The sequence below is a fragment of the Cibotium barometz genome, chromosome 14 (assembly GCF_041138505.1).
Source record: "Cibotium barometz isolate CiBa-2024 chromosome 14, ASM4113850v1, whole genome shotgun sequence".
In the NCBI taxonomy this organism is placed as follows: domain Eukaryota; kingdom Viridiplantae; phylum Streptophyta; class Polypodiopsida; order Cyatheales; family Cibotiaceae; genus Cibotium; species Cibotium barometz.
In genome coordinates this window covers 59,137,684-59,198,631 of record NC_141059.1, presented here as the reverse complement: position 1 = coordinate 59,198,631, position 60,948 = coordinate 59,137,684, and the positions used below count along the sequence as shown (strand labels likewise).

Sequence of the window (60,948 nt, the reverse complement as noted above, 5' to 3'; positions counted from 1 at the left end):
TCTACTTCTTTGCTACCACCACAATCACCTCTTCCGCAGAGTGCCCTAGCACATCAAGTCAAACTCACACATCCATGAGCACAATGAGCAATGTAACTTCTCATATTGAACTCGAGACATCTAGCCCATTAACCCATAGCATGAAAGATGCCAAAAAAAAAAGAGAGAGAAGTAAACTGAGCCCTCACAATCCTGATTTCCATAAAACCATGCCTGTAAAGATAGACTTTATTGTTAGGGAAACAAAATGAAAAAAAAAAGTTCCAGGAACTTATAATGTGGATATGATATTTAACAATGTGGTAATGGTCATTTTAAACATGAGTATGTAGGATAACTCTTGAGTTCCAGCCCTCAGGGAGTTTCCACCTCTTGTGCCAATGTATTGATACCCTTAACCAAAGGGGGAATTCAAAAACATCTTCTAGAGGCTCATCAACTGGTCCATCCATGGTAAGGGGCAGCCACACATATCTTGAGTCTCTCAAATCATGTGAGTTCCACCTATCCGCCATAAATAAGAGCACATCTTGCAGGCCAGGAAGGGGAAGAACAAAGGTGCTTTGTGAGAAAAAGGTTGTCAGCCTAAAATCTTCATTACCTCCCACACAAGGATTTCCAAGTGTCACCCACGGCCCCAGCATGGACTCTGCTGAGTGAACCAAAGCAGCATTAGGTGCCCAGCTTGTGCAGCCAGATGTTATCATATAATACACACCCCTGTGCTTGAACACAGCTGGGGCTTCTCTATGCATACCCACCAGTATCCTCCTCATTATTCTTTTCAAGTTTAAATAATCATCTGTTAAAACCCCTACGTGCAGCTCACTGTTGTCTTCAGAAGAGTACACAAGGTAGGCCTCCCCATCATCATCTTTGAAGAGAGTCATGTCTCTACTATCAAAGCCATGTGGTCGGCCGCTGTAAAGGTAAGTAAATGGTCCAACTGGAGTCGAGCTGATAGCCAAACCGACAGAAGCCTTTGAATAGTTGACATTGTCAATGTGCATCCACATTAGATACTGGTTGATTTTATCATTGTAAATCACCTTGGGTCTCTCTAGCACATTGCTTATGTAAAGATCGTGTGACTTGTTGGTTTTCTCTGCAGCTAAGACAATGCCTTCATTTTTCCATGTCCACAGATCTTTTGAAGAGTAACAGCTCACTCCAATCACATCCACCTATGACAGTAAGACATATTTATCAGCTCAAGAGGCAAAACTAGCTCTCGCTGGTAAAACGTGTTGAAATTAATCTAAAGACCCATCTACCACCTTGCATTACAAAATAGGCTTCAAGACACACAGGTGGCATGAATCTGCATGACAAAACATATTATAAAAGCATACAAACACATATTGAAAAGTTTAAATTTACATAAAAGACAATACAAGACTGGCAACACATTGAAATGTTTAAATTTATATAAAAGACATTACTAGACCGAAAATATTGATGAGCTTAGGCTGATCTTGATTAGTGGCTCAATTATGGCACACTAAGTAATACCGAGTATAAGTAAATTTCTAATTAATAAGCTACTGTAAAGTGACCTTAAAAGTTAAGGACACTCTCACCAATTGTCTCTTTGAGAGGTTCAAGCTCATTAATGGGCACTCCCACGGGGGTGGAGACCTTGGAGACCTTCCAACTAAGATATGGGAAATCACCATGAAAGCTTGCATATAATTAAGATGATAATCACATACAAACCCATAGTGCCTAAGTGATTTAGCCTCTCACCAAGAGGATGGAAATAGCCTTGCATAAGCCTAAATCTATGTAAGCCAAAAGGCTCCAAGATTGTCCAAAGAACCAAAAGGGTCAAAAGGTATCAAAAAGTCAAAAGATTGTTTAAAGAACCATAAGGGTCCAAAGGACCAAAAGGGTCACTTTTGGTCAAAAGATATCAAAAGGTACAAAGTACATAGACCATGTGCCTTTTTGTAGTCCCAAGGCAACATGTGCCCTAATCCCATATGCATAGAGATGTCTTAAGCCCATGTGCCTAGACCCATCCCCATGTGCATGTGCATCCTAAGTTGTTGCTTCATTATAAACCATTCCCTCCTATGATGATTTCATCCTCTAAAAATGTTGAAGAAAACTAAGGTTTATGGATAGATTTGGCAAAAAGAAACATTAATCAAAGTAAATCTTACACTAATGATAGAGATTAGGATTCTGAAATCTGTTGTAAATCTATAATCAAGATTAAGATTTTCTAATCAAATTATTAAGCAAATGTTAATCAAGAAAATTAACATTAACTCAAAAATCTGATTGTTGTAAATTGTTGTTAATCCTAATCTGAGAATGATTAACCTAATCAACTCTAATCAAAGATCAAAGATCAAGAATACTCAAAGAAATGACTGTTCAAAATTTGCAGAAACTCTAACCAAAGAATGATTAAGTGCTCTAATCACTCCCTAATCAAAATACCAAGATCAAAGCCAAGAGCTCTGATACCAATTGAAATGAAACTGAGATATGCGAAATCACCACGAAAGCCTACATATAATTAAGATAATAATCACATACAAATCCATAGTGCCTAAGTGATTTGGCCTCTTACCAATTTTACCAAGAGGATGGAAATAGCCTTCCATAAGCCCAAATCTATGTAAGCCAAAAGGCTCCAAGGTTATCCAAAGGATTCAAAAGATTGAATGATGAATGAATGAGGAATGCAAATGCTGTCTTATGCTTATATATATGCTAGAGGTTGCTGGTCGGTCCAAATCCCTGCTGTCGGCCTGCTGTTGGACAAATAACATGCAATAAATGCTCTTTTAATGCTGCGCTTACTTCAATGCTCTGTCCATGTGCTCGCCTGGCCACCTGCTTGCTTGAATACCTCTTGTGACTACCGACTACTGTTGAGAGCCTTCTTATGGTTGCCGACTAGGTTCCCATGCCCTGCATGATGCTTCACATGCTCATGATGATACTGATGATGATGATGCTGATGCTGATACTTAATGCTAAGCCTTAACTGCTATCCTAAACAGAGATTATGTTGTTCATGCTGAGGTTTAGGCCATGGCACGGGTGTGCACATGTTACGAATACGGAAGCGTGTACACAGAAAACCTTATCCCATACATAACATCATGGCATCATACATAGCATCTGACATCATCATCATCATACTTTGATACCACTGAAACAACAATATGAAAATCTGCACAAAGACAACACTAGGGACTGAAGGTGCCCCCCCCCCCCCCCCCCCCCCTTTCCCTGAGGTATCTTTATTACCTACAGAGTGTTCCAGTACAAGAGAACGGGTGCCAGAGAGTAACACTAGGGACTGAAGGTGTCCCCCCCCCCCCCCCTTTCCCTGAAGTATCTTTATTACCTACAGAGTGTTCTAGTACAAGAGAACGGGTGCCAGAGAGTAACACTCTTCAAACTGGCACCAGATACATCCAAAATAAGATGAAAACAAATCAAACAGTAGCCTGAGTACTCAATCTCAAGCTTCCAAGAGTCTCTGCACAGCCACACTCTACTACGTGATCACACCCTCTAGCAGTGATGCTGTCCCGAATAACCAGCCATGAAAACCTTAGCTCTGGCCACCCGAAGGTTCCACCCTTAGAGCCACATGCTTCATGTAGGTTTAGAGACTGTTTTCCTTCAAATCTGTTGTGAAGAACCTTGTTGAATTGGACTGCACAGCCCTGTTTTCAGCCCACAAACATGCTGTAACAGTCACCCCAAGAGATGAGGAGAGTGCTCTATTGTTTGCCTTGAATCCCCGGGCCTTCAAAGCATCAATATCCAGCCAAAGAACCTGCTCTACAGCAGTCGACCACCAGCCCTGTAGAGAGGCCAGGAGTGGTCGCCAGCTTGAAGGGAGAGAGAGAAAAGAATCACTTTTTTTTTTCCTGTAGTAGCCCCGCTCATGGTCGACCAGCTCTCCCAAGTTTCCTTGCATGCCTTCTTGACAACTATCACAAGCCCTGCATGTTCCACCGCCAAAAACAGCTGGGAAGGGAGGCACCTAGCTGATTTTGGCCCTCTACTCTACTCTCTTCATGGAATTGATTTTGGATGTCATAAATTAAAATTGAAATTCAACGGAAAAATGAGGCACCATTTCTAAACTCCCCCTTCTTTTTGGGGTCTCCTTTGCCACGCCCTGCTAGATTTTTTTGTTTTCTCAAAGGAACTCGCTTAGAAGACAATAGAACTCCCTCTCAACATGCTAGATTCTAGTGCTTGTTTAGAATAAACTTATACAATTTGATTGAGAATCCAGCAATGTGAAGAGAGTAGAGTGTTTGATTTCTTACAATTCAAAGCATGTACTCACATTACAACTTTAGCATGTCATCAAGCTTGCAATATGCTCCTTGTACACTTGCTCCAAGGCTTGCAATAGTCATCCAACCAAAGAGAAACGAACAATGCCCTCACCAAGGCGGCATAACCAATGCAAGAAGCATTAGTATTAATTGTTGGATTTTTTGCATGTATAGAGTAAAACTGATTAGGAAAATGTGTGGGAATATAACAGCCCCGCTCATGGTCGACCAGCTCTCCCAAGTTCCCTTGCATGCCTTCTGAACAACTATCACAAGCCCTGCATATTCCACCGCCAAAAACAGCTGGGAAGGAGGGCACCTAACTAATTTCGGCCCTCCTTCCCCAGAATAGCAACTCGTGGAGCTTTCTTGGCTTGAGGGGCTGCCCACTTTGAATAATGGCCAAGTTTAATTAAAAATTGGTCCTTTTAATGTGAACACCTTAAAAATTGTCCACCTGAACTTAAGTGTATGTGAACACTTTATAATTTGTCTGCCCAAATTTAAGTGTATGTGAACACTTGCACTCATAAACCTTAGTATAATAAAATATAAGCTATAAATTGAGTTTGGCGTCACTTACTACCTGCAAAACACATAAGACCACCACCTTAGTTCCAAACAAGTGTGCACACACGCGTCCACAGGGTTTCCAAGCATCCTTGAAGCCCATGGACAGTCACAGTCAGAAATACCAAGCATTGTCCAAGCAGTCAAGACAAGTCATTCATGCATGTCAACACACACACACAAATGCTTTATGCATAATATTCTGGATTCCGTCTCCCAACTTATTTATCTTGTACCGAACCCTTCTCGGGCACCGCCCATACAGGTATAAAGAATGCTCACTAGGGTGTCCACCCTTCCATGAGACTTCATCAACATGCCAGGAACTCTCACCAGGGTATCCACCCTTCCATGAAGCCCTTCCACATGTACTAAGTCATGCCAAGAACTCACACCAGGATCTTAATCCTTCCATGGAGCCCTTCCACATGTAATCAATCATGCTAGGAGCTCACACCAAGATCTCAATCCTTCCTTGGAGTCCTTCCACATGTACTAAACCATGCCTAGAACACACACCAGGGTCTATATCTACACTTCCATGGAATTCCTTCACATGTGCATAGTCAGAAATATGACAGCACATGACATGCCCTCCTGCTAAAATTGATGACGGTGTGAACACTATCATCCTTCCTCCCTAGACTTTTGACGTTGACCTTCTACTTTCACACTTTGTCTGATCACCTTCCACCTCTGATCTCCACTTCCAAGTCTTGCTAAAGAACTGAGCATCTGTTCCACTCCTATCCCCATGCTTGCTATCCCTTTCCCTTAACACAACTGCTGGAACTGATCATGTATGTTGCCTAGGCCTTTGGAACTGATCCGAGAGCTAATGATGTACAGGTTCTGAGTACATAACCCCAGAAAATGCTTTCCTCTAGCGTCGCTTGTTACAGACCACTCCATGTGCTACCCTGGCTGCATTCTTCTAATGAACTGTGCACCTCCTTGGGACTATGCTTAGTGGCTGAGCCTGAATGCTCTGCTATAAATGTTGCATGCATGGAAGCTTTACTACTTTAATCCACACTCCTAAGCTTCATTAAGAACAAGATGTTGAATAAACATGATTAAGGCAGAGGAGAGAGAAAAAGAGAGAGTTAGTGTCAGGGTTTTATTGTATTATGGTACAAAAAGGTGACTAAATGTTTGTACATCTTCAAGGCCCTTGGTCTACCCTGTAGGCGTGACCTCTAGCCTTGTAGATGTACAAACATTCAATCACTTTTTTGTACCATAATACAAGAAAACCCTGACACCAACTCTCTCTCTTCTCATCTCTCCTGTCTTAATCATGTTTACTTATCATCTTGTTCTTAATCAAGCTTAGGGTTCTGGATTAAAGCAAAAAAGCTTCCCCACATGCGACAACTCAAGAGTGTCATTACTTCGGGACCAGTTTTGGTGATTTCAGATTTACAAAAGCCATTCACTCTTGAATGTGATGCATGTGGCAGTTGCATAGGAGGTGTCCCAAAATCAAGAAGGACATGCCATTACATATGAGAGCAAAAAGTTGCATGATGCCGAGCTTTTGTATGCACTCGAAATGCCTTAGTTGAACAACTTGGACCATAATTCTCCTTGACTACCCACACTCATTGTAGACTGACCTGAAGGAGTAGATCCGGACCATTGTAGGAAAGATCTGACGGAGGGGACCCAAGAGTGGTTGATCTCGTGGGAGGTTCAAATGGAGATAGACACCTTGGAGACATATACCTTGGTGTCCCATCTGGTACACGATATCTAACAGATTATTGCTCTGGATGGGTGATTTCTTTCTAGGTAAAATCCATGACCTGTAGAGAAGAATTTGTAGAGACCATTGACTTTGGAGACCAGGGAGCCTTCTTGGCTGGTCTTGCCAAGGTAACCTTGAGTTTGTTTAGACAAACTCTTGGATGCAAATGTACTTTGCTGTTTATTCCATGACCCATGTGTTGCAAAGTGGAAACCCATGTCTTTTGTGGGTATCCTAGTGATTGCAAGCTACCTGGTGTGAAACAGGAGAGGATTCGAAGAATCGATAGCATGACTTCAATAGTGCTGTGTATATACTATGCGCTCATCTAATTTATTTTGCGCAAAGTTGTCATGATCGATAGTTCCTTCGTGCATCCAAGAATAACATTGGTTAGTCTTGGATAGATAGATACAAATTGAAAAGACTCGACAAAGAAATTTTGTCAAGTATTTGCTTCGATTGCAATCTGTGTGTGTCACAGCTAGCTACTGACCAGATTTGTGACTACTTGTAGTTACTTATTACTTTCCTCATCAGATATGTGACTACTTGTAGTTACTTATTACTTTCCTCATCTTGCCCATTTTGAGTTACCAACAGTAACCTTAGAACATGCATATGATCAAGCACATTTCTTGAATGTAGTGCACATTTCTGGATAACTTATGGTTGTCAGCATAGTGAGTATGGGTCGTTGTGCCATATTTTCCTTGAGGAGCACTAGGTTACTGGTGATTATACTGGTACTTTTACAATGTGTAGATTTAGGTTTTGTAGAGTAGAGAACCCTTAATAGACCGAGATTCACGTTTATCTTACAAAGTTGGATCGATACTGCATTGATGGTATCACCTATACTTGCTTTTCAAGATGCCTTTGGCTCATATATGTACCCTAGCCCAGGATCATAGCAAATGTTGGACGGAATTTGTTGTGGAACTCTTGCATGCTGTAATGGTAGCAGGTTTCCCTAGGGCACATTTTGGATTAACCTTTGTTTCATCTCAAATTTCAAGACGAGAGAGGCTATCACTTATTGCATGTAAGATGGAGTTCTTGGATAGAACTTGATAATCCAGGGATTTTATCTTTTGGATGGGACTTGAGTTTCTAGTGCACAAATACAAAGGTAGAGGTAGGTATTATGGTTGGTTCCTTGGGAGGGTTTAGTAACTTCGATTGGGATTTATGGTTTCTTTCGAGAAACGGTGATATTCTGGGTAAAGGTAGTGTTCCCTGAGACTATCCTCCCAACTTAAAACTGAGGTTCATAGGGTTTACATGTGGTAGCCGTACTCAAGATCTGGCCAGTCTTATGTAGATGTGATTGCCTTATGCACCAATGAGCTCCTTTAGACACAAGATTACTTGAGGCACGATTTTCGTGGATGAGTGTACGCTTACGAGGGCTAACTTGAAAGTCAGCGTCCTTCAGGTGGGAGTCTGGTTGTATCAAGACAAGAATGGGAAGGAATTGATCACAAGGCTAGAGGTCACCCCTACGCGGTAGACCAAGGACCTTGAAGATGTACAAACATTCATGTCACCTTTTTGTACAATAATATAAATAAAACCCTCACACCAAGTACTCTCTCTTCTTCTCTCTCCTCTGTTTTAATCATGTTTATTTAGCATCTTGTTCTTAATCAAGCTTAGGATGGTGGATCAATATAGTAAGGCTTCCACATATGCAACATTGGTATCAGAGCATTCAAGCTCAGCCACGAAGCATAGTCCCAAGAAGGTATTGGCATATATGCTATGAGTAGTGCCACATGTGAACATGGGCTAACCAAGGGCACTTTTCTCCCTTTGCGTTTATTAGGTGTGAAAGGACACCACATTTATTTGTATTTTGATATTGTGGAGTCAACTCTCTTGCTCCACACATTCTATGCATCTTCTTTGTGTCAGCATCAATCACCATCTCCCTCTCTTGAGAGTGCTTGCTGTTGTACATCTCTGTGTGCCTCTTTTCTGTGCAACCCTAACCTAACAGTGGTATCAGAGCTAGAGGCGCCTCCCTTCCAGCTGCACTTCCGTCGCCGGCCCGCCTTCCCGCCACTGCAATTCCATCACTCACAAACTCGGCAATCCACTGCACTTCCGGTGTGCTAAATATAATCTTTAAAAAATCTCAACATGGTCTTCCTATCCTTACATTGATGTGAAAGGTATCGAAGTAAGGTTTTGTCCCAAGAGGACAAAATTGGATGGCAGTAATTACTCCCTCTGGAGTTTTATGGTCCGAACGCCTAGCCGTGGTGCTCAACAAGCTGTAGTACCCACTCCTCCCTCACAGGAGCAGAAGAGATGGGATACTCGCGATGCCCAAGCGATGGCTTTAATTGCTTTGTCAGTAAAGCGATCAATCATACCGCATATTCGGTCCTACGGGACCTCACCGCGAGCTTGGGATGTACTTGAAACCATGTATTAGGCAAAGAATGAGGCCAGGGTTGCATTTCTCATGAAAGAGCTTGAGAACTTGGACATGAATGATGGTGATAGTATGGTTGATCATCTTACGAAGCTCTAGAATCTTCGAGAGAAACTACTCAATATGATGAGGTCATTTTTGAAAAGGAGCTGGTTTCCAGGACACTATCATCTTTGCTAGAAACCTACTTGAACTTCCACACATCACTTACTCTCTCTATGCAGGGAAAGCCGGAACCAATCTTGTTTGAAGAGTTGATTGGTTTGTTACTACAAGAGGAGCAGAATTGGAAGAACAAATCTTCCAGCATGCGTGGTAGTAATGGGGCTTTTGTTGCCCAAGACAAGGGAAAGGGAAAATCCAAACATGGTTTTCAGCCAAAGGCTAATTCAGGACAGCCTTCACAAAAGGCTAAAAATGATGCAGGCAAGCCCAAGAAAAAGGGCAAATGTCACTACTGTAAGAAGGCAGGTCATTACTTGAATGAGTGCAGAAAGAGGCTTGCAAAGGAGAAGAAAAAGGAAAGCGGCATGGCTGTAGATTCTTCTTCATCACCTGCAGGGAAAGATGATGCATCAATAAATCTTGTGCAGGATGAGAAGACTTTCCTTACTTGCAGTTGTGATGCATCATTGGAGCATATGTCTCTCAGTGTCAATGAAAGACACGACACATGGTACTTTGACAGAGGTGCTTCTAAACACATTACCTCATGGAGGGATTTGTTTAAGAAGCTTATGGCTGCCCCTGAAGGCAAGTGGGTAACATGTGCAAACAATTCTTCTTATCCAATTCAGGGTGTTGGTGAGGTGATCCTCACAACAGCAGATATGCCTTCCAGATGTATTGTATGTGCCACGGATTAAGAAGAACTTGTTGTCAGTCTCTTCTTTTGCTAAAAGAGGATATGTAGTGAACTTTGAGGACGACATATGCACAGTGAAAGACCGTGAAGGTGGCTATGTATTGGTCACTTCTGACACATTGTACCATGGGTTATATCAGCTTGATAGGTTTGACAGCATGATGCTCATGTGGTTACCACTCTTACACCTGCCATGCATGAGGTAGAATTGTGGCATGCCAGGTTTAGGCATGTGAATTATGGCAGTTTGATGCTATTGCAAAGGCATAAAATGGTGCAGGATATGCCTCATGTAGAGCTGCCACCAAAACACGTATGTGAAGGGTGCATATTGGGTAAAATGCACAAGAATGCATTCCCAAAAGATGGATCAACAAGGGCTGTCTGTAAATTACAGCTTGTGCACAGTGATGTGTGTGGTCCTATGCGGACACCATCTTTTGGAAAGCATCTATACTTTGTAACCTTTATCAATGACGACTCTAGATTTGCTTGGGTGTATCCCTTGAAGGCAAAATCTGATGTATTTGCATTTTGTGGCACAAGCTGAAAAATCAAACAAGTAGCAAGTGCAAACCCTCCATACAAATCGAGGGGGAAATACATGTCCATTGCTTTCAAAGCACTTATGGCAATAAAAGGCATAAAGCATCAATGCACGATGCCATATTCTTCTCAGCAAAATGGTGTTGCTAAGAGAAAGAACAGGTCCTTGATGGAAATGGCTAGATGCAAGGTTAAAACTTAAAGGCAAAGGCTTGCCTCACAAATTCTGGATGGACACAATAATGTGTGCTACACCAATGCCCTACCAAAGCATTGAAAATAACGCCATATGAGGCCTGGCACGAAAGGAAACCTAAACTTGATCACTTTAGAGTTTTTTGATGTATAGCATATGCACATGTACCTCAGCAGTTGAGAGGTAAGCCTGATGACAAAGTAGCTAAGTGCATATTTGTGGGTTACAGCACTGGCAATAAAGGCTACCGTCTCTTTAATCCTTCCACTCAAAGGATTTTGGACAGCAGAGATACTGTATTTGTTGAAATTCAGACCAGTCATTGGCTGAATTTTTTGGACAACCACCTTCAGGCCCACTTAACATGTTTGAAGGACTTCTCCCGTTGGGAATCGATGGCTCAACATATCAACCATCAGCTTTGCCTAATGGACAGCATTTGGGTACTCAAAATCAGCCCATGCATGAACTCATTACATCTCAAAATGTGGAGGAAGCAGTAGAGCAAGGGCGAACAGCAACGGAAGAGGCTAGAGTTGCGCCTCGTTGGCTGCTCCGTACTTTACAGGAGAGCAAACTTTCAGCTCCACTTCATAGCAAGACTAGGGCTGGTTCACGTAATATAAGAGAACACACAGATGTTGCTTGCATGAGTACACACAGATGTTGCTTGCATGAGTACACTTTGTAACGCAGATGAGCCAAATTCATTTGAAGAGGCTCATGAGGATGAGCATTGGATGCAAGCCATGCAAAACAAGATGGATTCTATCGAGAGAATCCATAAAAATAGCACATGGGATAGACTTGCCAGCAAGCAAGAAGCCCATTGGCACAAAGTGGGTTCACAAGTTAAAAAGAAAGTCTATGGTACCATTGACAGGTACAACGCCAGGCTCGTGGCCAAGGATATGCCCAACAAAAAGGCATTGATTATGATGAGACTTTCGCACCTACTTCTCGTATGGCTACAGTTAGATGTGTTGTTGCATTGGCTACCCATCATGGATGAAATGTGCATAAGTTAGACATAAAATCAGCTTTTCTCGATGGGGATTCGCAGGAAGAAGTGTATGTAAATCAGCCCATTGGTTTTGTGATGCATGGTCATGGAAACAAAGTATGCAAGCTTTGAAAAGCACTTTATGGTCTCAAACAAGCTCCTCGAGCTTGGTATGAGAAGATACATACTTATTTGAACATGCAAGAATTTTCAAATAGTCCAATGGAGAGCACCCTCTATGTGAAAGAGGATCATGGCACTTTAATTATGCTCATTCTTTATGTGGATGACATGTTGCTAACTAGGAATGATATAGATAAAATTTCAACATTCAAAGCTGAATTGCAAACATCATTTGAGATGACAGATTTGGGATTGTTGCATTATTATTTGGGCATACAATTTGTGCAGACAGATATAGGGATTTATGTACACCAATCAAAGTACATTCAAAAGCTGTTGCACAAATTTGGCTTCCAAGATTGTAAGCCCATCTCTACTCCGATGGAGCCAAGGCTGAAATTGAGCATGTATGATGTTGGAGAGCCTTTTGATATGAGTGTTTACAGCCAAGAGTGGGCTACCTCATATACTTATGCAACACACGCCCGGATATTCAGTTTTGGGTTTCCCAGTGTAGCAAATTTATGCACAACCCAGGTACAAAGCATTGGCAAGCAGTGAAGCGGATCTTCCGCATCTTCAAGATTCCCTGGATCTTGCATTGGTATATCCCAGGGAGGACAGCTTGCAGTTACATGCTTTGCTTACAGTGATTCCGACTGGGCTAGTGACTATGATGATACACGGCAATCCACCAATGGGAATTGTTTCTTTTTGGGGCATTCATGCATATCCTAGCTAAGCAAAAAGCAGCCCATTGTTGCCACACCTACTTGTGAGGCTGAGTACAGGGCAGCCTTTACAGCCACAGTAGATTTTGTATGGTTGAGGAGATTGATGATTGATCTTCGTGAGTGTCAGCAAACACCCACCACCATACTCACTGACAGTCAGAGTGCTATAGCCGTGGCACGAAACCCATGTACTAAGCACATAGAGATTCATTATCACTGTCAAGGAGAGGATTCATGTAGGGGAGATCTCATTATCTTACTGTTCTACACAGGACAATCTTGCACATCTGTTCACGAAGGCGTTGCCTCAAGAGACTTACAGAGAGTGATCTACTCACATGTGAACATGGGCTAACCAAGGGCACTTTTCTAACTTTGGGTTTTTCCCCTTGGATATTAGGTGTGAAAGGACACCACATTTATTTGTATTTTGATATTGTGGAGTCAACTCTCTTGTTACACACATTCTATGCATCTTCTTTGTGTGAGCATCAATCACCATCTCCCTCTCTTGAGAGTGCTTGCTGATGTACATCTCTGTGTGCCTCTTTTATGTGCAACCCTAACCTAACAGAAGGTGCACAGATCCATCACAAGAATTAAGCCAAGGTAGCATATGGATCATCATCAGCATCAACATCATCATCATCATTAGCATCATCATCAACATAAGCATCATGGAGGGCATGGTTATCCAGTCGGCAACCAAAAGAGCTTTCCTACTACAGCAGTCGGTAGCAAAAGGGGGACACAGGCAAGCAAGCGGTGGTTAGAGACCAATGTAATTATTTGGCCCTCCAAGCTCTTTTCACATGATAGAACTCATTATCCGACACATGAACAAGTTGATGGATGCATGGGAATAGGGTTCCTAAAGTCAGAATTGGAAAAAGCACCAACCTTCGTCAAAAAGCAAGAAAAAGCAAAAAGTCAAACTATGTTGACCAAAAGCTGAAGGCACCATTGGAAAGAGGACATCGAACTAGACCAAAAAGCTAACAGCCGCTTTTTCAAAAAGCAGCTTCAAGGCCAAAAAGAAAGGCCCTGAAGTTGTAAAAGCAAAAATCAAGAACTTTGGTTAATATTAATAATATTTAAAGAAGAAAGCAAAAGCAAAGATTTAAGCAAAAGCAACGTAAAACAAAAGCACAACCTCCCATCTTGTATATAAGAAACTTGCACCTTCATGGAGAAGCATAGAAGTACTCGTGGAGATCTTGAAGAAGAGCTTGTGAAGAATTATCATCATCATTATCTCTAGTGCCACCTAGATTTTTCATCTTTACCGGGCAACCGCCTCTTTAAGCACACATCTCCACCTCTGCGCCACCCTGCAGCGCTCAGTCGCCGCCCTGTGAAGAAGCGCCGCTGCGCCTCATTTGTAGCTCCGCCGCCCAAAGACACCTTCCGTCAGCACCGCCACCGCCTAGAGCCGCCTTCCGCCACCGCCCAGAGCCCGCCTCTGCTGCTCTAGAGCCGGCGTTTCCACCGCTTGTTTGCCAGTTTTTCACCACTATGTGCTCCTTCTCCACCGCCTATTTGTTGCCCCCCCCTGCCGCCCCCAACAACACCACCTGAACCACGTGTCAACCACCTTCTTTTGGAGGGCTGCCACCCGTTGAAGAAACGCCTCCTCCTCTCTTTTTGGTGAAACAACCTTGGACAGCCGTGCATCTCTCTCAACATCTCAAACTCAAGTTTGTTATGAGATTTTTGTGAGTAACAAAGACTTGATTCAGATATTAAATATTGATACTAGCCCGGTGTAAGACTCTTGTGGGTCATCCTCGTGGTGAGCTCGGCATCAGTTATCTTGTGCCTCGACATCAGCTTCAGCCCGACCTCGACATTGGCACTTTGTTTGATATTGTATTCATTTGTTGTATTGGTCCTAGCTTGGAAAAGCCCGTGGATTGTTCCTGAAATAAATTCCTGAAGAGGGGGCGGGGCCAGTTCCCCGCTCAACGTGGTGTACTATGTAAAAACCGACCACCATCCTCAAGTCATATATAAGTAGAAGTTAGCATTCGCATTGCATCAATCATTCATTATTCACCTTTTGAAGAAGTCTAGCAATCACTAGTAGCATGTAGAAGGCCAAAGGTCACCCCTACAGGTCGTCTTCTCTCTCCTCTGTCTTAATCATGTTTACTCAACATCTTGTTCTTAATCCGACTCAGGGTTGTGGATTAACGCAATAAAGCTTCGGCACATGCAACAATCCTTGTGGTATGTGACGCGAGGATCTACTACATGCAAGGTTTTTGGATACATCTATATTCCTATTTGGTGGATTTATGGACTGAGGGGAAGCGGCAGTTGATTTGAGAAATCAATTACATGAGGGAAGGAAGGAAGAATGGGACTCTGGATTGTAGATGATCAAAGAGGGTGTTATGTAGTTGCTTGGCATTTGAAACTATGATTGGATCTATGTGATTTTTGGGTAAAGTAGTTATGCTTTGCTAGACGTTGGGTGAAGCTTCTTTGCTTCGCAGAGACGGTTAAGGAATCTTAGCACATGCACATATATTTTGTAAAGATCTAGATTCACACAGATTTTGCTGATATTGAAATTGATAGGTTTCTCATATAGATTTATTCTTCTGAGAAGGTTTAGTTTGTACGCCGAAAGAGATTGCTAGCAACCTTTGGTAATCTTTTGAAAGACTTGCAAGTTCAGGAGCGATGGATTTGTAAGATGCATATGGGATATGATATAGTGGTATGGGACACTAGGATGTATCACATGTGCGGGTTTGCAGGGTTCAGTCGAGGCAAAACTTAGGATTGTTGGATGCCAAGTTCACGGGGTGAGTGCACTAGCCTCTAATATGGCAGATGTCCAGTTCATTAGCCACACCTTTGATGTGGCAGATGTATGGTTTATGGGCCACGCCTCTGACGTGGCATATACCCAAATTATAAGTTTTTATTATGACTGATATCCAGGGCTATGTAGCAATGTATTGACTAGTGGGGTTATTCTAGATCGACTTGGTTCCACTAGAGTGTTGATGTTGGCAGATTTCGCTTGCATCTTGATTACCTTGACACAATAGGTTGCGTTGGGACTTGAAGTTTCTTGATACTTCAAGCACTCAAAAACTGAATGAGATAGTTTCCTACTCATGATAATTGTTCTCAGTTTGTCAAGCAGGAGAGGATAAATCAGTTCTAACATTGCACATGTTCAACAATGATTGGTCAGGATCTACCTATGATAATACTGTATAGGGTATGTTTAGTATGGGTGTCAACCCAAGTTTCCCTTGAGAATCAGAACTTGAAGATGTAGTTCTAGGTGCAAATAGCCGTAAAACAAATTGACCTGCTGTGTAGGCAATTCCACAGTTGTGCATTCGGCTGAGGATATGATACAAAAGGAGAGTTATATCATTGGTGTTCTCGTTTGGACGACATGGTGTTGATAGGAACACTTTCAAAGGTCATTTATGACTAGTGTTCAGATATCTGATAGGTCTATGGTTCTCAAAGACGGAAGGTATTTTTTTATATACCTTAAGTACAAGGATAGGCAATTTGATTGGCTACGACAATTGTCTCTGTGATGTCAAATTATCCGATTCCTCGAGAGTTGGACTATGTTCCTTACAACTCTAGTTCGAGTTGGTCTATCTTTAGTTCCACTAAGATAGTTGTAGGAACAGTGACTATAGATTAAATCTGTTGTTCCTATAACAGAGTTATGATTGGAAAGAGCAGGCATGGTGAACCACATTATGAATTTCGTTGCCAAATGTAGTTTGAGTTTCCCCTGTTTATTTCCAAGAGTGGGAATGTTAGGCGGGACAGTCCAGTCTTTCATGTCAGTAGACTCAAAGAGATGCTGGAAGCTGAGGATAGAATTGTGACTCCTCAGGAGCTTGCTGAGATTGAGGATTTGTGTTATGTTCCACATGAAATGAAAACGGTCTTGCATCAACCGTAAACTATCTAATTCAAACATTTAATAACATGGTGTTTAAAGGTGCATAGACTTATCCTTCTTTTTCAACAAGAACGACAAGACCATCAGAAACGGAAACGACTTAATTTTGAAAATGGAAATGGATAAGAAACAGCTTCTTGGAAACAACATAGTTATATTTTGTATGCAATCTTAAGAGTTTCGTCAAGAAACGGCACAAAGGAAACGAGAAACGGGTGACGTTAAAAACGGAGTTTCCGATCCGATAGGCCCCGAAACGAAGTTTCCTTGTGACTATGGTCAGGCGGTCATTGCGACCAAATGGCCCAAATGACTATATTGGATTTCATAGTCAAGCGGTCCATGCGACCAGATGGCCCAAATGACTATTGATGAACTCTCGGGTGGTCCTAGTGACCAGATGGCCTTGAGGATAGTTTGAGTGGTTTCCCTCGGGAGCCAAATAGCTCAACACCGGTTTCCGATGAGACCAAACAGGACAATCCATGAACAGGAGGATCATTACTTGTACATTGCATACTGATTTATGTTTGAATTTCTTTGACTTTGTGTGTTGTTTTTGATGTGTGAACAATGCTTGGATTTATGGCATGTGATAGTCCACTGGGCTCCAGACTACCTGGCCAATACCGGGAGTAACCAATAGACACAAATGATGCATACGTGTTTGTTGACTAGCTTCTATCTAGTTTTTGCAGATGGTAAGTATGCATTAATTTTATCTAACACAGGTTTCAGGCCCTGAAGAAGTACCATCAAAACAAACCATTGGTCAAAGATAATGCATCGAGACGTTGCCAAATGAGAAGATGACACCACAGCTATGGGGAAAGACCAGATGCACAAACTCACCAGATGGGGCTAGTATCTGGAACATATGGAACACTTGTATTCCACGGTTGAGGACGACTGCGATATAAGAGGGAGAGAATATAACTATTTGGCCCTCCGAGCTCTTTTCACATGATGAAACACATGCCCGGACATTGGACAGGTTGATGAAAGCATGGCAACAGGGACTATTATGTTGGCACAAGGAAAAGCACTAGTTTTGGTCAAAAAAGCAAGGAAAAGCAAAAAAAGTTAAACTAAGTTGACCGCAAGCCAAGGGCACCATTGGGAGATTGAGCCGAACCAAAAAGCTAAAAGCCGCTTTTTCAAAAAGTAGCTCTAGGGCCAAAAAGCAAGGCCTTGAAGCTAGAAAAGCAAAAATTCAAGAACTTTGGCAAAAGATGAGTAATATTTTATTATTATTAAAATACTAAAGCAAAAAGTATTGCTTTTGGCAAAAAGCAAGGCCCTCCCCTAGTATAAAAGAACCTTGAGCCCCTCTTGTTAAGCATGAAGCATGTGGAGAGCAAGGAGATCATCTTCTTCATCATCAACCTCTCCTTCCGCTAGTTTTTGGAGCCACGCATCCATCGCCGCCGGCCCCCTCTGTTTGCGCCGCTACTCTCTATGCGGCCTACGCCATTGTGCCGCTGATCTACTGCCCTATGTCTAGCCCAGTTGGTTGCGCCGCCCATCATCGCCGCCTGCAACATCACCAACACCACGAACAACAGTGCCGCCAGCACTGCCTTCGATCATCTCATGTCTGGCTCTGCTGATATCCGCCTCTTCATACGAGGGTCCTGCCGCCATCCGTGGACCCGTCTAGGTGTTCACTCTTCCATGGGGATTATCTTCGAGGTTCTTGTCTTTACATCAATTTGGGCATTGGATTTACTATTGGATATCATCCTCTAAAGCACCTGGAATACAAGCTAAGGATTTCTTGGATCTAGACTTGGTATTTGATTCAGATACTGGATATACTAGTACTAGCCCAGTGAGAGATTCTTGTGGGTCATCCCCGTGGTGTGCTCGGCATCAAAGATCTTGTGCCTCAACATCGACTTCGACCAGGATTTCTTCATCGACATATTTGTTTGATATTGTATTCATTGATCGTATTGGTCCTGACTTGAAAAAGCCCGTGGATTGTTCTTGAATAAATTCCTGAAAGGAGGCAAGGCTTGTTCCCCGCTCAGTGTGGTGTATTGTGCAAGTAACCTAATCCCTTCTCTTTTTCCCCTCTCTCTATATCTTTATCTCTTGGATAGGTGATTGAATCTCCCTGCTGGGCTTATAGTTGGCTTACGATCAGACAAGCTTTTTGGGCAAATGTTTGCTATATTTCAAGAGACTCTTAACAGCCAACAAAGTAGTTTTTTGTGAGAAAGCGCATAAGCTTTCGAAGCGATTGGCTTTATTGACACTCTACAGAAGCAATTCTTATGTTAATAGGTTTCTCCAGGGCAGAGTCGCTTGAGATCGAGATGTTATGGACATCTTAGGGAGAACGGGGATAAACAGGTTAATCCTATTAACCAACATATAATCCCACATCCTCCTCTACAGTACAGAAATCAACAACCAGAGGGTTTGGACAGAAACTCCTGCTACAAAAAAAAGAGATCTAGATTCTCTTCGGAGACACCTCCGGTTAGACACAAGAATTTGGAGAGCACTCCTAATCTTCCTCCTGGTTTTGAGGATGGCCCTTGAAAGAAAACAAAACCGAAGTGCAGAGTTAAGGACAGCGTTGGGTTTCAGCTTGATCAGATTCTGTCCCCACAATTCACAGGAGACCCGAGAGTAATTACCGTCTTCCCTTGTTTGTGAATATTGTGGCCTCCGTGACCATGAGTCACTTCACTGCACAAAATCAATAATTTTGAGTGATTCAGAGGATGAGTATGAAGCAGATGAGTATGAGGTAAAGTCTCAAGAGCTCTGAGATCGTCTATTATCATCGAGGATTTTTCATGGAATAATTCTTTTACATGAGGATAGTTTCGCCGTAGCTTGGGCTATGCTTTTTGGGAATCCTCCAATGATTATGCGTCCTTTTTGGTTAAGTACTACCTTATTTGTAAGTTGTACTATTTGGTTCCAACAATATATGGGGATTTTCCACAGAAGAAAGCTGAAGCATTCACTGGCATATTTTGGCCCGAAAGATGGCAATAGAGTATGAGCTACATGGGATTCTCTTTGTTGGTGTGACTTATAAGGATTATAAGTCAACACGTTCACACGTCAGTAAAGTCTGGCCATACTTATTACTTTCTAGGCATGCATACGTGGACAAAAAGAGGCGCCTAGAGGAAACTTGGCCAACAAGTTGGGAAAAGCATAAAAGTTCATATTTTTGGCAACTCAGCCACTTTTGGCTCAGAAAAAAAAGTGCAGCTTTTATGGGCTGGTCGGCTCCATGAAAAGAACGAGGAGGGATGCTCATGAGACACAAAGTGGGTAGAAGTTGCTGAGTTCTCTCTCTCCCCTAAGCGCTGGCCGTACAACAGGGCAGCAGCTGACTGGTTCTCTCTCTCTCTCTCTCCTGAGCCTTGGCCTTACAGCAAGGCAGCAGCCAACTGGTTTCCTCTCCTACAATGCTAGCCGTACAACAAATTGTTTTGGACAGGTTCTTGGTGCTGTTTTTACCTTGATCTTGAGCAAGTGTTTGTTGAAGCTTTGTGGAGAATCTGTAGAGAAGAGGGAACGGGGCAGGAGAGGAAGGCCACGGAGGGCAGGGTGAGAATGAGTGGGAAAGAGGGGAGAGGGGTAGAGTGTGTTGGATATATCACCCAAATCCATTCAAAGGTTGAAAGGGGCTATATAACCTTGATTACTTTACTCAAGACACATCCTCAAATGGGCGCCTACTTCAAATATAGCCTAGAGGGAATCTTGCTCATTTATGGCATACCCACATGGGGGAGATGGCATACCCACATGGGGGAGATGGCATCTTATGCTTGTAAGACATCATAGGTGATGTCATGAGGTCATGTACTACTTGCCTATATAAGAGGCTCTTGCTAATGAAGAAAACAACTCGTGTGTTTCCATGATTATGCCTAAGCCATGTCTCATTAGTATCTCCTAATCCACTCTTAATCATGTTTCTAATCATGACCTAACCATGACTATAACCATGTTTGATCCTCCTTAGATTTGCTAATCCACTCTCAATACCAAGAATTGGTATCAGAGCAAGTTTTACATCATCCAAAGCTCACTTATTAGGGATTAATTAGCACTTTATTAACTTAATCATATCTTATCCTCTCCTATTATCTAGGCTGAAAGATAGGCAGTCCATGGAGCTTCAATATCTCATTACCCACTTCAAGATTCACCACAAGCTCTCAGCCAGCCATTCTCAACTCAAACACGAAGCTGCTGACGGGCGGAATTAGCCAGAAAGCGCCTGGAGCCAACGGCATTGCAGCAGAAACCGGCGCCTTTTTATTTGGGGGAAAACGCTGCCCCATCGCTATCGCGTCACCAAACTCTAATTCCTCAGAGCCTCAAGGGTTTTCGTAGGCTACGAACACGCTGATCTTGTCAGAATTGCAAATGGCTGCGTGGTTTGGTGGCTGTAGGACTGACAGAGCTTCTGAAGCTTCAGTTCTTAACAGTAAATGAATGGGTGATTATTCAACTTAATCACCAATGTTTTGTGCTTAAAATAGTCTCAAATCACTGATATTTAAAGTACTTAAAGCATTAGATGCTTTGACCTAGGCCTCTACTTCCTTCAAGTACTCCAAGTGACCCAATTTTTGGAAGTTGTTTTGAAAGCATTTATCACATTGGTCACCATATACTTGATGATATTACTATATTGTGATGATGATATTGTTTACATCATTTTTTGAATCACAATGGCTGAACCATCTGATGCTGAATCATCGAACATTCAACATTTGAGGCCTAAGAAGAAAAGTAGAAAGCCGAGGAGACGGGTAAGAAACAATGTCTACAACTCAAGAGCAAACAATGTTTTAGGAGGGCATGACTGGTCTGAATTTTTCATAAATAACCTTCATCTATTTGGTGAAGGTATCTAATCTTGTAAAAGCATTAGAAACTGCCCTTGAGGGATACTCAAGTGGTAAGACCTTGCTTTATCATCATGTCTACATCCTCATTTCATGTTGATAAGTTTAATGGGGTAGGCTTTCATACCTGGCAAGTTAGAGTAAGATTTATTCTCATGAAGAAAGGTCTGTGGGGAGTTGCTAGTGGAAAGGAGAAAAAACCTACCACTAGAGATGGTGAGCAAGGATGGTTACCTAGGGATGAGAAAGCTTTTGCCATAATTGCATTAGGTCTAAGTGACAACTACATACATCATATCTCTAATGCAAACAACTCAGCTGAAGCATGGGAAATCCTAGAGAAATTATTTGGGGCAAAAGGGAAGCATTCCAAGATAGGACTGAAAATCCAATTCTTTAAACTTGAAAAGAAAGCTTCTGAGTCTTTACCTTCTCATCTTAATTATATGAAAAGCCTAATGTCACAACTTGCAACAATAGGAGCACCAATAGATGAGAAAGATGCCATTGCAGTTTTATTGAAAAGCATGCCTTATGATGAATATGGACATTTAGTGTCAACTCTCATGAATCTTCCGGATCCTACTTTAGAAGCCATTGAAGCTGCACTCCTTGAGGAGTACAAGAAGAAGCAAGAGAATATAGGGATAATGGAAGGGGCATACTTCTCCAACAACAAGTCACACTTCAAGAAGAAGAACTTCATCGACACAAAAGGAAAGAAGAAGACTTGTGGATTCTGCGGCAAGGACAATCATATTGAAGAAAATTGTTTCTTCAAACAAAAGGCACAAAAGGCATTTCTCGCAAGTCAAGACAAAGAAGAGCTTCAAGAAGAGGCCTCCGAAGAGGCCAATTTTATCGAAGAAGAATGGGCCTTTTGAGTAAAATCAAGGGATAGCCCATACCATGTTTAAAAACCTCTCCATCCTAAACATAACTATCTCATTGTAAGCTTTACTGTGGTATTCTAGCATCATCCATCATTGCTAGCATTGTAAACCTAACTGGAATAAGACCTACGGGCACCAGCATGGTCATCATAACTAGTTTTTGTATGTTGTAACTAGAACCTAGAGTTGCCATCATAAAGGTAGCATTGTCATGGATTTGGTTGAAGGAGGGTTTGTTGGATATATCACCCAAATCCATTCAAAGGTTAAAAGGGGCTATATAACCTTGATTACTTTACTCAAGACACATCCTCAAATGGGCGCCTACTTCAAATATAGCCTAGAGGGAATCTTACTCATTTATGGCATACCCACATGGGGGAGATGGCATACCCACATGGGGGAGATGGCATCTTATGCTTGTAAGACATCATAGGTGATGTCATGAGGTCATGTACTACTTGCCTATATAAGAGGCTCTTGCTAATGAAGAAAACAACTCGTGTGTTTCCATGATTATGCCTAAGCCATGTCTCATTAGTATCTCCTAATCCACTCTTAATCATGTTTCTAATCATGACCTAACCATGACTATAACCATGTTTGATCCTCCTTAGATTTGCTAATCCACTCTCAATACCAAGAGAGTGAACTAGGGAGAGGGAGTGCACAGGAGATGAGGAGCAGGAGGGATGTAGATTAGGTGTCAAATCAATACGTACCTTACAAATCTTTTGGGGTTGACTTATATAGTCCCCCTCATTCCCCACAATTCCCCTCCTATTTTCCCACCTATTTCCCACATAAAACCCGTCCTTTTCCCACCTTCATTACAGCCATCCCTTCCCAAAGAATTTTGCCCTCAAAATTTCCACGAGGCTGCCCAAAATGGAAAAATACAGCAGATACCAATCAGCTCTGTAGGAGATAGGGGTAGTCCTGCACAATGCTCTCGGGTTGCCAAGAATCCTCATCTTCAGATAAACCTTTCCATTTGATGAGGTATTCTATGTAAGCCTTGTTCCTGAGCACATGATCTCTGAAGCCTTTGATTTGCTCTGGCACATAAATGATGTGGCCCTCTTCATCCATAGGCGGCAACTCAGGAAGAACCTGGACATGCTGTCCTACATGTGGTTTCAGCAAGGATACATGGAAAACATTATGGATCCTGGAGGGCCTGGGTAGCTCCAACTGATATGCTACCTTCCCAACTCTGCGGATGATTTTGTAGGGACCGTAATACCTGTGGGCAAGCTTTGTGTTGGTATTACCTTTCAGCGAGGCATATCGATTCTTATGGAGACGTAAATGCACATAATCCCCCTCTTCAAAAGATAAGTACCTCCTGTGTTCATCCGCATACTTCTTCTGCTTGGCTTGGGCATCCTGCATATTCTTCTTAGCCAACTGTAGAAGGGCATCCATACTCTCCAAGTCATTTCTTGCTTGCTGATTTTTCACAGCTAAGTCTACAACCCTGGAAGGCATTCCCACTTTGCATCCATACATAACCTCGAATGGACTCATGCCAATAGAAAGGTGTTTGGTGCTGTTGTAACAAAATTCAGCCAATGCCAACCATTTGTCCCAAGACTTCGGTGTGTCATGACAGTAATGCCTTAAGTACTCCTCCAGCCATTTGTTAACCCTCTCTGATTGTCCATCCATTTGGGGATGATAAGCAGTACTAGGCGCAAGGGAAGTACCAGTTGCAGTGAATAACACCTGCCAAAAGTGACCCATAAACTTAGCATCCCTGTCACTGACAATCTCTTGAGGAAAACCATGATGCTTGAACACATTCTCAATGAATTGCCAGGCAACCTGTGATGCTGAGTACCGAGTCCTAGTCGGTATGAAATGGGCCTGCTTGGTCATCCTGTCAACCACCACGAATATGCTATCCCAACCCTTCTCTGTAGAAGGCAAGCCTGTAATGAAATCCATGGCAATGTGAGTCCATTTGCCTTCAGGAATGGGTAGCGGTTGCAAAAGGCCTGCGGGTAACCGGCTGTCCACTTTATTTTGTTGGCAGGGCAAACATTCACTGACATACTTAACCACGTCTCGCCACAAGCCATCCCACATAAAGCTTTCTTTGACCTTCTCATATGTTTTGGTGATACCCGCATGCCCTTGTCAGAGTTAGTGCATGCGGAAGCCACAGTTCTACACACGTAGAGAGAAGGAGAGAGAAGTTGACGCAGAGAGAGAGAGAGAGATTGACGAACAGCTAACTTTAGCAATGAATGGATTGAATAATACAATGGAGGGCATGGGTATTTATACCCTCATGATGGAAATGGCCGACTACCACCCCACTTTGAGATACTCACTTTAACACCCTCTCTGTAGCTCATAGTGGACATAGATGAAGAAACCAAGTTGATGTAGATGCAACCATGGACACCTCAGTACCGGCCGGATACCGAATACACCTCGGAAAATGCACCAAAAAACCTGTCTCCTCAAGGAATGCCATCTTGAGCTTCAGCTGCCACATAGAATAATGAATTGCAGACAACTCCACATCCATGATCCCCCATTCGTTGAACTGAGAACACACACGTCCAAAAGATCTCCTGAACATTGAACTATCGACACATGACGCCCAAAATTCTCTGACAATGAACTAGGAACTCATCCCATCCATAGTCTACTACCAATGAACTACGAACACATCACGTCCATAGATTTGTCAAGCTGTTCCATGCCAGATGCATGTGCCTTGAACTCCGACACACGGGTCCAAATCACCAAAACGGGAGCACAGACTGCCCCTCTCTGCCACTCACATGCCTCTCTCTGGCTGAAGCACGTGGTAGCATCCATCCACCAAGCTAGAATGCTGGAGTATGTGCCAGTGAAGTCCTCGCCACACCGGCAGACGCCGTAGCATCCCTCTTAGAATCACTGTCACTGTCATCCTCGTCAGCTTTGCCTTTGCCTTTGTCATTTGTCGAGCCTTGAGCTTTAGCTTTGGATTTGCAATCCCGAGCCAAATGCCCTCGCTTTCCGCACTTATAACAACGGCTCCTAGACTTCTTATTGGATTTCGATGCAGCATGTGCCGATTCTACATCCTTCGGAACCCGAATCTTGCCTTGGGAAATGAGCACTGCTTCCTCCTCAATGAGAAAAGAGCTGAGATCATCAAATTCTAGCTTTTCCTTCGTGACTTGTAAGCGTAATGCCCTCGAAACCATCTCATACTCCTCAGGCAACTTCGTAAGAACCAAGGCAGCTAACTGGGTACTAGTTAATGCACTATTCATAGCCGATAACTGATCATGGATAACCTTTGCCTTCATTAGAAGTGACTGCATAAAGGTCCCGGTTTCAAACTTGATGGAAAACAACTGGCCGAGAAGGGTTACTGCTCGCATTGTTGAGTCTCGATCAAACAGTCCTGCAAGCTTTGACCACATTTCCTTGGCAGTCTTTAAAGTCTGAATGGCAGGGGAAATTTCCTTGGTGAGAGATTCTGCAATCGCCGACATCGCCTTCGCATTGTGAGCATCCCAATCCACAAGAGATTTGAGAAACTCCTCCTCCTGAAGACGTGTGAACCGATTGCTATCCCTTCGGGGACGTTCCTCCGAGCCATCAACAATGTCCCATAAGCCTTTTCTGCTAAACCACAGCCTCATGATCAAATTCCAATGCGCATAGTTGTCGCCATTCAGTTTGTCGTCCTTGCTTGAACACGGGAGACCCATCTCATAAACTCCGTCCAAGATCTTCTCAGTCGATCCAAACCTCCTCTCCGTAGCCGACGCACTTCTCGTTCCTCCTCTTGTAACAGTCAACACAGTTGAAATCTCGTCCCGAGTCCTCGAGCACTTTGACCTGCAAGTCTTGGCCGCGTCCTGGATTCCACTCCCGAGGCTCCACCCTTGCGTCACCGGTGCCCTCCTGGCCTGCTATGATGCTGTCCAAAGCAAAAACAGCCTCCAAAGTGCTCTAAAAAAAAAAAAACTGGCCAACCAGCAACAGGGCAGGAAAACGCAAGCCCACAGCCAACCAGGAGAAAACGCAGCACTGAAGCTCTTGCTCGCTGCAGCCGCTTGTGGTGTGCAACCTTGCGCCACCAAGCGCTACTGGAACAAAAAACGCAAGGTGCCGCCCCAGTCCCTCCTCACCTTGTCTGCAGCAACGCCGAAGTACAACACAGTCCCTCACCTGATAGCGAAGCCGAAGTACAACACAGCCCCTCGCCTGATAGCGAAGCCGAAGTACAGCAGCACTACACCACCTTTCACGATCGCCGCCAATACAGCCCGCAAGCAGAAACGCAACTCTTGTTCTCAACTTCTCCTACGTGCGCTTGAGGATCACTGAGCCAGAATGCTCTGATACCATGTCAGAGTTAGTGCATGCGGAAGCCACAGTTCTACACACGTAGAGAGAAGGAGAGAGAAGTTGACGCAGAGAGAGAGAGAGATTGACGAACAGCTAACTTTAGCAATGAATGGATTGAATAATACAATGGAGGGCATGGGTATTTATACCCTCATGATGGAAATGGCCGACTACCACCCCACTTTGAGATACTCACTTTAACAGCCCTGACATAGGAGATGAGTGCATTTCCTGTAAGACCAACAACCTGTACTTGGATAAATTCTATCCTTGCACCATAACAGTCCGTTACGGAGCTGAAATCGAACATGTCCCTGGCTGGACGGACTCTGTAACTCCACAAAGATAGGGGCTGCATCAGAAATTTGCATGTATTCCTCTTGAATCCCAAGTATCCACTCCTGATGAAGCGTGGAAATGGCAGACAGTCTGCATGACCACATCCTGGACAAGGCATCAGCAACCACATTCTCTTTCCCTTTCCTGTACTCAATGTCAAAGTCATAGGACTGAACTGCAGCCAACCATCTCTTCTGCTTCATGGATAAATTAGGCTGCGTTAAAAAGTACTTGAGTGTCTTGTGATCCGTTTTGACCTTAATCTTGCTACCGTACAGGTAGTGGTGCCATTTTGCAAAAGCATGCAAGATTGCCAGCATCTCCTGATCATAGACATGATAATTCATTTCCCTAGCATTAAACTTCCTGCTCTCAAAAGCAATCACACCATGCTCCTGTCTTAGGACAGCCCCTAAACCTTTGCCACTGGCATCCGTCTCAACAATGAAAGACCGTGAGAAATCAGGGCACACCAATACAAGTGCATTACTAAGGGCATCCTTGAGATTCTCAAAACTTAGTTGTGCTGCTTCTGACCATTGGAAGGCATCCCTTTTCAGCAAATCAGTGAGAGGGGCAGCCCTTTTGGCAAAGTGCCTGATGAACCTCCTGTAAAAAGAAGCAAGACCCAAAAAACCCCTGAGCTGCGTGGTATTATGTGGTTGCGGCCACTCCTTAATGCATTTCACCTTAGCTGGGTCTACCCTGATTCCGTGCCTGCTTACAACATGTCCAAGATATTCAACCTCATCTGCCATAAATGTGCACTTGCTGGCCTTGGCATAAAGCTGATGCATCCTCAAGATATCCAGCACTTGTCGGACATGGCCTATGTGTTCCTGTGCACCCTTACTGTAAATGAGAATGTCATCAAAAAATACCAGCACACATTTGAAAAGAAGGGGGTGTAAAATCTTGTTCATGAGTGCCTGGAAGGTGGCTGGTGCATTAGTCAAACCAAAAGGCATCACCTTGAACTCATATAATCCTCTTTCTGTACGAAAGGCAGTCTTATGCTCATCACCCTCTTTCATCCTGATCTGATGGTACCCTGACCTCAAATCAATCTTCGTGAAATACTGAGCACCCTTGAGTTCATCCAGCAGGTCATCAATCCTCGGAATAGGAAACATGTTCTTAATGGTGGCCTTATTCAAATCCCTGTAATCAATGCACATACGGAAAGAGCCATCCTTCTTCTTCACCAGGAGTACTGGAGATGCAAAAGGCGAGGTGCTATGAGCAATGAAGTTTTTCTCAAGCAAATCTCGCACCTGTGTTGCCACTTCTTCCCATTCAACCTTAGAGAGTCGGTACAGGGCCTTGTTTATTGGTTTACTACCATGTTCCAGGACTATGGCATGATCAACGTCTCTTTTTGGGGGCAACTGAGATGGCATATCAGCAAACACATCCGCAAATTCTAAGAGCAATTGCTGCATATCACACATTCAATGCATATATGGCACTTTCTTTCTTGAGCTCCCTAGCTAGCTGCCTTGCTGAAATGACCTGCAATTTTCGAGTTACAATGCCCTGCAATGTAACCGATCTACCCTTGTGGCAAAATTCAAGAGATAAGGCATTCAAATCTATGCTGATTTTCCCCAATGATTGCAGCCAATCACATCCCAGGACAACATCTATTGGCCCCATATCCAATGCCAGAAGATCGCCTGCAAACTCATAGTCCTCAGAGAACTTGATCCTGGCATCCTGGCAACAATGTCTGCTGATCATATGCTGTCCATTAGCTATCTCCACTTTCAGGCCATGGTCTATCTTTGTAGCAATCAATCCCACTCTTTGCAATGTCCTGCAATTAATGAAACTGTGAGTGCTACCGCTGTCGACCAATACATGAACAGATTTGCCATTAATCATTCCTTTCAACCTGATTGTGTCAGCACTTTTGGCACCCGTCAAGGCATGAAGTGAGATGGTATACAGCGTAGACTGGGCATCCCAATAAATCTGCTCATCATCCACAGGAACATTACCATTAGCATCACCTCTGACATGCAAAGGCATTGTAAGTTGATGCTCCACCCGAGAGAGTGTTGGCTTACAGCCTTTCCTGCCACATGTAGGCTGAATATCAATCTCGTGCATCACATGAGTGGCTTGCTTGGTAGCCCCACCCGGATCAAAGGGAAATGCAGTCCCCTTTGTGGCTCCTGTGTCAGGAGCTTCATCTGCATCATGAGCTCCTGTCAATTCCTCATGAGAGACATCATGGGGGTCTGCAACATCAGTGACTTCCTCATCATCTGAGAATTCAATTATCATGCTGAGTTTGGCTGAGCTGACATTCTTCATCTTGCACACATCTCAATGCTCAGGTATCCATTTCTCTCCACATCTAAAGCATAAATTAGCCTTTTTCCTACTGTCCATTATGGCCCTGGAGTGTTGTTTAACATCTGATTTGTCAAAACCAGCACTGGGTTTGACACCTGGCTTTGCGTCCGTGGGCCTGTATGGCTTGGCATATGGCATTTTACTCCCTGTAACCGTAGGATATCGTGGAAAGGGGGCAACTGCTGATTTCTTATCAGCCCAATCAGCAAACTTTGACTTCCTGTCAGCCTCATAAACAGCACCATAAGAGCTACCTGACACAAGCTTGTACTTGCCAGCATATTTTGGCTCAAACACCTCAGCAAGCTGGGCTGCCCGCTCAATGGTTTGGGGATTATGAGCTCTCACATCAGCAGCCAGAGGGGGATTTAAGCCTTGGATAAAACGCAGCAGCTTCCCCTTCTCGGAAATGTCCTGTACAAACAAGGAAAGTCTCCAAAAACGCTGCAAGTACTCCTGAACCGTCTACTGAGATAGTGCATAAAAATCAGCAAGGTACTGCTCAAGGATTAGGGCCGAGACGAAAGTCGTGACCATAAGCTCCTTGAACTGTTTCCATGTGGTCGGCTTCTGAGGTGACTCTCTCATGTACCGCCACCATGTATGTGCATAATCCTGTAAATGCATGCTAGCAAAAATGATCCTCTCCTCATCGTTCTTAGGGTAGAAGCAAAAATAATCTTCCAGCTTCGTGAGCCACTCCTCCAACTCATTGGGAGTGCGAGTGTCCCCCTTAAACTTGTGCACAGAGAGCTTGTCTTTCACATCTTTGGCTGCATTATTCCTGGAGTGACCACCAGCATATCTAGCATCCTCACGCTTAAAGCTCATATACTGTGAAAAGGGCATCTCATCACGTACATCCTCAGGCAAGGCCCTGTATGAACGTAAGGCATCTGAGAACATATCATCCATGTTTGCATGCTGCCCAATTCCAGCATCCTGCTGGATAGGAGAACCACTCCCCTCATGCACAAAATGCGTCTGGCTGAAAGCATTACCTCCCTGATACACAGGCTAAGTCTGACTGAATGTGTTCACAGGAGGTGTCATCGAAGCATGCAATCCCTGCTGAGTCTGCCTGCCAAAAACATCACGGTGAGTGGGTGGCATAGAGAAAGGCTGAGAAGAGGATTGGCCTCTCTCCCAACTGCCTTTACAAATTAAGAAAGTAATGAAAAAGAGTGTTTTTGCGTACTTGATTTTTGTACGAGATCATATTGAGAAAACTAATGTACATGTAAACACTCTTTGTAATGATAGGCTGAAATTTTTGCAAGAGCACAATGATTGTTTTGCTGATGAGTTTCCAAATGAGTTACCACCTGTACGACCGGAAGATCATCGCATTGATCTTGTGCCGGGTAGCTCACCACCTAATAGGCCAGCCTATCGTGTAAGTGCATCCCAAAAAGAGGAGATCATGAAGCAAGTAAATGAGCTTCTTGAGAAGGGTTTGGTTCAGCCAAGCTCTTCCCCATATTGTTCACCCGTCCTCTTGGTTCAAAAGAAGGATGGATCCTTTCGTATGTGTGTGGATTATAGAGCTTTGAATAAGCTTACCATCAAGAATCGGTTTCCGATTCCACGCATAGACGACATCCTTGACAAGTTGGATGGATCGGCATGCTTTAGCCGAATTGATCTCAAGAGTGGATATCATCAAGTGCGTGTAGTGCCTCAGGATGTACACAAAACTGCTTTCAGGACAGCATTTGGGCTTTATGAGTATCTTGTTATGCCTTTTGGTCTTACAAATGCCCCGGCTACATTCAATAGAATGATGGATCGCATATTCCGTGGGTACAAGAAATTTACAGGTGTCTTCTTTGATGACATACTAGTCTTCTCGAAGACCAAAGAAGAGCATAAAGCTCATTTGGCTATTGTTTTTGAAGAGCTCCATAAGCATAAACTCTTCATAAATGCAAAGAAGAGTGAGTTCTTCTTGTCAGAGGTACATTATCTTGGGCATATTGTGTCCAAAGATGGAGTGCGGATGGATCCTGCAAAGATTGATGCAATTCGGAATTGGCCCGAATTAAGTTCAGTGCATGAGATCCATAGTTTTTTTGGATTATGCTCTTACTACCGCAGGTTCATTCGGCACTTTGCATGGATTGCTTCTCCTTTGCATGATTTGACAAAGAAGAAGGCCGTGTTCAAATGGACTAATGTAGAGAGAGATGCATTCCTCAAATTGAAAGATGCAACTACTCATAGTCCAATGTTGATCGTTCCGGATTTGCAAAAGCCTTTTTGTGTGGAATGTGATGCATCTGGAAATTGCATAGGGGCTGTCCTTAATCAAGAGGGACATGCCGTGGCGTATGAGAGTCATAGATTGCATGATGCAGAGCTATCTCTTGGCATTTATGAGAAAGAGCTCTTGGCTGTAATTCATGCACTTACTATATGGAAACATTACCTTCTTGGGGCTGATTTCACTGTGAAGACAGATCACCAAAGTTTGAGGTATTTTCTTACTCAAACTAAGTTGTCAGAGAAGCATATGAGGATGGCCAATTTCCTCTCTATGTTTCATTTTCAGATCTTGCACACCCCAGGAAAGAAGAATGTAGTGGCCGATGCATTGTCACGAAAGCCGTTATGTAGCAGCTATCTCGGTTGCCTCTCATGGGGACTTGTCTACCATGTGTGATTTGTATCATACGGATGCTGATTTTGCCACTATTTGGACTGATTTGATGGCTGGTCATGCACATGCCTCATATGTGATCAAAGAGGGTTATCTCATGAAAGATAATTGCCTATGTGTGGTGTCTGACATGAGGCAAAAGGTTTTGGATGAGTGCCATGCTCCTCCATATGCTGGTCATAGAGACATAATGCCTACTACGCACATGATTGAGCGGTATTTCTTTTGGCCAGGTATGCGGAAGGACATAGAGGCACATGTACGTGAATGTATCACCTGTCAAAAGGTCAAATTTGATAGGCAAAAGACACCAGGTTTGCTTTAGCCATTGCCTATTCCCACGCAGCCATGGAAAAGTATTACAATGGATTTCATTATGGACTTGCCACGTACCCAACAGGGTAATGATGCAATTTGGACAATTGTGGACAGGTTTAGCAAGCAAGCTCATTTCTTGCCGGTCAAAAAGACCATCAAAGCTGAGCATATGGTTAAAATATATCTTGCACAAGTGTTCAAACATCATGGAATGCCGAAGTCCATTGTGGGGAATAGAGATCCCAGGACTACAAGTCTCTTTTGGCGGGCCTTATTTGATAATATTGGACTTCTCATCAGCTTATCACCCTCAAACGGATGGGCAAAGTGAGGCTGCAAATTCAGCCGTGTTGGATCTCTTGAAATGTTATGTGGCGGATCAGAAGTCTTCTTGGGAGAAGTACTTACCGCTTGTGGAATTTGCATACAACAACACGGTCCATGCATCTACAGGAAAGGCCCCGTTTGAGATTGTTTATGGTAAGGTGGTTTTGCCACCCATCCTTCGCACAAAGGATGAGATATTTGTAGCTGATGAGTATGTAAGAGACTTGGATATTGCTTTTGCTCAGGTGCGGACAGCCATTGCAAGGTCACAAGACAAGCATAAAAAGACTGCCGACAAGCATAGAAGGCAATCGGATGTTAAAGAGAATGATTGGGTATTGCTGAAATTTGAGAAAGCAAGACTTGCAAAGAGGCCTGGCAAAGAGGGTGCATATCCTAAGCTTGCAACCAGGTACTATGGACCTTTTCGAGTGATCGAGAAGATCAATGAAGTGGCTTTCAGATTGGCATTACCTAATCATCGGCACATACACAATGCTTTTCATGTGAGTCTTCTTCGCAAGTATGTAGGGCCGGAGCCCAGTGAAATGGTCATTGAGGATCCACCAGAAGTGGATGAGCTTGAGGAGATCTTGCAGCCAAAGCAGATTGTGTATCACAAGGAACGCAAGCTTGCTGCAAGCAAAGTTGTGAGGCGTTACCTTGTGAAGTTTAAGAACTATCTACCCATTGATACTAAATGGGTAGATGAAGAGTCCTTCAAAGATTGCCCGCATGTGGTTCAGACATATTTGGATGCATTTCAGTTGCGGACAACTGTTTAGAAGCGGGGGGGAATGTCACCATTTGGCCACCCGAATGGTTCACTCTTGCTTTCACACTATGTACATATTGGATTAGTGTCCATGGCTTATGAAATATGCCTATGCAGGTGATTAACATGTGTCATGCTATATAGTTGGATATGATATTCCGCTGGGACTTGATGTTATCATGCCCAGAATATCTGGAGGACTTGGCTTTCCGCTGGGACTTGTGCCTTTGTGTACATGCCCGGAAACGCCTGGAGGATTGGCTTTCCACTGGGTCTGGTATTGCGTATACTTGCCTAGAAACGCCTGGTCTTATATGGTTTCATGAACGTAAATTGCTCATGCCAATGCTGCATTGCATAGCATCTTTATGTGCTTGCCTGCTAATGAAATTGCATGCTGTTTTCATGCCTGCATGACCTATGTGTAGTTCCGGGTAAGGGGACGCCCGCCTGTGAACCGTGCGTGTGAAACTGTCTGCTGATATGGTTGTGTGGCATGTGAACAGGTGGTAAGTATTTCCCGATCTAGGCTCAAATAGCCCTTAGGACTTAGCCAATATTTATAAGTGAGTGCGTTCCCATTTCATTAAAGTTTGGGCGCCCAAAAGTCACTTATAAATTATGACCTCTTCCAAGTTCACACTCACTGAAGTCCCGAGGCGGACAAGACTCAATGTCCGGGACCTGATCCTCCCTTTTTACTCATAAATGGACATCTCCCCATGTCCCTTCACCTGATTGGACCCCAATTCACTTACTTATTAAGAGAAATTCGTGTTTTCTCTTCATGAGGAATTTTGGAGGCTGAAAACTCTGTTTTTCCACCATTTCTCTCCATTTCCAAGCTCTCCATAGCCATACCCAACTTGCTAGGGTGTTTTCCAAGCTTCCAAGAGTGTTTCCAAGTGCTAATCACTCTCCTACTCACTCCCAATGACTGAAATTCAGCAAAACAGCTCTCATTTTTGCTATAATTTCTGGTCTTTTTGCTGAAAACCCTAATTTCAGCCTTCCTTTCTCAAGTTGAACCATAGGGGAAGCTTTCCCAAGGTTCCCTTCATCCTCTTGAAGACTTTTGTCGCGAAGGATTGCGGCAAATCGAAGATATCAACACTTCTAAAGCTTCCAACGCGAAGGCTTCCGCTTGCAACAACTTCTATGAAGACTGGTAAGGTAATTGGACAATGTATTGTGACTTGTCATTACTTACTCAGTAGAAGGGCAGGACTCCTTGTTTAGCCGCCCTGTGTAGTATTTCTCTTGTCCTATGTGCTCTTGAAGATGTTGCTACCTTGCTTGGTAGAACATAGAGCCAATGGTAGAGAATATGGGCACTGAAGTCGGGCCGGGCATCAAGGCAGCTCCTTGGTGATCTACATCGACATACCATTGTTTTCTAAATGCTGAATTTCATATGCATTGGCATGGAGGATTTGGCAATGGATGCCCATGAAACTATGTATTGAATTTCTCCAATAGTAATACAATTTACTCAAGGGAGGGGTCGGCCGTTCCGGCTCATTGTGTGCCTCTTGTCAATTCAGCAATTTACTTCTTGTATTTGAGCAAGTGTCCTTCAAATCTTAGTGTATTTAAGTGTATTGATTAGCATTGTGTTCAACCAAGTTACAATAAGTGCGACGGCCATCAGCCATAAACCCCCTACGCGGGTCAGAAAAATCACCCTGACTATCCGACTGATCCCCGTGCTGGGGTGCGGGCTGCTTGCCCTTATCATGCATAGTGATGGCAGTAGTGATCTGCTGCCCAATGTGCTGACCCATCTGGGTGATAGCTGTATCGTGCATAGCCATAGTAGTGGTGAGCTGCTGCCCCAACTGCTGACCCGTCTGGTGAAAGGCCCCCTGAAGCATCGAGGCCAATGCATCTAGAAACTGTGTGTCTGTAGGCATAGCAGAAACTGGCTGTGAGGGAGATGCGCCCTCTGTGACCGGCATCTGCTCCTGCTGAGCAACATCGTCACCGTGCTGAGATGACTCATCCGACCGGGGTGCACGTGTCACGTGCATCCCGCACTTGGATGCCACGTAGACATTTCTGTACAGAAGGTGCAGGACCTGGGATGGTGAACTGGTCCCATGTGAGCCCAGTCCGGGACGAGTCAGCCAGGGATCCATCGCAGTCGTCCGAGGTCAGGTGTGCATTGTCCTGCACATGAGTCCAAGGTCAGGTGTGCATTGTCCTGCACAGGAAGCAGTGCCAGTCCGCGCTGTGAGTCTCCCTCTGGAATGATGTCAGATGTGCTGAGTATCTGGTTTGCAACTGGATGCCAGGCCTCTGTAGGCATGTAGTTTGCATGTAGAGATGGGGCCAGCCCATAGGGCTACCCCAGGGCAAGGATTTGCATTTGCATACTTAGTATGGGCATGGGGGAGGTATAGAACCACCCCCAAGGGGCCAGGAGGGCCCAAGATATTGCCCACCAGCCAAGGCAAGGGCTGGAGGGGCTGTCGGCCAGCTCCAGAGCTTCTGGACAGGCAGCCGACAGAGATTAAAGCCCTAAACAGCAGGCGGCCAGGTGTGGGGGGCAGTCCCACAACCATGCGCAGCATGCCCAGCAGCCAGGGTGCTGCCCAGAAGCATGCGCAGGCTGGACAGTGTCTAACATGGTGTGAAAACAGCATTATTAAAGTGTGTGAGTATTTTATTAAAATACTCAGTCGTGAGGCTGTCCTGAAGCCAACCGACTGCATGAAGGGAGGGGTATAAAAGCCCAGCCAAGATCTCATTCATCCCATCTCATAATTCACCAAGTGCTCCAAGCAACCAAGGGCCAGGACAGCCAAGAACATTGCTAAAGCAAAGGGGTGAAGGACTGAAGGTCAAGGGCAGGTTTTCCAGCCAAGAAAAGGTCAAGTACTTTGTATTTGTTTCAGATTTACATCATTCTAATAAAGCAAATACACCATCCGTGGTGGGGGCCCTACAGAGGGTAATTGGGACCCAATACTGTGTCCTTCTCCATCTTCCCCTTCTCTCTCTATTTTTCTGCACATCGTCTTTCAGTTTGTGCGTTAATTCCGTCGCGAAAAGAGTGCTGCTTTCTGAGTTTTGAAGTACCGATCCTTCTCCGAAGCTTCCGCATATTACAGTGGTATCAGAGCTCACTTCAAGGACAAAGATTCAGCAAGAAAACCAGAAAATTTTTTCGCTCGTGTGGTTGGTTTTTAGACACCGGTGGACTACCCCTTTCGGAGTGACTCCTGTCCCTCGAAGGACGGTTGGTTTTTAGCCTCCGGAAGCCTCCGGAAGTCTCCCACACAGATAGTGGATGGTCCGATTGCGTTCCAGAAAGGAACTGCATTTTCCCGCTATGGCGAACTTCGGCGACGAGAGAGAACCAGAACCATGGGACCAGAGTGCACCAGGCAGCCCAGCTAGGGCACCCGGCTTGAGTGTACAAGACATGTTCCAGCAGATGATGCGAGCAATCGCAGACCAGACAACCAAGTTGGATGAGCGGAAGGCGCGGATTTTGGCTCTGGAGGAGCGTTCTCGCTCTCCAGCGTCGCGTTTTCCATCTCCTCCTCCCTCTCCTTCCGTACCCCAGATACCAGATCCTCGTCACAGGGACCCTCTCGAGGGGTCACAGCCGCAGCCAAGCTCCTTGCTTGAGATGCAGATGCGTGCATTGGAGATTCGACAACGAGAAGACGAAGCCATGCGACGAGTGGAACACGAGCGTTACCTCCGAGCTTTGGACGCCAGATTGACACCGGCGGCGCCCTCGAATCATTTTCCCGAGAAAATGAATTTCAATAAGTATAATGGTAAACTCGATCCCACTACTCTGTATTCATGGTTACATCAATTTGAAGCTTACTTTGCCGCAATTAGGAAATCAGATATTGACAAAGTGATCTTAGCCAGTTGGTATTTAGAAGGTGAGGCCATTCCTTGGTGGACTCAGTGAGCTCATGCCCACACCAGATCAGGTATGGCAGCTTATGGGTGGGACGAGTTCGTCCGTGACCTTAAGCAGCGGTTTTTACCGCCCCACTACCTTGAGCGACTCGAAGACAAGTTCAGGGGTGCGCGTCAGAATGCGCAACTAGTCCTTCAGTTTGCCAATAGAATTTCGACCTTGTGTCTACAATTAGGCTTATCTGATGCGGACAAGAAAGGGCAGTTTTTGTATGGCCTGGACACGCACATCCAATGGGAGGTGCGTATGTTTAGACCAGCCACCTTTGAGGACGCACTCTCGCTTGCGCAAAGTGCAGAAATGAAACACAATGGTGGCAAGCCCAAGACTTCCCAGCCGGCTTCTCCCAAGGCTAACGCCTCGGGGGGCAAAGGCCAGAACCAGACGGGGTCTTCCCCAGGACAGAGCCCGGGAGCCTCTGGCTCCAAGAACTCGAACAATGCGTCTAAGCTTACTCCAGACCAGAAAGCGGAGGCAGGCAAGACAGGTGGCAAGTTGAGTGCTGAGGAGCTTTCTCAGTACAGGAAGGAGGGTAGATGTTACTTTTGTCACACAAAAGGACATACTTCTCGGGATTGTCCGAAGAAGCCTCCAAAGACCGCCGCCGCCTCCACAGCTTCCGTGGTGAGCACAGCTCCCACACAGACCCCAGTGGCTACCCCTAGTTCTTCAACCCCCGATCAGTTGGAGCAAGTATTAGCCGGGAGCTCGAAGATAAGCAGAAGGGCGCCCATGACCAGGAGTATGAGCGCAACGAATTGCTTAAGTCCTTTGGCTACATAGGTGGCCAGAGAGTCGTTGTCTTGTTTGACAGCGGCAGCACGGAGGATGTGATCACGAAAGAGGCCGCTAGGCGTGCCCGTTTCGAGCTAACTCCGGTGGACAAACAAGTTGAGGGTTTTAGCACAGGTATGACAACGAGCGTCAAGTATGAAGCTCTAGGTGCTAAATTAGTGATTCAGGGCATAGAGTTTGTGCGTGACTTTATGGTTGCCCCTCTTGTAGGAGCAGACATAATTTTGGGTATCCAGTGGTTTCACAAGTTTCTTCCTGATGTCAAGTGGGACAAGCACACGTTCCAGATTGATCGGAATGTGTCAAACACCCCGGTGACCATTAAGTGTGAGCCAGGTATTCCAAACTTTCCGCTCATAAGCCACTTGCAAGCTAAGCGAGCAGTCAGGAAAGGCGCACAGTGTGCGATGATTTACATTCAGACAGCCCAGACGATGGCCAGTGCTTCCGAGAAGTACTCGGTTCTCCATGAAAAGTTCCAGAAGATTTTTCTTCGGGATAGTCTCCCTCCCCAGCTTCCCCCGTCCAGATCGGAGGATCACAAGATTGACCTCCTCCCAGGCTCGGAACCCCCAAGCAAGTTTCCGTATCACCTTTCTAAGGCAATGGAATCGGAGTTGGACCGCCAACTCCAAGAATTGTTGCAAGCTGGCTTCATCCGCCCCAGCGTGTCGCCATTTGCAGCACCGATCTTATTTGTCAAGAAGAAAGATGGGTCTTCTCGGTTGTGTGTCGATTATCGTGCACTCAACAAGCTGACTATCAAGAGCAGATTCCCGATGCCTCGAATTGACTATATTCTCGAGAGGCTGAATGGAGCTAAGGTGTTCTCTAAATTGGATTTAAAGAGTGGGTACCACCAGGTTCGGATTGTTGAGGGGGACATCCCCAAGACAGCTTTCCGTACAGAACGGGCCCACTATGAATTTGTGGTCATGCCATTTGGTTTGACGAACGCCCCAGCTACATTTAACCGCATGATGATGCGTATTTTCCGGGAGTTGATTGGAGTGTGTGTGTTCATATTTCTGGACGACATACTCATATTTTCAGCTACAGTTGAGCAGCATGACATTGATGTGGAGAAAGTCCTTAAGTTGCTGGAAAGCAACGAGCTCTACGTCAATGAAAAGAAGTCAGAATTTTATCTGTTCCAGGTACATTACTTGGGATATATAATCAGTGCCGAAGGCATTCGACTTGATCCGGCTAAAGTGGCCGAGATTGTTAACTGGGAAGTACCTCAGACTGCTTATGACATTAGATCATTTGTGGGTATATGCCAGGCATATTCCACCCACATTGACAAGTTTTCTGATCTCTCGGCAGACCTCACCAATCTGCTAAAGGGAGTAAAAACAAGGAGGCAAAAGATTCGAATGACTCCGCGAGCGTTGGAGGCATTCCAGAACCTCAAGGTGGCTTTGTCAGAAGCGCCTTGTTTAGCCCTTGCCTCGTGGGACGAACCATTTCAGGTGATCACCGATGCGAGTAACATCGCAATTGGAGGTGTTTTGCAACAGAATGGTCATCCAGTAGCTTACATGTCTCGTAAGTTACTGCCCGCCGAAAAGAATTACTCAGTCTATGATCGTGAACTCCTAGCAGTCATTCAGGCCTTGAAACATTGGAAACATTTCCTGTATGGCCGTGACTTCGAGGTTCGCACTGACCATCAGGCATTGCGCTGGATTCAGACGATGCCAAGTGCACAGTGGAGTGATCGACAACACCGCTGGAGTCAGATATTCCAGCAGTTTGGTGGCATGATTGAGTACCTTCCAGGAAAGGCCAATCCAGTGGCCGATGCTTTGAGCAGGAAGGGACAAGTATCTGCGATTCAGACCACTAGACTTGACCTTGTTGGTACAGGACTAGAAGACATGAAGCACACGTACGCGGATTCAGAGGAATTCGGTACTCAGTGGGAACAGGCATTGGATGCCACAGGACCATGCCATTTTCTGATACGCGATGGTTGGCTTTACTACAAAGGCCGACTGTGTGTCATGAAATCATTCCGGGCAGCTCTTCTCCATGATGCCCATGACGCCATTACAGGTGGTCATAGGGGCATGAATTCGACTCTGGAGAAATTAGAACGGCAATACTATTGGCCAAAGATGAGGCGTGATGTGTTTACATATGTACAACGCTGTGACATTTGTCAAAAGGTGAAAGCTCCTCGTGGAAAGAAGATAGGGTTGTTACAGCCTTTGCCAATTCCTGAGGGTCCTTTCCAAGACATTTCGATGGACTTTGTCACAAATCTGCCTCCCAGTCCGAGTAAGCGTAATACACAGTGTTTGACTATTGTTGACAGGTTCAGCAAATTTGTTATGCTTATTCCTTGCAGGGCCAATGTGACCGCCGAGGATGTTGCCCAGCTATTCATTCGGCATTGGTACCCGATTGGTGGGATTCCTAGGACCATAGTGTCAGACCGAGATGCCAAGTTTACCAGTCATTTTTGGAGGGCATTGTTTGATAATTTTGGTACTAAGTTGAATTTTTCCAGTGCATTCCACCCACAGACAGATGGCCATACAGAGATATACAACCAGTTGGCCTTTGATGTGCTGAAGTGTTATGTCCACGATCAGCAAGGTAAGTGGGAATCGTTTTTGCCTTTAGTGCAAGCTGTTTTGAATGACTCTTTTTCTTCAGCTATTGGCAGGACTCCATATGAGGCAGCGTTTGGAAGGCCTTTCCAGTCGTTGTTAACCAGGACTTCGTCTTCAGTACCGGAGGCAAATAGAGTGACAGAGTCTTACCAGGAGATCCTAGAGTCCATTAAAGACAGATTGGCTAAAGCGCAAGAGGCCTACACTCGACAGGCCAATAAAGACCGAAGGGACATGAAGTTTTCGGAAGGAGATTGGGTATATCTTCGGATTATGAAGCAAAGATTAAAGCAGGTGGGCAAGCGATGCCCAAAGTTGTCTTTCAGGAGCTTCGGACCATTCCCCATCCGGAAAAAGATTAATGAGGTGTCTATGCAGTTAAAGCTACCTCCGAGTTGGACTATGCACGATGTATTTCATGTCAATTGGTTAAAGCCATATGCAGGTCCACCCCCTTCAGAGGTCAAAGACGAAGCGGAACCAGACATCATTGATGAAGCAGAAGTAATGGTTCCAGAACAGATCCTTCTGCACCGTTTCAAGCATGGCTCAGGCCGAAGACTACGACAGTTCCTCACGAAGTTTCAGGACCGAGGAACTCATGAAGCGGTATGGCTCGACAAAGAATTTTTCGAAGACTATCCGGCTTTATTGACGGATTATTTGGAGGCTATGCAGCTTCCGTCAAGTTAAGCAGAAGGGGATGTCACGTGCATCCCGCACTTGGATGCCACGTAGACATTTCTGTACAGAAGGTGCAGGACCTGGGATGGTGAACTGGTCCCATGTGAGCCCAGTCCGGGACGAGTCAGCCAGGGATCCATCTCAGTCGTCCGAGGTCAGGTGTGCATTGTCCTGCACATGAGTCCAAGGTCAGGTGTGCATTGTCCTGCACAGGAAGCAGTGCCAGTCCGCGCTGTGAGTCTCCCTCTGGAATGATGTCAGATGTGCTGAGTATCTGGTTTGCAACTGGATGCCAGGCCTCTGTAGGCATGTAGTTTGCATGTAGAGATGGGGCCAGCCCATAGGGCTACCCCAGGGCAAGGATTTGCATTTGCATACTTAGTATGGGCATGGGGGAGGTATAGAACCACCCCCAAGGGGCCAGGAGGGCCCAAGATATTGCCCACCAGCCAAGGCAAGGGCTGGAGGGGCTGTCGGCCAGCTCCAGAGCTTCTGGACAGGCAGCCGACAGAGATTAAAGCCCTAAACAGCAGGCGGCCAGGTGTGGGGGGCAGTCCCACAACCATGCGCAGCATGCCCAGCAGCCAGGGTGCTGCCCAGAAGCATGCGCAGGCTGGACAATGTCTAACATGGTGTGAAAACAGCATTATTAAAGTGTGTGAGTATTTTATTAAAATACTCAGTCGTGAGGCTGTCCTGAAGCCAGCCGACTGCATGAAGGGAGGGGTATAAAAGCCCAGCCAAGATCTCATTCATCCCATCTCATAATTCACCAAGTGCTCCAAGCAACCAAGGGCCAGGACAGCCAAGAACATTGCTAAAGCAAAGGGGTGAAGGACTGAAGGTCAAGGGCAGGTTTTCTAGCCAAGAAAAGGTCAAGTACTTTGTATTTGTTTCAGATTTACATCATTCTAATAAAGCAAATACACCATCCGTGGTGGGGGCCCTACAGAGGGTAATTGGGACCCAATACTGTGTCCTTCTCCATCTTCCCCTTCTCTCTCTATTTTTCTGCACATCGTCTTTCAGTTTGTGCGTTAATTCCGTCGCGAAAAGAGTGCTGTTTTCTGAGTTTTGAAGTACCGATCCTTCTCCGAAACTTCCGCATATTACAGCACGCCTGGGTGCCATGAGTGACACGAGGAAAATGTGCCATGAGTGACATGAGGAAAATGTGCCAAGTGTCGAAGGCTCGATGTAGAGGCTCAAATGCAGTCAATGAAGAGGTTCGAAGGAAGATCGGTGAAGAGGCTGGAAACGGGGCTCAAAATGAGCCACAAAGGTGGCTGAAAAGGGGCCCAGAATAGGGCTGTAGGAGTGCCCTAACAAAGGGATTAAGAGCCCTTTTTTTTTTGGCTGAGCGGCCAATGAGAGAGATGGCGGCTGAGCGGCCTGCAAGAGAGGCGCGACGGCGGAGCGGTGGCCGGCCGTGTGTGCTGCGTGGTGGCTTAGCGGCTGCTGCTGCTGGCTGAACGGCAGCGTCGGATGGGTGGCGACAGCAGGATTGATGGCGGCTGGTCGTGTAGCAGGCAACCAATTACCACTGCCGTTTGAAGTAGCTCGACAGATTTGTGGGCTACGCTTGTGCAAAAGGCAATGTTGTTAGGCCAGAATTCAGGCGATTCCACGCTCAGCTACGTATCGCCTTGAACGTGCACACGGCAGAATCTGAGTGTGGCAACCTTTTCCATTGCTCGCTTCCACGCACCACTCTGTTCTGCCTTGGCAAATCTCACGAACTGCTAGTCCCTTGAGCTAGTTCGAGTCTTGCTACTGTCAAATCAGCAGGGTAGCAATCCCACGGAAAGTGTTCTGATACCACTGTAGAGAAGGGAGAACGGGGCAAGAGAGGAAGGCCACGGAGGGCAGGGTGAGAATGAGTGGGAAAGAGGGGAGAGGGGTAGAGTGAACTAGGGAGAGGGAGTGCACAGGAGATGAGGAGCAGGAGGGATGTAGATTAGGTGTCAAATCAATACGTACCTTACAAATCTTTTGGGGTTGACTAATATAGTCCCCCTCATTCCCCACAATTCCCCTCCTATTTTCCCACCTATTTCCCACATAAAACCCGTCCTTTTCCCACCTTCATTACAGAATCCGGTGCAAGTTTGCACCCGCACCTTAGTTTGTTGTAAAAGCTTCTCCCTTGAATAGAGAAGTTCCTACGGGGGGCTAGCCGTTCCGGCTCAGTGTTGTGTTTTGGTATTGTTTATGGTTCTTCCGCTGTCTCTCAAAGTTTGTGTCTAATTCAGAAGTGTCTGTCTATTCCCTCGAGTTTCCCCAGTTTGGTTTCATGGGCCATGGTCAGGGTCAGTGTGGACAACATAATTATTACTTCATGGAGTCAAGTAGCAGTCCTATAGGCCCCGACCAGCAATCCAAATGCCTATACGATGCAAGGTCAGGTCATTCATGAAGAAGAGGGTCAGATAAGAGCAAGATCTGCAATGCAAGTTCCCCGGGCAGCAAACAGAGCTTTCTGGATTTTCAATATGCAACTTTCATGAGTGTTTTCCCTTTGCTCTATGGTGGAGGACAAGTAACCTTTTGGCATATTTCCATCATATATATTCATTCATGTTTTGGTAATAAACAGTAGGAGCAGGTTAGGTAAAGAGTCTCTCTCTTCTCCTTCTATCCACTTCTATGTGTGTTGATTGCGCAAGTAGATTAGCATTTTCTTAATCAGTGTCACACCAAAAATCTCCACTAGGTATAAATAAACAAGTAGTTCACACATGGTTTGGCATGCTGACCTCTACACTCAAAAGGTGAGAAGGCAAAATCAATGCATCTAGAACCTATGACTCCTTCACTAAACTCATCTCTTGCTGTTCAAAAAATTGCTATAACAAGCACAAGCGGCTGCTAGACTGTATAATGTTGATCACAAAGCAAGACACACAAGATAGAGGCCACATTTCATTTCTATTCATCATCTTGGCAATTGACTTGGGTGAAATAAATTGGCTTTTTTTACGTGACATCTCAACTTTTACATGATAAGAAGCTAAGCAAAAATGTCCATCCTCAGCATTCCACGTGAGGAGAGAGAGGCCTTACCCTTGCAGTGGACCGTTTTTGAAGCCGATAGGTTCGACCATCTTTGTTCTCACCATACCAGTAGAATGTCTTTGTTACTGGGACATACAAGATTCCACCTCCATGAGCTTGGATCGGCCTGCCATTGGAGTCACGCCATTCTCTGCCCGGGTAGAAATGGTACTTATCCATCCCAGGGCATGTCAAGGGGTTAACAGCTAGGCTCTTGTCTGGAAAATACAGGTGCCTTTTCAATGACGAAGCATTCACAAAGTCATCTGCTGCTGAAATGTTTCTTGCTCTGTGTGGCCGGTTGGAGGGATTACCACGCCTGTTGCCACGGGGCACTTTGACCTCAGCTGCCTTTTCTTCAAATTCTTCAAATTCGCTGTACATGGGAAGTCTTCTGGAGGGGGCTTGGGAATCAAAGAAGGAAGGGTGTGGGGGGTAAAGGGATGTGTACAAGTGCAGGAGAAAGATCCATGCTGCCAAACCCCACACAATGGCAGCCAAGGAGCATCTGCCTCCAGGACAGGAGGCTAAGGAGGCCCCTTTGTCACATCTCATGGACTGGTGCTTGTGAAACCCTACCATTTGCCCTCATATGGAATTCAAACTGCGCATGTAGAAATCTTCTCTTGATTTCACCTTCGTGGCCTTCTTAGGGCAAACAGATTGCAAAGGAACTCTGGTTACATGTGAAAGACGAGTTTCGAAGCCAAAATGCACAGAAAAAAGTACCTGGCTTTCTGCTTTTCTAGCTCAGAGCCAAATGGTGATCAAGAGCTTGAGCTTAGAGCTAGCCGGCAATCAAGAGCTTCTGCCTAGAGATAGCAGGCCATCAAGAGATTGCGCAGTTTCCGTCATCACGGGATGTGAATCACAAGACCTAAGAAACTGTCAGCAGAGCTCCATTTTTCCCACTTAATAAAGCAACAGTTTCCCTACATGGTGCACTGGTTAGGTCGTGCAAGGAGAAGACGTTTGCACAGAAGCAATCAGTTGTAGGTTGGAGGGTAGTCTTCTTGCCCTTTCTCCATCATCAGTTGTGCCCTTTTTCTTTTGCGAAAAGGGGGCACCCGCCGGGAAAGTCGTGAGCCCTCACTTTTGTTGGTCCTGCTGGTAGCGGGATTAAGTGAATATTTTCTATTTAAAAATAATTGATATTTTGAAGATTTGGTTTTAATAGGATTTTTTTATCGTTAGATATGTTTTTGATTAGTGTTTATTGTTTGTGTCAATCTAATTATTGCTTACAATAAAAAGACAAAGGGTGAAGGTTTATTTTGTAATTTTTGTTTCTAAAATTTTCACACTTGTTTTGATTAACATTGCTTAGAATAAGGACACTACAAAGTGGCAGGACATCCTTTTGCAAATGGGTAATTTTTTGCAACTTATTTACCCGTGTGTCTATGCTACCCACTCTTAAATTTTTGTTCCAAAAAAAAATTATTTTCAAATTTCCAAGAAAGATATTTGAATTGTGTAAGCCACCCACTCTTAACAATAAGCTTTATGCCATAGAGCACCATAAGTGTCTTTGACTATTAAAGGCATATATTTTATCATATTTTTGATGCATAATAATCGTAGAAAAATATGTTTGATTTAATGTGTGCAGAAATTAACTTAATGGAATGTGTGAATGTGCACAAGTTTATTATATGTACAAATGAGCACAAGGTTATTTTATGCATTATTTTTGTTGGCCACGTGCCAAATGTTTGTACAAATTATTTATGCACGCTTGTGCATAGCGTTGCTATATTCCTAGCACATATACTAGAGGAGTTTTGATTATTTGCACTTAGTGTGTGAACAAACTCTAATGTTTGAGCTATTTTTGTAAAAAGTGGAAAAGCAAAGCCTAATTTTGTATGCACAACTATTAATAGCTCCTTATGGAATAAAAAATCTCAAAAATACTCATGTCGTGGGAGCTACACGCATGAGGGGGGAGATTGTACCCAATCTTGTCTTGATGGTAGTGTTGTTCTATCTCTCTTGTTTATGATATGTTATGCTCTTTCATATCAATTTGATTCAAGTCTTTGCTTTAATCTTTGATGTATTTGTGAGTTTTTTATTATTTCTTCAAGAAGTACAAAAGGTCCCGTGATGACAGTAGTACAAGAGCTTTGGATTAATTCAATCTTCTTGAAGCCGGTCAAAGACTTGTGGACAAAGAGGTGAAAGAGACCAAGGTAGAGGTGATTTTGGTGATTTTTCAATTTAATTTGAAGAAGAATACATTTATGATTATGTATGGTGGAAAGAAGGCTTGTTTTTAACCCCATTGGACAACAAATCTCTATCAATCCATTGTCCAAAGGTAAAGCAAGGTGGAAAACCATTATTGGGTTTGTGAAAACCATAAAAGCATCTAATCCTCTTCATAATCCATCCATACAGATCGAATCAGCAACAACAAGGAAAGGAGCATAGAGAGCCGTAGCAAGATTGCTAACCCAGTGAAAGTGTCTGATTTCTATAATGGATGGATCTGAGAGCCTCTCAAATAGCTTTTCTTCTCTCACAGTAATTGAAGAATTAAATTGGCTAAATTCCGATCCCTTCCCACCAATTCGGCGGCCAGTGAGAATTTCTCCTCCCTCTATTCTCTCCAATCAACTGGCGATGGCAGATTTTCTTTTTTCTTTTTTAAAAAATCTTATCCTTTACGCACCACACGAGTATTCAGCCTGAAGAGATTTTCTTTTAATAAGCTTTGTAATAAAGCTTTTTTAAAAATTTAAAAAAATAAACAACCCAAAAAAAAGAGACAAGAGATGGCCGTCCGCACTTCTAAGCTTTTCTTTACAAAGCTTAATAAGATTTGGATAAGCTTAATGAAATATAAGCTTTATAAAATCTTTTTTTTTAAGAAAAAGAAAAGTGAAAGCTTTAATGCTTATTTTCTAAGCTTTAAAAAGTTTATTACTTTAAGCTTTAAAAGCTTATGTCTCCCATAACCTAAAATTTAAATTTCTTAAAGCTTCAAAAAGCTTACAAAAGCTTTGACATAAAGCTTATATGTATACTTTCAAAGAGGGTTTACAAGGGCAATTTCATGGGCATCTAAAATCTCAACATAAAATTTTTTATTTTTGGGAAAATCTAACATGATTCTGCACAAAGCTCGGCATTAAGAAAATTATTGCATTGGTTATCTTCTTCGACATTTTTCAACTCTTTTGAAGACTTCTTCAACGAGTTATTACTTGGATTTATTTTGGCATTGAGGAGTTATCTTCTACATCGGATGCATTTCTTGAGCAATATTCCCAAGCTTTTGGAAATTTTTCAGATCCATGGTTATTAGTTGATTTTTCGACATCAACGAATATCATTTTTCCCACTTACTCTTCGACATATAAGCTTCCGACGAGACAGATGATTTACTAGTGAAGTATTCGCCTTGTGTAATTTGATTACTTGCATAAAATAAAAATTATTCTTTATTAATTCATTTTCTTCTAGCTAATATTTTGCAGCCCAACCTAAGTAAGCTTCTCCAATTTCCATAATTTAATCATCGGCAAATTAAAACATCACATATGCTTGTGATATTTGTGTCCTTTTAATGATGTGTTTTGTAGCAAAGCTATCTGACACTTGCAAGTAAGTTGCTAACCTCTGTAACTTAGTAAATAATTTCTCCAATATTTCTATGTAACCTTCATCTTTGAGACAGTGATTGGAGCACTTTCCACGTAAGCTTCTCATTATTATCCTTGCAATAGTGAGCATGCTTTAAATATAATCTTGTTGTTTTTAACAAGTATAATATTTTTAATTCAATTGTTAAAGATGTTCATAATTATATCGACTAATTTTTGAGGTAAATCAATTTCTTATAATATTCTTGGAAGGTCTCTTTTGCGGCCGTGAATACAGAATAACCAGTTTCATACAAATTTGGTCACTCGATAAACTCACACCCCAAACCTCGACACCAACATTTTTGAAGCATATCAACAAGTGGTGAATATAGTTACTTGAAGCCTATGTGTTTGTGCCTATGAAAATTTCATATTGGGATTAATTGTAGAGAAGGGTAATTAATTAGGACATGTTAACAGAAATAGGTGATGAGCAGTGTGTGTGTCGCACATAAGGGATCTTGTCTATATTATATTATTTTGTATTATTATTTGTGATTTGATGATGAGTGCGAGGGTCACAATTAGGTGTCACACGAGTTTTGTTGTTGTAGTCCATGTTCACCCAAGCCTCTAAGAAGCCATACCTTTATGCCTCTGTGCCATGTTCGGTCAATGAACCTCTGAGTTTGTTTGTGGTATTCCATGTCCCTAAGAACCTCTAAGCCATGCATGATCAGCCTCTGAGCCATGTTCGAACCTCTGAGTTTACATTGCAAGTTATGACATCGATAGTTACGAGCATGATATTATTGTTGTGGCATTTTCTTCTACACAACTGAGGACAGTTGTGTAGCATTTTCTTCTACACAATTGAGGACAGTTGTTTCCTCAAACGAGAGGACTGTTACATGTATATATTTTATCATATTTTTAATGCATAATAATCATAGAAAAATATGCTTGATTTAATGTGTGCAAAAATCAGCTTAATGGAATGTGTGAATGTGCACAAGGTTATTATATGTGCGAATGAGCACAATGTTATGTTATGAGTTATTTTTGTTGGCCACGTGCCAAATGTGCCAAATGTTTGTACAAATTATTTATGCATGGCATTGCTATATTCCTAGCACATATGCTAGAGGAGTTTTGATTTTTTACACTTAGTGTGTGAACAAGCTCTAGTGCTTGAGCTATTTTTGTAAAATGTGGAAAGCAGAGTCTAATTTTGTATGCACAGCTATTAGTAGCTTCTTGGGCTATTTATGCAATAAAAACTCTAAAAAAATACTCATGTCGTGAAAATGGAGATACAACGCATGGGGAGGGAGATTGCACCCAATCTTATCTCCTATTACTACCATATTCAGACTGGACCTACATTAATTTATTAATGCGCATTGGGCATTAATAAAAAAAATGCATGAACCTTAGCATATACAAAGGTTTAGGCGTGGCTTGGACCGAACCTTAGTATATGCTAAGATTCGGAATCACGCGGCCAAGGAGATACAGACCAAAAACTCGCTCGCGATACAGACAACCAAGCAAACACACACACACACACACACACACACACACACACACAGAGAAGGGGGGGCGACTTTTGTCCCTTGTGAAGAAACAGGTAAAAAGAGACATGCACAGAGAGAGAGAGAGAGAGAGAGAGAGAGAGAGGTACGTAAAGAGAGGCGATGCTATAATCACGAGAGAGGTAAAGAGAGGCGATGCTATAATCACGAGAGAGAGATCAGCAATCAAGGAAGAGAGAGAGGTGGCCTCGTCTTGTCACCAGAGTTGAAGAGAAAGAGAAGGGCGACCCTAGAAAACTCTAGAGCATCCATGTGCTCCACATGCTTCAAACCTGTCATGACTTCCCCACCTTATAAAAATAAAAAACCTTACCCCCTCCCCCCTTCTTGCTTATTAATTAATTGAAAATGAAATTTGGGACTCATATTCTTGATGGTGATGTTGTTTTATCTCTCCTGTTTATGCTATGTTATGCTCTTTCATATCAATTTGATTCAAATCTTTGATTTAATCTTTGATGTATTTGTGAGTTTTTAATTATTTCTTCAAGAAGTACAAAAGGTCCCGTGACATCAACTTTGAATTTGAAGCATTAGATAAGGGAGGAGAGAGGTTGTCAGCCCTTTGAATGTTGCCCAAGGCTTAGAGCTAAACCCCACGAATGGCCTAACTGGAGTGAATCTTTCAGTAAGTTTATAGAGCATGTAACTAACAATATGGCTTTGTTAAGTGAAGAAAGAACTAACTCAAGCATTAAAAATCCATATAAAAGTATGATAAGGAAGGTAATGTGATTATTTGCCATGTCTACTCAGAAAGGTGAAAGTGCAATCACTTCAAGTCCAATTCATGCTCTTGTGTAGAACAGGTCATGCTTGGATCCATAGTTATAACATGCCATTTCCAAGAACTTTAAAGTAAGAAGCAAAAGAGGTTGATCAATGCAGGTACTTTTAAACCCAACTAGAATGCTTGGATAGCCTGTTAGGGCTTTCTTATGTAATTCTTAGACCTTAGTCAAAGAGCTTGGGGGTTAGTTACGTGTGGATGTACCTTTTGGGATATGAACCGAGTGGTTATTCCCTGACAGTTGCATCTAGGGAATGGCGATGATTTTGATCGATGAAAGAGAAGTTCTGCTATGTCTTTGCTCAACGTTTATCATGTCTTTCTTGATGTTTGTGCAATTATTATGCTGTCGTGATAAATCAAAGTCTGTGCTCTGAATGGTGTTGAGTGAGTATTGTTTGTTAATGTCTTGTACAGAACCTTTTAGAGGCCATGTATACACTGGCAATCCAGCGAGTTCGAATGCCCTGAGTTTTGGGAGGATATGACATATTCAGAGGACAGCTAGCCTTGGATGTCTGAAGATAATTCGGGGAATTCAAGACGATATTATACAAGGTTAAGGGCCAGAGATGTTGATGCTGCTTTAACAAGCAGGAATGATGACGAAGAAGGTGATGATTATGATTCAGATTATGAAGTTCCTCCATGGACAAGTGGACCTTTGGAAACTGTTTTGGAAGAAGCTGTAGAGGAGGAAACATTGGATCAAGAAGCAGAGGATATTGATGATGAGGAAGAAGTACATGATCAGTTTGTGGATGCTGTTCCAGGAGAAGGGATTCCCATAGGTTCGGTACAATCTGAATCTGATTCGGGCATTCCAATTTTAAATAGTGATTCAAATGTTAATGCAGAAGCAAGAAGTGTTGGGGATGCTCAAAATCCACCAGTATTCTCAAGCACTTTCAGGACATTTATTGGAGGAACCTTGTTGAACAAAGCTATCAGAGGGCGTAGTAGGGAATCACAGTGGATTGCATGATTGAAGCATTGAGCAACAAAATTGAAGAGCACAAGGATGGCAGTTACACAGTTGAGATCTTAAAAGGTGGCCCGTGGCAACATTTTTGTAGGTCGGAGGGGGCAGAGTGCAGCCTGGAGAGAGAGTACTATGACTAGTTTAAGCAGCCATGTATGGTGTATGATTGGGATCTTGGTATAGCACCAAGCTCTTCCTCGCATGCATGTACTTGGTCTTGAAATGGTGTGGTGCATCATTTGTGAGAGCTTAAGCATGCCATTTTAAAGTACATGTGAGATGGGTAAAAAGAAGAAGAAGAAGTGCTCTATTTGTTTGAAGCATGAGCATTGCACGAAGGAGTGTCCATACATTTGTGAGGAGTGTTGCATGGGAGATGATTGCAAGAAGTTTTGCATGATTGATCTATGCACAAAATTTCACAAAATCATCAAGCATTTCCATAAAGCATCATCATGTGAGAAGATGAAGAGAGCTAGAGAGAAGCTAGATGTATTTGAAGGAGAGTTGGAAGATGCATATGAGTATCATAGGGATGATGAGGGTAGAAGATGCATATGAGTATCATAGGGATGATGAGGGTAGAAGATGTAGATCTTGTTCTAGCAAGAAGAGGGTGAAAAAGTTGGAGAAAGCATGAGAGAAATTGAGGGAGAAATATGAGGATGAATTTGAGGGTGAATCAAGTGATGATGATGAAATGGTTTAGCTCTACCAAATGGAGATGCCGGTGATTGGAGTGAAGGGAGTACAAATGGGTGAGAGCCAAGAGAGCCAACAAAACCCAAAAGATAACCCTAGCCCAACATTAGAGCTAGCTCATAGAGTAGTTAAAGATTATTCATCAAAAGAAGTGATGAGAATGATGTCATGGTGTATTAGAGTTTGCATTTCTTGTGCAATTTGTGATGCATTGCAACATAGCAATAAATCCCAAAAAGATGATGTTTACTTGCATAATAAGCATGTTGTGATGGAGATGGGATGGAAAGGATGGAGCCTAGAGGCATAATTGAGGATCTAGAGAGCCAAAGAAGCCAAATAGAGTCCCAAGATGGCCCTACACTCACATCTAACACTACCCACCACAATAAAATGGTTGATGAAAATTGTGATGAGGTGATTGAGAAATTCTTACTTTTTCTTGATGATGTGGATGATTATGATGTGCATAATTATTGCATTTTTCATGATGAGCTGATTGATGTTGAGTTATTATTGTATGATGGGGTATGTTTACCTATCCATGCAATTGACATTTATGATGAGCATGATGGGGCTTTAAAGCTTATCCATGCTAAGGAGAGGTGTGAAGATGGTGGAGAATTTAATAGATTTGAATTCCATGATAAAGATAAGTGGTCACATTTTCCATTAATCTTCAAGAACATTGAAGAAATTCAGCAGCACGGAGTAGTCTCAGTAAAAGACATGAATGTTTTCTTGAAAGTCAGAAATTTCACCAAATGGTGCAACTGATATTTGATAATCCATTAGATGTTCAAATTGACCATCGACAAATGCAGGAGAGGCAAATTTCTGCACAACTTGAAGTTGAAGCAACTCAATTTCAACGTTTACTGAATCATATTTTCAGATCTGTGTTTATTTTTGGAGTTCAGTTCAAATCTGAATGGTGTGTGACTATCATTGAAGCAAAATGCATACTCGGAACGGATCAGATATGGAAGAAATTGAATCCGATTGAAAGAGAAGCAGCTAGGGGTTCTCAACAAAGTTAGGGGAATTTACAACTGCAAAGAGATCAGTCTTTGTATGATCACAATGAAGTTTATGAATCCAAAATCCAAGTTGATAGAAGAGAAGTGTTTATTCAGTTTGTGTTTCATGGAAACAATGATCAGAATACAGTAGAAGTTGCAAATTTGAAGAAAAACTCATTCAAATGCAGGTTAATTTTTCCTGTCAAGAGGGCAGAGCTTCAAACTATTTGGAAATCATGTTTTCCAGCTTTATGGGGATCAGATTATGTCATATGAGCAATCAAATCAAATCAAAATTCTGTCAATAAAGTTTTTGCAAAGACAGGATTGAATCAGATTGTTGAGATTTTTAATCTGATTTTAAAGAATGATCAGAAAATTCAGTTTCAGGTTTTGGGAGTGTTATTCCAATTCAGAATATCAGGGATATACAATCAGATTTCAAAAAACAAAAATTTTCAGATTTTAAGAATTCTGACTTATGCAAAAATTCAGAAACTTCAATTTGACATCATGTTGGGAGTGGTCTCTCAGATCAGATTAACAAGAGTATGTGATCAAATTTTGAAAAATCTGAATTTTCAAAAAACAGATGGATTTGTAATTTTAGGAGATTTTCTGATTTCAAATTTTCAGAAAGAGATTGCAGATTTTCAAATTTCAGAATCTGAACATCAGATTTTAGAGTTACAGGATGCAGATTTTCAGAATTCAGAATTTCAGATTTCAAATCAGAATTTTCAGAATGCAAATTTCCTGAAGCATATTTTTGATTTACTGAATCGGTTTTTGAAGCCAAAGATGTATGCAATGGTTTCAATTAACCAACTGTTCAGGATGATAATGATTCTAACTTGTTTGAAGTACATTGGAGTGCCATTTTTGGTACATGTTGAAGATGTTGGAAGATTTTCATCAAGATATGTTGCAGATGCTGAAGAGTCATGCAGATTCTTATGTCCTATTCCATGTTCTTGGAGTATGGATATCCTTATTCATCTATGGTTCTTCATTTTTAGCTTGTATGAAGCCATATGGATGTATTCTAAATTTAAAGGTCAGACAAACACTAGGCATTTTCTTTTTAGGGAAATTTCATTTTGTTTTAGACACTCTCTTTATATGATCAGAGGTCTACTACAGAAATCAGATTTTGCTGATCAGGGATTGATGGGTTCAGGTCAAATTTTTGGGAAAAATTTAGCCACCAGGCTGTGCCAAGTGTTAGGGCTTTCTTATGTAATTCTTAGACCATAGTCAAAGAGCTTGGGGGTTAGTTACGTGTGGATGTACCTTTTGGGATCTGAACCGAGTGGTTATTCTCTGACAGTTGCATCTAGGGAATGGCGATGATTCTGATCGCTAATGAATGAAAGAGACAACATTTATCATGTCTTTCTTGATGTTTATGCAATCATTGTGCTGTCATGATAAATCAGAGTCTGTGCTCTAAATGGTGTTGAGTGAGTATTGTTTGTTAATGTCTTGTACAGAACCTTTTAGAGGCCATGTATACATAGCCTTATCAGCCCTGTGCAAGTGCACGAGTGTGCTCGAACAAATATGTAGTTGAATTCATAATAACATAGAACATGCAAAGATAAATTGTTATCCAAAATCAATAAATCTTTTATCAAATTCTTAGATATCAAGATATCATGTAAAGCAAAAGATGTAAATAGGCCTTGCATTTGTTGTTGATTAATCATGTTGCAAAGATAAACTTATGCATTAAGTGTTGAAGAAAGATCTGATTGCATTCAGAAATTTAAATTCTATATTTTTCTATGATGCTTCAAATAATAGTATTTGGTGCAATGTGTCAAATGCCCTTTCAAGTTGTTATACCCTTTGTCAGTTGTTATTTATTCCAATGCTATCTGTTATTGCTCTAATACTCTAGCTATAACTAAGCTTGTAGTTGAATGCAAATTGGAGAATGTAAAATTCTTGTGGAAGGGTTTGTAGGCTTGAACATCTTTCTTCATTCTATTTGGTGGTTTTCTACTATGCGCTACTTTTCTTTTTTTTGTAGTCTTTTTGTAACTCCAATGTATTTTCTCCTGTTCTTAGAGCACGTGATAGAGTAGACTATATATTCGTCCTCTTTGTCAGACATTGTCTTTTTGTCGGTTGTTCCTCTCATGTCTCTGTTTGCTCGATATGGATTACCTACACTCAAATTGTTTTTTTTAATTAGTACATTTTATATGTATTTTTTTCTGCTTGTCATCATCACTTAGTTGTTTGCTGTCTGCAATTGTTTATATATGAGCATAAATTGGTGTGGTTCGAAAACTCGTTGATATATGTTATTGGTTGATCTCCTGTCAAGTTTGTCAGTCGCATCTCGTTTGTTGTTATAGGTAGCATGATGGCCTTGACTTTGGTTCAGGTTGTAGAGTGGTTGCGTTTTTCTTAAATAATTCAAATAACTGCATGTTAAAAAAGTACAGATGTTATCGTTCAAAACATAGGACATTGTTATATTACTTATTGCATGAATGAATGTGTTCAAAACATACCTTATTGCCGTCCATAGTTGTTGTGTTGATGACTTTGGTGTGTGGACCTAGTAGATCTGTAGGAACATAAGTTAATTGACAATAAATGAATGAAAAGTAATGGGGTGCAACTCATTAACATACACCCCCCCTTTATGGAATTGACGTCCTCGTCAATTGATTTTCCAACTAGAAGGGAGTGCCTTTGTATCATGTTTATTATATTCTCCAACAAGTGCCTACAACTAAGACAAAAGAAAGCGGGAGGTCTTAACCTTGCTTTATGGCCATGAGCAAAGTCAGTGTCTAACCCATTACAACTGTGCATATTTTTGGATTTTTATCTATTTGTGTGGTCTGGACTTCAAGCGCCCGCTCGAGAGTCCCCCGAATCCCCAATGTGCGAGGTACCAAAATGCTACATTGGACCCCGCTTGACTCCTGTCTGAGCCGAATGTAGATATCTTCAAGACAAAGCAGCACTTGCCTGTTTCTCCTGAATCAAGTATGTTCTGGCCTTCTTGATCGTCGCGTACTTAAGAGATCCCAATGATATTCCCATCTTCAAGGAGGTCGACCCCATCGATTTTCATAACCTCCACTTGGTGTCTCATCTCACCAATCTAATCATCTGCCATTTCAATCCATGATGTCGACATTGTGAGGACAAGGTTTTCTTGGTCAAGCTAGATAAGCTTTGCATGTTCTTTTTCCATTGATCCCTTGAATCTGTGGGTTGTGGTGATCCTATAGCTCTGCTATTACCCGTATGTGTTAAGGTGCTGAATCCTTCTGGGACATGAGTTACAGAACCTGACTAACACTAGCTTGGCCTGCAATGATTCTTGTCCTGTCTGTCTCCTGCAACTGTGTAGGTTCTTTTGACCATTGTGTCATGATTAACCTGTTTTTATCCTGGCCATACAATCTTGGAGCTTGAGTTTGCTCTAGCCTTCATGACACCATGTTGGCCTTTACATAATCTCTTACCTTTGGATGTTGCACCCTTGTAAACGTGAGCCTTGATGCTCGAATGTTTGTTTGCTCATACTGCATGAGCCTAGTTGCTTGGATGTTGAAGCTTGAGGACACAAGTAGCTTAGTAGGCTAATCCCAAGTCACCTGATTGATTTGTCTTCGAGCCTTTGAGTACCTGTTATGCATCCTGTTTGCCCTCTGAATGGTTAAGTATAGATGCTGCCAACAAAAACCAAGTGTTGTCTTGGAATCCAATGAACACTCTGTCACTAAGTATTCATTCATACATAGCACAATTGCCACCTTGTGCACATGCAGTTTTCATCTTTAACTTCACATGGCCCAAGTCTCCCCATCTGGTTCCAATGAGAGCAATTGCCACCTTGCTGCTACATCCAACCATAAGTACATTGCCACTTGCACTCCTGGGGCTGTTTCCATCTTCAAGTTTGTCTTGGTATGCATGTGTGCCTTCATGGTCCTAACTTAACCTCATGTAGCACGTTGTATTCCAAAATCTGTTAACCCTCCCTAGATTTCTCCAGTTTGGGCTGGTATGGTCCCCGAAGTGTTTGTTACACCTAAGAGTCCATGGATTGTAGTTCCGATTTTGTGACCTTTTTGTGCGGTACTAGTTGCACGGCCACTTTGATATGACCACTATGTTGGGTCCTTCTGATGATATGATATATGTGAATAGGGAATATTGGTGCCATGATTGGACTCACCCTCACCCAAATGATGATGTCTCTTGCCAGCTTTACTTGCTTGGCCTCTGCCAACCTTCTGTCGACCCACATGATGATATAGATGATAGGGTTATTGGTGCCGTCTTTGGCCTTACCCTCACCCGCATATAATGGTGAGAATGGTTTCCACTTCCCAGTAGCTTCCACCAACTCCATTTGAAACTAACACCTTTATTTACCAAGCTGCCTGATATATGGGGGTTCAAGCCCCTTGGATGCTGCCAACAACAGCTGACAGGGGGTTTAAGCCCCTTGGATATGATTGCGTCTGGAATGGGGGTTCAAGCCCCTTGGATGCTGCCAATAGCAGCTGACAGGGGGTTCAAGCCCCTTGGATAGGATTGCATCTGAAATGGGGGCTCAAAATCTTTAATGCATCATGTAACTGGTTTTTTGTTCACATCGAGCTATCTTTGGTCAATTTTATATGCTTTGTGGTAGTTGCAAAAAGTGATGTTCTCTACGATGGCTGGTTGTGCATAGTACAGATCGACAAGATGCATGACAATATTCTGCCCGTGTGAAATCAACCTTTGTCTCATAGCTTCAGTGGTGATGAGTCTATGTACTACACATTGTCGCTCTTTGTGATTATTGGTATTTGTAGGCAATTTAAGGCTGCTTCTGTTAGTTGATGTCGGTCTCGACATGATTGCAGTCGTGATGAGCTTCAACTTCACTTTGTCAAGGCCTTGTAGCCCAAGCTTTGTAGCATCCTCTGCTGAAATATTCAATGTTCCTAATGGCTCAATTTTCATCACGTATGTCAACAAATGGTGGGAGATAGAAGAGTTTGTGACTCTTTGCATATTCATGTGTGCACCCCATAGCAATAATGCAGTTGGGTGATATGGCACCACGTTACGATGTTCATGGCTTGGGTGGAAATACAACCACTTCAAAGTTTGTGGGTGCAATTTAGCCTACGTCAGCGAATGCGTTTCATATGTGCAGTAGTAGATGGTGCATCCAATACCTTCACAATGTGGTTGCACCAACTCATTCTATCTAAACAAACCCACATTTGTAGGGAATCTTGCAAGATATAGGCTCATGGTTCTTCATGCAAATATGGTTTCCGGAATATATGTGGCTATCTCATTTGAGACTCGTTGCACATCGTCTTTATTATGCACCCAAAGAATGATATATGCATGTAGAGAACCCTTGTTTTGTATCTCATACTTGATCAGGTGATGTTCTACATAGCTAAAAAGTTTATTTCCTTCAAGAATGTTTGCATTCAAGAAATTGTGAAGCTATGTGTGAAATAGCAAAGTGCACTTAACTGGGCAATCTTCCAAGTGAAAACTGGGTTGAATTCATGAACTATGTTCTCGATTAATGTCTTGCCACTTTGTTTTAGACACCTCGTTTACTGTGAATGTCACATGTCCACCATGGCAATCAAGTCTTTTAAGTTTTTCCGGTGCCAAGATGGTGTGCCTGGTAAAGATGTTGGTAAGTTGTAACGCATGATGTTCCTTATAGTGTCTTCATCACTTGCTATCTTATTCAATCTCTTGTATGTATCAATGTTGCATTGTAACAACGTGTTGTTTGAACTGTTTGCAAATCAATATTGATTGCTTCAGTTGATACATCATTAGTAGGTAGGGCTTGTATAATGTGAAGACCAAGAACAGTGTTTCAGTCCTCATTCTAATATAGTCACTGAAACGGACTTCTCCTTTGTAGTTCCCATGTCCAAAGTGGAAAAGAGAAGGGAAAGCAGTAGTTTCAACAGTGATATCAGCAAATTCAGAACGGGTGTAAGGCAAACCATTATATTTAAATATTGTAGTGCACTCTGCTAGTGTTGCAGCATCATGCAATTGTATCAAAGCAAACTCGTGTTTGTCAGATATACAGAACGCTCTTCATTTTGAAGGCTCCACTAAATTTTGCAGCAATGATAGTTCACTATGCGTCTTCACTTATGTCATTAGCTGAAACGGGTCATCTTGCTCATGGTTCTTGATGGTGTTGATTATAGCCTCTCGCAAAAGTCCACATATGCCCAACCTTGTGTGAGGACATTCTGCGAGCGAGTGTCTTGTACTTATTTATAATAGGATTGTTTACTATATTGTATGCAAGTATGCTTGCAACTGGTCCGGAGGCTAGGTCTTTTGATATGTGAGCCCCATTAAAATCAACAACCAAGAGATTAGGGGCTTGTCTAGTATAGATCTTCTCCCTAGAATGCCTCTTACGATGGCATTTTCTATGGAAGTGACGCTCATTGACACATCTATGATGCTAAGAAGTTGGGTATGTAGCTGATTGTCTGTTAGCAGCCAACGAATGTAATCTGGAAATAGGGGCACTATACTTGCATGGTCATATTCTTTTTGCAGTTATAGCAAGCACAACAAACGTGCTTTAACACTGTATTTGTCTGCAGCATCCAGTAACATTGCACTTGCTAGTTTCACATTAGTCGTGTAAATTTCACATTCAATACGATGCTGCCTTGTCAGAAATGAGCACACACCACATCCATGACATAGTGCAATTTTTTTTGCAACAATATCACACTCAGATCGCCATTGCTCATATAGCATCTCTACGTTATACCGTGTGGACGCATTTGGTATTAGCAATTCTGCTTCTCCCATTGGTCCTTTGCTTTGAGGGCATGACACTTAAGCATATCCAAGATAGTGAGGTTTGCAATCTCACTTTGTCCATGTGCTTGAGGATGATAAGCCGAAGAGAAATTTAGCTTTGTCCCCATATTGTCGAAAAGAGCTCTCCAAAAGAAACTAGTAGTCCAACGATCTCTATCTTCCACAATGGATTTAGGTAGTCCATGGTGCTTGAAAATCTGCTGAATAAACAATCTTGCCATATGCTCTATGCTCTATGTGGATAGTCTTCTTTATTGGAATAAAGTGGGCTTGCTTATACTAAATCTATCAATAATCCAATGAGTGGGGGGCCATGGGGCCATTTTATATGGCCCCACATGAGCAGTCAGTCACCAGCAGAGTAAGGACAGCCGACAGCCTACTGAATCGTCCATATTCCATCATTTCCAAATCTTGACTTTGGCAATCCAAAGATAAAACCCATAGCAATGCTCTCCCATGGAACATTGGGAATTGCAAGGGTTGCAATAATCTTACGCGGTTGTCAATCAAACTTGACCTTAGACAAACCAAACATTCTCGAATATATTGCTCAATGTCCTTTCTCATGTTAGGCCAATAAAAATAACTCTCCAAATCCTGAGTTGTCGTCAAGATGCCTCGATGTCCCATGTAAGATGGAGCATGGCATTACTTTTGGCCTCAACTCTTTAGTCATACTACATAACCGGACTTGCATCATAAGGAATCCTTCCTTGATGACATAGGAGGTCACCAAGTCTCCATTCAGCAATATGTTCCGAGTATCTTTGAAATCCTCATCTGTAGCATAAAGCTCTTTCATCGCAATGAAATCCATATGATATCCCATAGAGACTGCATGGATCATGGGTCTCCGAGATAAAG

General features: G+C 43.0%; 2 protein-coding genes across 3 annotated transcripts; both read right to left on the bottom strand.

Moving 5' to 3' along the window:
• Positions 1-213: 213 nt before the first annotated feature.
• Positions 214-45,608, bottom strand: LOC147632238 (uncharacterized). 2 transcript variants are annotated; one of them, XM_086808919.1, is made up of 3 exons: positions 44,543-45,608; positions 1,050-1,184; positions 214-957 (listed from the first exon to the last, which is right to left on the bottom strand). In XM_086808919.1, exons 1-3 carry the CDS (start codon positions 45,113-45,115, stop codon positions 901-903), a joined length of 765 nt encoding a protein of 254 aa, XP_086665045.1. In that variant the 5' UTR covers positions 45,116-45,608; the 3' UTR covers positions 214-900. The 2 variants fall into 2 exon arrangements, with proteins under 2 accessions (XP_086665045.1, XP_086665044.1); XM_086808918.1 differs by having other exon boundaries at positions 214-1,184.
• On the bottom strand, positions 28,344-29,334 carry LOC147632239 (uncharacterized). The gene has a single exon (XM_086808920.1). It carries the CDS (start codon positions 29,307-29,309, stop codon positions 28,434-28,436), a length of 876 nt encoding a protein of 291 aa, XP_086665046.1. The 5' UTR covers positions 29,310-29,334; the 3' UTR covers positions 28,344-28,433.
• Positions 45,609-60,948: the final 15,340 nt, after the last annotated feature.

Excerpts from the sequence above, each read along its gene's own strand:
- LOC147632239 (XM_086808920.1), bottom strand. The coding sequence starts at position 29,309 with ATGAAGAATGTCAGCTCAGCCAAACTCAGCATGATAATTGAATTCTCA.
- LOC147632238 (XM_086808918.1), bottom strand. The coding sequence starts at position 45,115 with ATGGTAGGGTTTCACAAGCACCAGTCCATGAGATGTGACAAAGGGGCC. Across the intron at positions 1,185-44,542 it reads AAAAACGGTCCACTGCAAGG|GTGGATGTGATTGGAGTGAG; the intron begins GTAAGGCCTCTC and ends TTACTGTCATAG.